The following is a 72,089-nucleotide window of genomic DNA, read 5'->3' as shown; positions in this document are numbered from 1 at the left end:
ATAACAATTGTAAAAGTTCAGAAACTTGCTTCAGGTGTGGTGAAGAGAGGCATGATGGCAAAACCTGTCAAAAAAAAATCCAGAATGTAGGAATTGTAAGGGTGAGCACATGGCTTCATCCAAACAACGTCCGAAATGGAAAAAAGAGGAGATACAAAAAGTAAAAGTAGAAAAAAGGTTACTTATGAAGAAGCAAAAAAAACTAGTATATTTATACAGTGTTCCTAAACCTAATTTGCCGTCTTATGTAACCGTTTTGAAAACATCCTCAATGAAGGATATGTCTACACAGGTCTGTGAGAAAGATATATCTCAACAGACCTGTACATTTGTAGATCCAGCGTTTAAGGACAAAGCTAAAACAGCATCAACACCTATATCTGCAGGCTCTGCGGCTATGGCTGCAGCAAAATCTGTACCAGCGGCTGTTTCAAAATCATCTGGGAGACAAAACCAATCTCCCTCATAAAACACTCAAAAGCAATGTAGTAATCGTTTGACGAAAGGAGAAAAAGACCCTGTTGCTCTTCATAATAAATTTCGGGGTCTTTAAGGAAATGGACTATACTCTATCCCAGTCTTCCTCAAGAGTCCGAGGTCTTTCGCCAGAAATGAATAAAGGGAGGATATCCCCAATAACATACAATAAATAAAAAAAATGAATCATCCTACAATCATTCATCTGAACTGTCGAGGTTTTAAAGTTAATTTTAATGATCTGACTTTACTAATTGAAGACCTTAGCCCGGTTGCCATTTGCGTACAAGAAACTCATTTAAAAGAAACAGATTGGATTAATCTAAAAAAAAAAAAAAAAAAACTATACTATGTGTAATTATTACGCTGCAACTGAGAGAGCTTCTGGTGCCTCTTCCATCGCAATCCATAAGTAATATAATAAGTAATATATAATAAGTAAAGCATGATAACTTTGAAAACAAATTTCCAAGCAGTAATTCGACTTTCTCTTGATAAAACAATAACAATTTGTTCTGTATATATTCCTCCAAATTATCCACTACAGTCCTACGAACTGACAGAATTGATTAACCAACTTCCTACTCCTTTTCTTCTCACGGGTGACTTTAATGCCCATAATCCGCCGTGGGGTAGTGATAAAATTACAGATAAAGGTAAAAACTTGAAGATGCAATATCTCATCATAATCTTTGCATTTTGAATGATGAATCGAATACCTACCTGCATCCGGGCAATGGTTCATATTCCTCAGTAGATATTAGTATAGCGGATCCTTCCCTACTTTTAGACCTTAATTGGTCTGTACATGACGATTTGTGCGGAAGCGATCATTTCCCTATCTTTATTAAAACAAATACACCTTCTGAATGTAATCACGTTCAAAACTGGAAATTAAATAAGGCTGATTGGACTAAATTTGAAAATTTAAGTTTAAAAACATTTTCGGCTGAGAAATTCGAAAATTGTCCTGATCCTATTCAGAAATTTACTGAAATTTTACCACATAGAGCAAATGAATGCATACCTAAAACATCGACAGATTCAACTAGATTTAAAAAACAACGGTTTACAAAAGAATGTAACGAAGCAATTAAAGCACGCCAAAAAAAGCAAAGCCATTTTAACAGATCTCAATCATCAATAAACTTAAATAATTTTCGTATTTTTCGAGCAAAAGCAAAAAGAACTATAAATTTCAGCAAAAGAAAATCTTGGAAAAATTTCATTTCAAATCTTAATTCACATACTCCTATTCAGAAGGTATGGAATGCCATAAGAAAAATAAAGGGCAAAGGTTCCAATGAAAAACACCAGCATCTTAATATTGGAAATGAAATTATCACGGATAAAAAAGAAATAACCAATAAAATAGCTGAAACAATTGCTAAAAATTCAACAACCAAAAACATGAGTTCTAATTTTATTACATACAAAAATTCACAAGAAAAACATACATTAGATTTCACGTCCGATCACAACAAATCTTATAATGAACCATTTACTTTTGAGGAATTGCAAAAGTCTCTTGATAAATCTCATGATACTGCTGTAGGACCAGACCAAATTCATTATCAAATAATTAAACATCTTCCAAAAAACGGCAAAGAATGTCTTCTGCAATTTTTTCATTCGATCTGGGAAAGAGGTGATTTTCCATCTTCCTGGACGCAGACATCAATTATTTCAAGGCCTGGAAAGGATCACACAGATCCTAATAATTACAGACCCAACTGCTTTAACAAGCTGCATATGCAAGACAAGGAACGGATTATCAACGAACGCCTTATATGGTTTTAAAACCAATAACATTCTTTCAAAATATACAATGTGGTTTTAGAAAAAAACGAAGCACAAATGACCATTTAGTAAGGCTGGAAACCTATAGCCGCGATGCCTTTGTTAAAAAAGAACATGCTGTATCTATATTTTTTGACTTGGAAGCTTATGATACTACCTGGAAATACGGTATTATGAAAGACCTTTTTAGTATTGGCCTCAAAGGAAATTTACCTATATTTATCAAGAATTTTTTAATTGACAGAAATTTTAAAGTACTACTAGGATCTACAGTTTCAAACAAATTTGACCAAGAAATGGGTGTACCACAAGAAGTATCATTTCGGTCACATTATTCAGTATCAAAATAGATAGGTTAGCTGAGGTACCTAAAAATTATATGCTTCGTACGAGGGGCATTTCAAAAGTTCTGGCAACTGGTATATAAAATGTTAACTACGTTACGGATTAAAATGACTCTGAAACCACTGTAAAGCTTAGGCAAATGTGCATTAGTAGTGACGTCATTTTACATTCAAAATGACGTATAGGTCTGCTAAAATGACGTCATAATTAAGTATACTCTGTATAACTGGGCGTAAAAATGACTGATAAGGAGAACAATTTTTGTTGAGCAAAGAGCGTATTGCAAAATTCGCTCATTGCTTGGCTTTACGGCAACAGAAATAAAAGCCGATTTAGATGTAGTATATAGAGAGCATGCTCTTTCATATCGAGCAATAGCAAGATGGGTAGTTCAATTTAAAGAGGGTAGAAAATCAATGGAAGATGACCCCCGTTCGGGGCGTCCAATTTGTGCAAATGGCGAAAAAGAAATCGTCGCTATTCAAAATACGATAGCTGATGATGCTAGATATACAGTTGAGGAAATACTAGTAGCAGACTTAACTAACATTAATTCGTCAGCAGTTTTTCGTATTTTAAAGGAAAACTTAAAGCTTAGGAAAGTCTGTGCTAGATGGGTGTCGCATCTTCTCTCGGAAGAGCAAAAGCGCATCCGGGAAGAAATGGCTTCACAGTTACTAACAATTTATGAAGATTCTGACCAAAGGCGAATGAATGAGATTGTAACTAGTGATGAAACATGGGTATATTTTTTTGAACTGGAAATTAAGCTCAATAATAAAGATTGGATCGGGAAAATGATACAAGGCCTCAAATTGCACGCAGAAACCGGTTTGTCCGGAGAGTAATATACGCCTTATTTTTTGATTCTAAAGGCCCTGTTGCTCAAGTTCCGGTTCCAGAACACAGCAGTGTTACTGGTCAATTTTATGCAGAGAATGTCTTGTCTCAGGTTGTAGAGCACTATAAAACGACCCGACCAACAACCAGTACTAGAGGAATTAAGCTCCTCCATGACAAAGCACCTGCCCATAGATCAGAGGTAGTAAATATATAAATATAAAAATATTTAAAGGAAAATGGTATTGCCGTTTTACCACATCCATCCTACAGTTCTGACCTAGCTCCATGCGATTTTTGGTTGAATGCCGTTATCAAAGAAGCCCTCCGAGGACGGCGATTTGAAAGTCGTCATGCAGTCGGAAGTGCCGTATTCCAGTATATGAAGCGTATATCGAAAGAGGGCAGCATTTTCCACGTGGATTTCAACACTGAAATAAGCAATTTTTCCTGCTCTGAAATTTACCTGCTTTCGGACATTTCGATCATCTGCTGATGATTCGATACACAAAAAAAATTCACCATCCGTATATACTTCCTTTTCATGTACTACAGTGTTGAAAAATTTGATGCTAATCAAATTAATTGTGGACATTGTAATAAGGCGTTGCAGAATAAAAAATATCCAGTGAGAGAATTTTGAGTTATTACTTGCTTTCCTTCCATACGAAATCCTCGTTTCAGATGAGAGAAAATATTTAGCTGTGTCAAGTAATACTTCTAGCAAATCTATGTCAGTATAATCACGAGGAGAGCTCATCAAAATTCAATACTTGTATATAAAGTGTACACATATTTGTTTACTGTTTAAATATGTACATAAGTACACAAAATTTCAATGATGTTTATCATATATAGAATTATCTATAAAATAAAAACACACTATAGCATGTTGCTTGGTTCCTCTGTGGATTGCATATACGAATATTGACGTTCGGACTTAATAATCTGTACATATGTTTGTATGCTTTAGTCTAGAATAAAATGCCAAGCTATAAAGATGCATTCTAGTACTCATTTCTTGTGTTAAATAAGAACAACACGAAATTGGCGACGAGAATATAAGGAAGAGATTGCAAGGGTCCGTGAAAAAAAATCCGCTCAATGAATTTTTCTCATTTCTACATGGAATTTGCCTTAGGTTAATGGTATCATAATATTAAAACTGTCATTCTTCCGTCCATAAATTTTCTGCTTTTTTTTCAATTAACTTTTTTTCTATGGTTGACCAATTAAGTTTAAACTTGGTATGCTGGTTGAATAGGTAGCATGACATATTTTGACGCTACGTTTAGTTCCCTATGTCGTCCGGTTTGGAACTGAGGTGACGGGGTAGATTCCTTAACTCTACATGAGAATGAATGCCGGGACAAAGAGAGATAACTGCTGAGAATGTTCAATATAAACTATGAAAGTTGCAATGAGTCCCTTGGGATGAATTAACTTTCCTCTTGAAGAAAAGTCAAATCATCATCTTTTTCTGTCATATTAAGATTAATTAAGGTAGGTCCCTACTCTGAGTTTTAATGGATAAAATGATATTTTTTCTCTTGAAATTATTAGAATAACACTTAATGTAAATAAAAAGCCTAAAAAAAAAAAGAAAACAATTTTTCATGCTACTTTTCATACTAGAGTGGCCCGATGACGTATACTCTCTTCTTTCATCATACCATTTCCACCAAATTCAATATATGGCTCATATCAAAAGCAATATCAAAGCAAGATTACTTTCAAATGTATTTATTTATTCATTGTTGTGTAGAAAGTCATAATCAGTGTCATATGTAAATATTTATTTCATAATACATTTTTTTTAATATGGTATCAATGTTTACGATTGATGAGCTGCAAAAATCTCTAGAAACGACTCATGATACAGCGGTAGGACCGGACCAAATCCATTATCAAATAATAAAACATCTTCCTAAAATCAGTAAAGAATGTCTTCTGAAAATATTTAATACGATCTGGGAACGTGGTCATTTTCCACCTTCCTGGACACAAGCAATAATTATTCCAGTACCAAAACCTGGAAAGGACCACACAGATCCTAATAATTACCGTCCAATTGCTTTAACAAGCTGTCTGTGTAAAACCATGGAACGGATGATTAATGAACGTTTAATATGGTTTCTTGAAAACAATAATATTCTTACAAATATACAATGCGGTTTTAGAAAAAACCGAAGTACTATTGACCAGCTGATAAGACTGGAAACTTATATTCGAAATGCCTTTATTAAAAAGGAGTATGCCGTATCTATATTTTTTGATTTTGGAAAGGCATACGATACAACATGGAGATACGGCATTTTGAAAGATCTTCATAATATAGGCCTAAAAGGGCTTTTACCGAATTTTATCAAGAATTTTCTGAATGAAAGGTATTTTAAAGTACGCATAGGATCTACTTTTTCGAACAATTTTGAACAGGAAATGGGAGTACCACAAGGGAGTATTCTATCGGTTACATTATTCAGTATTAAAATAAATAGTTTAGCGGAAATATTAGAAAATGATATGCATGGAAGTTTATATGTTGATGATTTTGTTCTTTGTTATAAATCCAAAAACATGAGTTCTATTGAGCAACAATTACAGAAAAGTCTAAACAAAATTCAAAATTGGGCTGATATGAATGGGTTTAAGTTCTCCAAAAGTAAAACCGCTTGCGTGCATTTTTGCACCAAACGGAAAACCCATGATGACCCGCATTTACAGCTTTATGGAAACCCCATTAAAGTTGTTAAAGAAATTAAATTTTTAGGTGTTATCTTTGATAGTAAACTCTCTTTTGTATCACATATTAAAATGCTAAAAGAAAAATGTACAAAAGCATTAGATGTAATTAAAGTTATTGCAAATTCAAAGTGGGGGGCAGACAGAAATACTCTTCTTAAACTCTATCGCTCTCTTGTAAGATCTAAATTAGACTATGGCTGTATTGTATTGGATCAGCAAGGACTTATTATATAAAAACACTCTATGCAATCCATCATCAAGGCCTTCGACTGTGTCTAGGAGCCTTCCGTACTTCTATAGACAGCTTACACGTCGAAGCAAATGAGCCACCTCTCGACTTGAGAAGGACTAAACTCACCTTACAATACATTCTGAAATTAAAAGCAAATACTGAAAATCCCGCTTATGATTGTGTTTTTCATCCGCAGTATGAAGATTTATATGAAAAAAGTAAATCATGTATCAAACCTTTAGGACTAAGATCTAAAAAACACGTAAGAGATTCTGAAATACCTATGGATATAATAAAACCCTCAAACTATTCTGAAATACCACCATGGAAATTAATAAAACCAACTGTAGATACATCTTTAACTGAATTTCAGAAATCAGAGACAAATCCTCTTGTTTTTAAACAGAAATTTACCGAAATAAAACATTCTAAGAATTCTTCAGTCGATATTTATACAGATGGTTGAAAAGATAAAAACAAAGTGGCAGCAGCTGCAGTGATTGACAAAAGTGTTTTTTCTACACGGCTTCCTAATGGAGCTACTATTTTTACAGCAGAAGCAAAAGCCATTCAACTTGCATTTGAATATATTAAATCTTCTACTGATAACAAATTTACAATATACTCGGACTCGCTCTCTTGCTTACAATGGATAAAAAATATAAACATCGAACAACCATACATTTTAGATATATATTAATTCAATATTATCATTTTACTCATCAAGGTAAAATAGTGGACTTTTGTTGGATTCCAAGTCACATTGGGATCCCTGGAAACAACAAAGCTGATGGTGCTGCAAAAACAGCACTTCAGTATGACGTTACTTTTTTCAAATTACCATACACTGATATGAAGTATTTTGTTAAACTTTATGTAAATTCACTCTGGCAAATTTATTGGGAATTTTGTGATACACGTAAGCTTTATGCTATAGAAAACAAAGTCAACAAATCATCTGATTTCGGCTTGAAACGTCAAGATGAAGTGATTATTTCCAGAATACGTATTGGTCATTCAAAAATAACACATGGATATTTACTTACTAGAGAATTGCAACCAGAATGTATATCATGCGAATGTCCTTTAACTATCAGTCATATTCTTTTAGAATGTACCGATTTTTCTCCTACTCGAAGTAGACTTTTTAAAAATGTGCAAACGATGCATGAACTTTTTGCAAATATAAATGTTTATACAATTTTAGAATTTGTACATGAAACTGATTTTTACTGCAAAATTTAAAATGATATTACTTAAGAATTTTGTATATATATTTTAACTGTTTACATATTTTTAATTTTTGAGTCCGTCGGATGGGACGTTAAATGGTGCCCCGTGTCAAGGACAACAACCCCCTTGGCACGAAAAAGATCGTTTCTCTGGTTTTCGAAAAAGAGTAGGCTCACTGGGGGCCGCCAGAGAAACCTAAAACTTCATAAATGGGCATATACACTTAATTTGATCCCCCAAATATGGCTGAAATATTACCAACTCGGCGTTAAACAATAATAATCAATCAATCATCTTCAGAAATACCAACACAAGACATAGACAAAGTTATATTATATTTATCAATAATCATTAAATGCCCAGTGTACTGTAATGAACAAAAAAAAAAATGAGAGCCAATGCTGACAAGTAATACCCATGCACACACAGATTGTATTTGTACAAAAATGAATACCACCATATAGAATGACAAAACAAATACTGCATTAAAATTTCAAACATCTGTGATAAGTTGAAAACAATGTCAAAGACAGATGCACAAGCAGAAACACACATGGGGGGGGGGGGGGGGGGAGTTGATCCCCTTTCCTTCATAAAAGGGGATATAATTACAAGTGGGAAATACATGTAAATATTCCTAAATTTAACAAGAAAGTAAAAAGTTTACAATTTTTGTTTATCACATTTGTTGATTTAGAAAAATACGTGCCTTCTTGGAGCCTGACACTGACTTGGTAAAACATTTTGAATACCATTGTGGGGGTCTCTTTTATGTATTAGCTTCAACTTATTCATACTGAGTGAACAGGAAACAAGTCTCTTACAAATGAGAAAGGAAATCACTTTCTTTCAAACTAGAGGTTCAAGTGATGATTTTACATCATAGTATGCCAAGCTAAAAACATCAGAAGAATTACACTCTATGGCCAACTTTTTCTCATAAAGCTGTTTCAAACTGGAAACATCAGACATAGCATTTTGTGCATCTTAATCTACTCCAAAAATACTTTTCACTAAACACTTTCTTTGATAATTAATAGGTGTCAATAAACCCTGAAACTTCATTCTTGAAGTTTTTCAACATATCATATCTTTGTAAATAATGCATCAAATCTGGTACATCAAAATTTTGAATGTTGTGTCCAATAAAAAATGGCTTAGCAGATGATGCAACAAATTGGGTAAATCACCTCAGACCCTCTTCAGCACTGACCGACTTGACAGGATGTCCATGACGCCATAATATAATTTATAACTTTGAGCAAAGCGGCAGGTTTGGTCCATTGCATAAGTAAAATTTGGTCTCTAATGATTGATAAGCAGTATTGGCCATCTGAAAGAATGACTGTAGTAGATGTTGCACCTGATTGGTCATTAGGAGAAAAGACATATTATGTATTTGACAAGTGAAATAAAAATCTCATATCAAGACTTAGGCTTCTTTGAGATATATAGGAGTTACAGGTGAAAAATTGAAGGGAGGGATGCACTTTGGTTAGGGATTTTCACTTGGTGCTGAACGCACCTAGTTGTAAACAAATGGAAATTGAAAGTAAAAGTGCCCTGGCATTGTATATTTTTCTGGCATGTTTTGATTTGCAATATCTAGAACTTTTATGGCAAGAAAGTCATTTGCCCAAAATTCAATATATGAATCAGTGACACGGACTCAACTTTGTATGGAAGTCTATGGGAAAACATATGGTGGTGTTTGTCCATGTAGCAGGGATCAGAGTGATGCATTTTTATTGCAAAAGAAGAGGAGAAAAGGTGTGCGTTTTACTTTGGTAAGGTGTATTTAGTTTTTTACCCATAAAAAAGAAAATCATATAGTGTAGAGCTGTGAAAGGGTGACGAAATGTTGTTATACAAGAGTTGAACAAAATGAAACTGTCAGCCATTTTGGGAACATGTCCAGAATCCTGGCACATTCGACCTTTTTAGATGTTACTTAATGGTTTTTACAATCTTATAAAAAAAATATTTTTAAAAAATAAGGACATTAAGCTGTCCCAAGACACAAAGTATTCTTGTATTCATTATTTGTTGTATTTCAATCCGAATTTTGTTTCGTTTACAAAATAATTAGGTGTCGATTCGTTTACAGATTGGAAATAGATTGACACTATATTTACTTAAAATAATCTTAAAATTATTCATGACTAGCTGCAAATGTAGCCCTCTTGGTTTTTTTATCTTGTGTCTTCATCAGATTACTTATGAAATATATATTTATCATGTTTATGTATTAAATAACACTGTATACATCTTTTAACAAAAAAATCCACCTGAGTGGTTTTGTTCTAAAATATGAAAATGAAATTTAAGCAATTGTAGTGAGATTCTCTCCCAAGACACATTTTTCTTACAATGCTGCATTATTATTTACTGTATTTTAAGAGTAAAATTTTCAGCAGAATTGAATATGTGTGGCAGATGTGGGAAGATCCATAAGTATTAAAGAGATAAATGCATTTGAAGAGTTGTAAACAGTATCACTTATAACTATGGTCTTTCGACCATTCATTATATGTACTTACAGTTTAATTAGGGCCCCGCAAGGATTTGCGAGTGCCCTATAGTAATCTGTCTGTCTGTCCGTCTTTCATTCTTTCGTCCACAAATTTTCTGTTTTTTTCTAATAACTTTTTTTGTAGTTGACCAATTAAGTTCAGATTTGGTATGTTGGTTGAAGAGGCAGTAAGACATATTTTGATGCTAAGTTTGGTTCTCTATGTCATCCAGTTTGGAGCTGGGGTGGTGGGGTAGATTCCTTAACTTTACATTAGAATGAATGCCAGAGCAAAGAGAGATAACTACTGAGAATGTTCCTATTGTAAACTATTAAAGCTGCAACTAGTCCCATGGGATTAATTGACTTTCCTCTTGAAGAAAATCCAAAGCATTATCTGTTTCTATCAAATTGAGATTAATTAACACCTCTGTCTGCAAATGAGATTGTTTTGAAGTTAAGGTCAATTCTGAATGATGTTTACATTCTCTGAAATATGGATTTAAATAATATTCATACTTTATTTTGGTAAAATACACAATGAGTTATGATTTTATTGAATTCTAAAAACAAGATATACATAAAGATATGGGTTTTTTTAAATAATTTTTTTTGTTTTTATTTATGTATTTTTTCGTTTTGTTTTGTTTTTTTGGGGCTGCTGTGTGTAAATTCAAGAATACAATTAATTTTATCACATAGTCTGATAATAAACTCATTCTATCATTACTGAAAAAGCTTTTATTGTAAACTTGGAAGAAAAGGTTGAGAGAGCAGTACAATTAATCCCCTGGGATTAATTATCTTGTCTGGGGCAGAAAATTTTCCAGGCTTATCTTTATTTGTCACTTTAAGATAAATTAACCTTTGTCTGATGTTTGTTTTGAAGTTGAGGTCAAGCCTTGGTGATATTTGCATTCACTGAAGGCTGGCATTTTAAAAAACACATGCTTTATTCTTGTTTAAATATACATTTAATTGAGTTATTATAGATATGATGTTTTTTACTGCCTTAATATGTAAATACAGGGATACTCTTTACAGGTTGTTGGATATTTATGAATTATCTTGAAATTTTATAAATACAGTTGTTATTGCATATTCTTCTTCATATATTTTTTAATTTTTGTAATCAAAATTCTCATTCTGTAAGCTGCACCCTTATATTTCTACCCCTCGGCGGGGCCCTTGCTGACTGGTCAGTTTTCTAGTTAATTTGGTCTCTTGTCTTGTCCCATTAATTTGGACGCGAGACATGAAGGGTTTAGTTAGTAAAATGTCATCATGAAGCTTTGATGGGATGTTTATTGTTACTTCTTGTCCGTTGACATCTACATCAGCTTGTCCACTACAGTAAAAAACAGACCTTATTAAGGTAAAATAAATTATCCAGTTCACCTTAGCTGAAAGCTTAACAACTAAAGTAAACTTTTCTGAGCAAAACTTCTCCATTGTCTGATGTCGGTAATGACTCAGGTATTGTTATAGAAAAAGCAGATTCCAGTTTGAATGACGTCCTACAAACAGTCATCAATAGAAGCAGTTACGGTTAAAGGTTTTATATATCATGTTTAAATAAAGGAGAAAAACCGTAACAAGTCTAATCATACTGATTTCATGTAACATTTGTGACCTGTTTGTTTCAATACTGTGTGCTCTGGAGTGTAACAGGCCTCAAAACCATTCATCTGTTTCATTATTGTCAGAGCCGCATGACGACTTAGCCAATGACTAAATCTGAAATAGAATTATCACTACTGTACCTACATTTATACTCTGTATGTTGTATAAATTTTAAATGGTTTGTATGCGAACCTTCATTCATTTGTTGAATGTTCGAATTAATGAGGCTCAACTGTATAATCAATTTTTGAGATTCAATGATGATAATACATCAAGTGACTAAACATAATGATTAGATAAAAATCTTACTTGGAAAAACCTGATCAATATTTTCGTGCGTATGACCGACCATCAGGAAAGAAATTCTGATTTTTCTAAACAGGCCAATCTCCACAAGATAACTCATAAATCCCTATAGATATTTGCAAATATAAGAAAAATTATTTGTATATTGGTTGAAGGTAAATACATGTAACTCAATGTTTCTTTATACTTTCTGATACACATGTATATATTTTTATCCACTTCTGATCTTCATGGATGATTTACCTGTTCTTATTTTCCCTGGCATAATTGTCCATTTGTGTGTAAAGGGCGTCAGGAAGAGAATCTTTCGTGGAGTAGAGCACACTCAGTAGGATAGAGATTGTAAGATTTGTAGAATAACTGCAAATGAATATATGGATAGAAAAATAATTCCATAAAGGACTTTTCTGAGAAACCGTAATGCAATAACTTCAGTGTTTATAGGATTGTTCTTTTTTTTAAATCAGAGAAGCTTGTTTGGAAATGTAACTTACCTGTATTGACTAGGTCGAAAAAAAAAACACATATCCCTATCCCCTGAACGATAACACCAATTAGATGTACTAACTTCCACATCGTAGATGTGAACTTGATGGAATGGACGAAATGGGGTGGGGAAAGTCTCGCTTTGATCCATTCCTTCGATTGATTGATTGATTGTATGTTGTTTTACGTCCCATTCGAGAATTTTTCACTCGCATAGATACGTCACCATATACCGGTGAAGAGGTTCAAATTTTGACCTTTACTCGGCGGGCCATTGAGCAGTGATGGATTTTTATCGTGCCAATGCCTGCCGTGATACGGGGCCTCGGTTTTTAAGGTCTCATCCAAAGGACCCGCAACTTTCACTTCAAAGTGCCAAGAGCATGGCGATGGAACAGTTGCTACCCATTTTTTATCGATTTAAGTCAATCGCGGCCGAGATTCGAACTCACGACCTCCCGATCACGGAGCGAGCGCTCTACCGACTGAGCTACCGTGAACGGTTATTCCTTCGATAATTAGCGATAAATTTTTGTTTGGAAACATTTTGGCTTTTGTCGGTGTTTATAATATTTCTGTCTCTCTATGCTCTAAATATACAAAAACATTTACTACGGAAAGATTTGTTTTAAAAAGAAATTTTGTGAAAGCTTTATTAATTCATACACCTCTTTCTTCTGGAGCATCATTCTTCCTCGTACAACTCTGGTTTCCCAAAGTTTAATTTTGATCTCTGTACACACATTGCACTTTGGAAATCGGTTGTGTAAAACAAAGCAAAAATTCAGTGGTTTATCAAAAACTACATCTTACATCTTTGTAACAGAATTCAAAGTCCTGAAGAAATAAATATCAAGACTTTGGTATGGCAATATATGAAGCTTCACTTCTCCACAAACTAAGGAAGTGGCTCAGTGACACTGGTGACATCTCCCTGTGATTCCTCAACCATCACATGACGTCACTATATATATATTTAGGACACAACGTTTATATGGAGTTTTCCGTACCAAGGGAGTAAATGAAAGTAATGGCTGTTTGGGAGCTTTTCTCCAGTCTTGAGCATACAGCTTCAGCTAAGCAATGGCCTTCAAAGATTTCGTCCAGCGCCCATTTCGTTTGTAATTTGTAACGCTTTTCTGATTTTCTGCAATACATAAATTTTAATTTATTTTGTCAAATTTCCACAAATACATATAACTACAAAGCGAATAAGAATACGAATACTACTCACTCAAAACCCCTCACTTCGTAAAAAGATGACTGAGGTATCCCCAACACAGCTCTAAATGCTGCACAGCACACGCTGGTTGTCCTCAGGATGAAGATAAACCCCAGGACTAAGATTGCTCATCAAATCTATTAAAGGAACAGGTGGAAAATGATTATTACATTTATTAACAAAAAAGAAATTAATAATAGATGTATTAATACTGTATTTAAAATGACATTTCACTCTTACTGAGAATGGTTCCATAAATAGTCAAGTGGCCACTGGCGTCTTTCCAGGCCGCTCATTGCCTGGGAATTTTCCCCGAATGAGATCAAAACTGGTTGAGCAGAGTACTGAGCAGCACGGTAAAATTTTGGATTTTCTTTTGCTTAAAATGAAAACACATATATAGAGGATATGCAGTGTTTTGTAGATGAATATGGAATTTATTTCACGAGTGGGATAAAAAAAAAATTACAGTCTATTTACCTGACATGTCACTACATTGATAACCGTTTTCGGTAGCTCAGTCGGTAAAGCGCTCGCTCCTTGATCGGGAGGTCGTGAGTTCGAATATCGGCCACGACTGACCTAAATAAATGGGTAGCAACTGTTTCTTCGAGATGCGCTCAGCACTTTGAAGTGAAAGTTGCGGGTCTTTTGGATGAGACCTTAAAAACCGAGGCCCTGTGTCACGGCAGGCGTTGGCACAATAAAGATCCATCACTGCTCAATGACCCTGAGTGCCGAGTAAAGGTCAAAATTTGAAGCCCTTCACCGGCATATGGTGACGTCTCTATATGAGTGAAAAATTCTCGAATTGGACGTAAAACAACATACAATCAATCAATCATTACATCGATCTGAATGGTCGTCTATGGGTTTCATTGAACTCCCTAGCAGTTCATATTAGAGTGGAGGACAACGAATCTCTGGAGATACTGAAACTTGATCAAATCGACAACCCCTCGAAGTCTATTGATGATGGCGATGGTTGTAGTGTGGTAGTTGCCCTCTTCAAACTTTTCAAAGTCCCAACACTGGACTGCCCCTGTATCTTACATTGGCGCGCAAAAGCAAAACAAGAATTACTAGTAGACTAATTGTTTCGCGAACAATTAGAGGTCTTTCCACCTTCTTTAAATTTCATGTATTCTTCATATTTAACTCTCTACTGTTTATTTTTATACAAAAAGAATCCATAAATGGCTTGAGAGATGGAAAAAATGAAAATTTTGAAATGACCTTGACCTTTGACCTTGAAAAAGTATTCAAGGTCAAAGATCAAGGGTCACATTGCACTTGACCCCATGCTTCTACGGCTTTTAGTTTTAAAGTCATAAGGTTTATTAATAAGCGCAAAGACGTTAAAGGGCGATAACTCATGTAATCCTATACTTTCGCACTGAATAGATTGAAGTTGTATCTAAAGACCCTTAATACATTCGTGAAAGTTTCGTGTCTCGGCGGCTTACGGTTTCGTCGGAGTAGCAATAACAAAGTTCTTTTGCACAAGGGGCAAAAACTTTTAAAAGGGTTAAGCTTAGGGGACAAAATTGAAATCTGAAATAGTTTTAAAAGTACATATTAAAGATGTACTGTATATGTTGAAAGACAAAAGAGATATAAAAAGAGCTTTATATCTCATATTTGGAATGACCTTGACATAAACTTCAAGGTCTAGGGTTAAAGAATCTAATGCAGTTGGTTTCATGTCTCTACGACTTATCGTTTTGAAAATTTTTCATTATTCGTAAACTTCAAAAACTTTCAGGGGCAATAACTCATAAAAGGGCTCAATGAATCCTTTCGTAATGATTAGATTGAAGAGTCTTCTCAATTAGTCGAAGACATTGGTAAAGGTTTCGTACCTCTATGGTTTACGGTTTCAGAGGAGTAGCGATAAAAGGTTTCTAGCGAAAGGGGCAATAACTGCGAAAGAGCTCATAGGTTATATGCGTTGGGTCAAATTTGTTCATAACTTTTCATGACCTTTACGATGAAGAAAAAGTCTTTTCGATAAATGTCGAAACAAAAAATCAGCGGAAGAAAAATGATAATAACTAGGAGACTTATTGTTCACAGAACAATAAGAGGTCTTTCCAGCTTCTTTGATTTTTATGTTCCCCAAACGGAGTTTGGGAACATATTGTTTTTACTCTGTTTCTTATTAAGGTCTTCCGTCTCCAACGGAAGACCTTATTGTTTTCGTTCGGTTTCTTTTTCCCTATTATTATTAGGGTCTTCCGAGCTTCCTTCGGAAGACCCTACTGTTATTCTACTGTTTCTTATTATTATTTTATTTTTTTTTTCCCGCCGATTTTCAGCAGGCGATTTCTCGGAGACCTTTTGTCCGATTGCTATGAAACTTTCAGGGTAGATACAATGTATTATTGCCTAAAAACGGTTTTTTCAAATTTTTGATATATACCCCCGTTCATGAGTTATTGCCCTTTAATCGATATTTGGAGGGTCTCTTGTCCAGTAGAATTCTCAATAACGACACATGATATTTGCATGAAAACTGGAGAACTTGTAACTAATACATTGCAGATGCGCAGAACATTAAAATTGTAGGCTATTTTTTTTAAGTTCGGAAGCTATGTGACGGCAAGTTTTAAGAATTATTTTTCCATGAAATTTTGCTGCTTTTTGTTTAATAACTTTTAAACTGATAAAAATTTGGTAAGACATATAGAATAAAAGTTGTGTGTAATTACGAGAGCTTTCAGACAACATCAAGAAAAAGGGGCTGGCCCCTATATTCAGGGGACAGCAGGTCATAAAAGTATTTTTTGGATAGCTAAAAATATTCAAATATTATGAAAAAGTTTGAATGACATAATTTCTAACATATTAAATCTTGTCATGTGGTATAAAGAGAAACAGGCTCCGTGCTATATTTTATTCTATTTTATATAATAATTATTCGAGAATCGTACAGGAACAAGTTGTCTACAAACCAGCCACGCCTTTTAGGGCATCGTAACACATGCTTGTACGGTTTTAGATAGTTGTTGTGTTTTAAATAAATTGTTTTGATTCGATTTCTCTGTTTTCTGTTATTTAAATCGTTTATAAATGCAAGTTATTTACACAAGTAAAGGTAAATCAACATTTACAAATGCATCCGTATAGAAAGAGTCTTAATCGGGGCCTCTTGTTTGTAACCTGGATGTAAACAATCACGAGCGGCATTGTGGGAAGACGACACTAAAGACCCGATATACGAAAAACGTGATTTGATCTGATGCTTTGTTGGCAAATATTTAAAAAAAAGTGTAGTTTAGTATAGCATAATGCTTCATAATCAATAATTTTTAAAAATAAATCATGTCTAACACTCAATCTGATTATTTTATTTTTTGAAAAATCATCAGGTCGAATATCAGGTCTGTAGGATATCAAGTCTTTAGTACGTCCCCGGAAGTAGCCATGCAAGTCGGAATTACAGACAGAAAATGAGAAGAAAATATGTGAAGTTGACAGTTTTACATTTTCTTAACGTACGAGCCGTATATAGACATGCAGGTTTAATCCACATCTTCGAAGCACATAAAATCCTTGGTTGCGTACAGGGAGCATTAGTTTTAAAGGGATATATATATTCTTGCGCAAATTGTTTACGAGGAAATTCTGACGATCACATTAACAGCGATGAACAATCTTGTGTCGGAGTTTTCTGTGATAAATGTAGCGAGTGATGAAAGAGTTCACGGTGACATTTTAATATATGATTGGCGTGCACCATGGAAATGAAGGTTAGAATTTTTCTTATCTAAAATTTAACAGCTGCTTACAGCACTGATGTTTACATGTATATGCCAGCAAATGTATAAATGTACGCACAAACACTGATGTATGTTATCTATTTTATGGTTCAGTCTCTGTCTGTTAGCCCTGACATGACATTGTCAAATCCCCATTGCTTTACCTTATATTTAAATGCACGAGAGCATGTAATTTCACCAAGACTTATTTTTTTTTATTGAAACAAAAAAATGCAAAAATTCAACAATACACTATCTAACATACTACATATATAAACATAATAATTATTGTTATATATTCTTCAACAAGTATGAATAGCTGTTATAACTAGGGCCTTAATTAATATTATAATTTGTTATACCTTTAAAAATTTGTTCTTATATAAATCTCGCTATACCAGTGTACACTCAAAATGTCTAACATTTCCAAGGTTTTATGAGCAATCATAAAAAATCTATGTTGAACCGCAAAGTGAGATATTGAACCTGTCGATGAGATCATTGGACTGCTTACATATTACAGTATGCGCGGGATTAGTTAAATCTCATTTGCATTCGTTGGTGTTCGAAAGTTATGGAGTTGACAGAGTTTTACCTCAGTGCTGGTAAAGGAAATTTACATCACGGAAGTCACTACAAAATACATGTATGTCAAACAAAAAAAAGAAGTAAAAGATATAACAAAACATTTATTGACCATGTTCTCGGGGTAAAATGCAATTTGCTGACCCCTTGAACCAAACTGTTTCCCTTCGGCCTAATGGCCTCAGGCAAACAGTTTGGTTCTTGGGTCCGACAAAACACATGTTGCGCTCGAACCCAGTTAGTAAATGTGTATTATTATTGGAAAATCTCAAAAATGTCACTCAATTAAATTGCAAAAGAAATTTGGAAATATATATATACATAAAAGTTTGAATTATTTCTGTGATAAGACTGCAGGATTGATTTGTGTTTTGTTTATTGCCCCTTCAAATTTTTTTTAGTCATATTATTATGCCACCACATGCTGGTGGAGGCCTGCAAATATAGACCTGTACTTGACACTTATGGCCTTTGGGAAGTGAGGGATCTTTTTCATGCCAGCACCTTCTGTGACACAGAACGTTGGTTCATACGGTTCCATCTGAGGAACCTATCTCCACATCCAGCTGTGGGATTTGAACCTGCGACGTAAGGATCAGCTTCTTACTGACACTTTGATTGATTGTATGTTGTTTTACATCTTACTTGAGAATTTTTCTCTCATATAGAGACATTACCACATACTGGTGAAGGGCTTCAAACATAGACCTTAATACTTGGCACTAAGGCCCATTGAGCAGTGAGGGTTCTTTATTGTCCCAACATCTACTGTGAGGTTTTTAAGGTCTCATCTGAAAAACCTTTGACTTTCATTCTAATGCTTGGCGCTTGGTGAAGGAACCTTCACTACCTATATGTTTATGTCTTAGGTTTGACACAGCAAATGTGAATCAAGCCCAGGCCTCCTGATTACAAAATGAATGCCCTACAACTAGGCTACCATTACAGATAATGAACTAGATTAATTACCATGTAAAACATATTTGGGTTATACAGTAAAACACGCTTACTGCGAACAGACTTAAATAAGGAATTGAAGCGTATAGTGAAGTGATTTTCATTCCCTGTGGTTTTAAAACATACTGAAAAATAAACTGAAAAATGAATACATTTATAATGAATCAAAATTATTTGTCCCTGGCACTTATAAGCATGTTTTACTGTAATGACAAAATAATGGGGATTTGTTTTCACAGTGGCTGTATATTGTGAATAATTTAATAAGCATGATAAGTCGATAGCAACTTTTCAGTTTTAAACTAATCTCGTTCAAGCAGATGCTTGTCTGTCTCCGTAAACTCCAATGAGCAGGAGTTTATGGAGACAGTCGAGCATCTGCTTGAATGAGACTAGTTTTACACATGCTATCTACATGATCTTAGTGGTAATTTTTAAAAAAAAAAATATGTATACTGGTATATTATTTAAAAAGTACATATTATACAAAAAATACCGACTAACTGGTTATGAAAATCATAACCCGTCATCCCATACTAAACCGGTTACTATATTTCTGACTGTTTAGATGGTTACCCAGTTGACCATTGCCATCCCTAATAAATTTTTTACATGTATAAGTTATGTGCATTTCCTTTGTTATATTTTGTAATTACATCCTCAAAATTGACTGCATGTAAACATCTATTTAATAGAGTACTTTTTACAAATAATACACGGAAAATGTGACAGTATCTTTGAACTCTGTTTGATGGTTTCATTAGGGGTGTCAATGAATATTCGAGTACTCGACTATCATTCAATCATATTGACTATCGACTAAAATTTGTTAAGTCGGTTGTTCGTTTAAAATTTGCTACTCTTAAATTCAATGTAAAACAAGAGGCCCATGGGCCACATCGCTCACCTGAGCACATTGGCTAGGGAAAAAAAAAGCAAAAATTAGTACAGTATTTAAAAGTTTACAAGGAAAGGGGTGTTGAATTTTAAACTACTTGATGATGCTTTCATATCAATATAACAAATGGCTTTGTTGTTCTTGAGCAGCAGATTTTTTTCCCATATATTCATTTGTAAAAATTTGATCCCCCATTGTGGCCCCACCCTACCCCTGGGGGCCCTCATTTGAACAAATTTCATTCTACACTACCCAAAGATGCCTCCATATCAATTTGACTAATCATGGCTTTTCTGTTCTTGAGAAAAAGACTTATATATTCCTCTGTAAACTTTGATCACCTATTGTGGACCCAACCTATCCCAGGGATTTTTTTACCCTTTGATTCCAGGGGCCGGGGCCCTCAAGATTGGGAAAAATAGCGATATTTGGTTGAAATTGGGAAAAATATCTTCATACAAATAAATAGGAAAAAAGAAGCAAAAGTCAAATATTTAATCATTTTTCTTATTTTTTATAGTATGAAGCTGGCTTAAACCAGCTTTTAATTAGTGATATGAAATAATACTAGCTGCTGTTGAAGTTCAGAAGCTTAAAAATGGCAAAGCCGCAGGGTATGATAACATTGTAAATGAACATATTTATACGTTGTCATCTTTTTTACCTTTCTGTAAGAAGTTCTTTAAGATAAAATCTGAGAGTGGGTTTGTTCCAGATGATGGGTTAATCGGTATTGTTTGACCAATTTATAAGAATAAGAGCGATTCAACCCAGCCTGCCTAAAAATTACCGTACTAGGCAAACTGGAGAGTGATCCACGATTATTTATTAAATAACGATCCCGACTTTAATTTTTAAACATCGATCCCGCTTTAAAAAGTACGCATACAAACATCCGTAGTACTCCGAATAACTTCTCAGAACTCCTCGGATGGCTCGTACATCGCACATAGAGAACATAAACACCTTTTTGTCATTATTTTATTTTAATAATTTACAACTTAATACTTCTTTTTCATATTGGGAATTTTTAGGTATAATTTTGGGAAAAACATACACTTTTCAGCATTGGGAATGGGGCCGAATTTCGGCCCCGGAGAGACCCTAAAAAAATCCCTGTATCCCCGGGATAATGATTTGAACAAACTTGAATCTTCACTATCTGAGGATGCTTCCATATAAATATGACCAATCATGGCTTTACTGTTCTTAAGAAGGAAATTTTTAAAGATATTTTCCTATATATTTCTATGTAAAACTTGGATCCCCCATTGTGGCCCCACCCTACCCCCGGGGGTCATGATTTGAACAAACTTGAATCTACACTACCTGAGGATGCTTCCATATAAATATGACCAATCTTGGCTTCACTGTTCTTAAGAAGAAGATTTTTAAAGATATTTTCCTATATATTTCTATGTAAAACTTGGATCCTCCATTGTGACCCCACCCTACCCCTGGGGGTCATGATTTGAACAAACTTGAATCTACACTACCTGAGGATGCTGCCATAAAAATATGAACAAACATGGCTTTGCTGTTCTTAAGAAGAAGATTTTTAAAGATATTTTCCTATATATTTCTATGTAAAACTTTGATCCCCCATTGTGGCCCCACCCTACCCCCGGGGGTCATGATTTGAACAAACTTGAATCTACACTACCTGAGGATGCTTCCATATAAATATGACCAATCTTGGCTTTACTGTTCTTAAGAAGAATTTTTTTTCAAGATATTTTCCTATATATATCTATGTAAAACTTGGATCCCACATTGTGGCCCCACCCTACCCCGGGGGTCATGATTTGAACAAACTTGAATCTACACTACCTGAGGATGTTTCCACATAAGTTTCATCTTTCCTGGCCCAGTGGTTCTTGAGAAGAAGATTTTTAAATGATGCCATTATTTTTTCACTAATTCCTAATTATCTCCCCTTGAAAGAGGGCGTGGCCCTTCATTTGAACAAACTTGAATCCCCTTTACCCAAGGATGCTTTGTGGCAAGTTTGGTTGAATTTGGCCCAGTGGTTCTTGAGAAGAAGATGAAAATGTGAAAAGTTTACAACAACAACAACAACGACAATGACAACAACGACGACAGACAACGGACAAATTTTGATCAGAAAAGCTCACTTGAGCCAATGGCTCATATGAGCTAAAAAAATTGGATCTGCTCAGTTCATTTATTAACGTATCAGTGTTCAAACTCAGGGAATTAAGGCTTAACCAGTCTTTGTTAATTGTTCAAAGGAATTTTGTTGTTCGACAAACATGCATTGGCATACTTTAAAATATGTCGGATCCAAATTGTAAAGTTTCAACCTGCAATTTCGTAAGATCTCAGATCTCATATAATGGAACTACCAATTAATGAAGAATAATAACACTTTATAAATACATGTAAACTGGGGAATGGTTATGAGCATAATTCAAAGGTGTTTCTTTCTGATATTAATATCAATCATTTTTAAATTGTATTGATTGAATGCAAAAAATCTCATAATTAAAATTTTGTTTTTATAAGAGTTACACTTTAATTGTTTAACAATCACGGGTCACTGACAAGACACATTCAAATGGCTTCAGGTAAGAAATCAATAACGGGTACATGTACTAGCAGCAGGAAAAGAAAGGATAAATACGAACATTTGATGTTCTGTATCTAGATAAAATGTGCAGTCAGTGATTTTTTTAGAACCGACTTGGGGCCGAAATTCGGCCCCAGTCCCAATTGAAAATATGCCTGTATTTTCCCAAAATGTAATGGAAGTTTTCCCAAAGAAAAACTTACAAAATATGTGATCAAATTTAGTTTGTTTATTGCATGTTTTTCAAGCAGGTTTTGTTGTTCAGGTGGCAGGGGATAGTTTCGTACTAAAGACCTGGTCAAATTTCTTAAAAAATTGAGATATCCCCTGTTTGATGTGATATTTTATGTAGAAAAATGATTAGAATAATTATGGGACACATTTGCAGTGTAGCAGAGTGCTTGCTGAAATAAATGATGTGCAACATGTAGGTGTCACTATGACGCTTATATACAGAGTTGTAAATGCGAACCTAAGACACGTGGTCAGTTGCAGAGAAAATTCACTGAAAAGCAGTAGGCCTTAGAAGAAGGTGTGTATCTCAGAGGGAAGATGAATGGCCCCATATCAATTCGTGAATTTTCATAAGGGCATGCATTGATTTACAGACTACTGGGTGTTTTATCCTGCTCGCTCGGGCCTGGGGGTGGGTTGTATGGGTACAACTGAGGCCCAAATCTTGGAAAAACAAGCCAAAATTTTGGGAGACCCCAGGTGTATTTTTGCTACATGTGCACTCTACTAGGCAAATTACATGTAATTTGTTGATATAATTTGTGAGCCATGGGCATATGAAGTGTAATTAATTAGCCCCTGGAAAACTGTCCCCATGTACATGTTTTTATGGATCACATGTATATGTGTACCCCCTCAGCACATGTTTGGCATTTAAAAAAACTATCTGAAAACACCAATTTTCAGAAATATGTAATTAAGTCTAATTCTTCTCTAAATAAGTTTATTAATGTATGCCATTTTCAATACTCACCATATTTCTTTTATTTGACTCTCATTCATTTAGGTAGAGAGACCTAAACACAAGGGGGGTAAACCTTTCCCAGTACACATTTTCAAAGAGTTTGAAGCATCAGCATAACAAATCTTAACAGAGTAAGGCAATTTTTGTCTGAGAAAAATTTATTTGTTTGAAAATAATAGTTTGGGCACTGTCACATATATTTTATCAAATTTTGATGCAATCACTTAGTATTAATTAAAATTAAAGGGGCTCAGTTATTGCGATATCACTGAAATTACAAATTATAAACTTACTCTTTTTTACATGTATTTTCACTAAATATCATTATTTTGAGAAAAGAATGATTCAGTATGCAAATATATCAGTTCACAGAACCACATTTTATCAAAGAATTGCTGTGCTTTAATTTTTTTTTCAAATTAGACCCATCTTACTATTGATAATTACATAAAAAAAAATACCCCCCTCCCCTTCATTTTCCCCCTCATTTGTCTTCTATAATGTGATAGAACTTAAACTTTTCATTATTTTCATATAGATTATATATTTTTCTTTAAATTATAACAAAACAGATGGTCTTTTTGCATATTTAATGAACAAAATATCAGAAATATGTACATTTTCATGTAATTATTGGATTCTACTAAACACCTGAAATTTACTCACAAATGCCAAGTAAGGACAGGATGATCACTTTAATTATTCAGGGGAATCAAATGCATGTATTTGATCACTCAGATACATTGAAATTGAATGGAAATATACTCAGAAAAAGGACAGTCAGTAAAATCAGATTTCCACAGTATATTTTCTATAGAATCAGGTAATGGTTGGAGGGGTAGGGTAGATAAATGCAATTTTCAGGACACTTCTTCTTGAACCTTTGATGCAAGAGGGGTTTTTGTATATTACAATAAATATCCTGAAAAATAGATTAGGTTTTCTTTTTGCAAACAAGCTATAGATGTATAAATTCAAGCAATTAAGAGGTAAAATGGGATTTCTCAAAACACCAAAAATAGGAGAGTATGTGTTTCATGTGAGTACATTTCATGAAGGCATGCAATTCTTATTGAATTTTTTATATGTAGCTGCATTTGAAATTGATCAAAGTTACCATTAAACATTGTTTTGATAAGAAATAGATTCTTTTGGATTGTAGGAGTTGGTCATTTTTGAAGTAACACAAAGAATATGGGGTTAGGATGGTTGACCGACAATTGGTGGGGTCACTTATTTGCCTCTAACTTTTTTATTTTTCATTGAAATAAGACATATTTAGTATATTTTTACTCAGAATTGATTGCACTTTCTAAATATGGAAAGTTATTTTAATTAAAAAGCAAACTTTGAAAGTTAAAGGTGGCAGGGGATAGTTTCGTACTAAAGACCCAGTCAAATTTCTTAAAAAATTGAGATATCCCCTGTTTGATGTGATATTATATGTAGAAAAATGATTAGAATAATTATGGGACACATTTGCAGTGTAGCAAAGTGCTTGCTGAAAAAAATGATGTGCAACTTGTAGGTGTCACTATGACGCTTATCATATACAGAGTTGTAAATGCGAACCTAAGACACATGGTCAGTTGCAGAGAAAATTCAGCGGAAAAGCAGTAGGCCTTAGAAGAAGGTGTGTATCTCAGAGGGAAGATGAATGGCCCCATATCAATTCGTGAATTTTCATTAGGGCATGCATTGATTTACAGACTACTGGGTGTTTTATCCTGCTCGCTCGGGCCTGGGGATGGGTTGTATGGGTGCGACTGAGGCCCAAATCTTGGAAAAACAAGCCAAAATTTTGGGAGACCCCAGGTGCATTTTTGGTACATGTGCACTCTACTAGGCAGATTACAGGTAATTTTTTGACATAATTTGTGAGCCATGGGCATATGAAGTGTAATTAATTAGCCCCTGGAAAACTGTCCCCATGTACATGTTTTTATGGATCACATGTATATGTGTACCCCCTCGGCACATGTTTGGCATTAAAAAAAACTATCCTCTGCCACCTCAGCCAAGTTGGATTTCTTCATTATTAGATAATTCATACCACTATTGTTCTTGATGCAAGTAATTAGATAATCCATACCAAGAATAGTCTTGATTAGTTATAACAATTGTTTGTTAAAGTAATACAAAGACAAAAACAAAGTTTTTTGACAATGCTTTTTAAGTGATTGGGCTTTCTGGGAGATTCCCAATTTAGCCTACTTGATGCTGAAATTCCCAATTCTGAGGGCCCCAGCCCCCAGTCCCAAAGTACTGAAAAAAAAACACTGGCAGTAAATATTATATTTGAAATCAAATACATTTGATACATATATTTATTACTACGAAAATGTTAATGATTCAATAATTTGTTGTATAATGGTTATAATGTAGTTTAAATATTGTACAGGCAAGCAGTCTCTTAAAGACAAAAAGGAAAATGACATGAAAAATTGATTTAAATTTCAACGAGTACTTGACTTTCATTTGACTAAAGCCTCTGACTGTGCGACTTAGCTGTCCGAGTAAAATTAACATCGCTATTTATCATTTATAAGTTGTACAGTTTTTTTTTTTTATTTTAAATGAGAAATTTCAATTTCTTTTGGATAGGTGTGACTGCCATCTGATAACTGAAATTTGATACCAAGCATGACCATATTTGCCAGAAGAGCATCTGTTTGGAGATGACGAAGAATAAGCAGCATAGTGAAATTTAAACAGTCACACAAGGATAAAAGTCCTTCCATCTAGGATTATGGACACATCAGGCCTTAATACATTAAGAACTTGTAATATATGTATTTTTACAAAAACATTTAGAGAGAACTGCTATTTTGGCATATACAGCAACAAATGTTAACATATGTGCATATTTCAAATGACTTCAGTGCTAAGGGCATGTACATGAACGAGGATTGTTAGAAAAGTTTGCGGACACATTGATTTAAGGAAAATTTACTGTGCACTTTGAAAAATGACCTGTCTGAAGAAATAATTTTTTAATAGCTCGGTGCTCTCCAAGACTTTCAATGACATTGCAATTCTCAACTTTGTGTTTTCACATTGATCATCTATAATTAGCGATGAAACAGTCATAACCCCTCTAATTTAATTCAAAATTTTGCAACACACCCTCTTTGAATATTGTAGCGACATGTAAAATATCATTAATTTTTTTTGCACTACAACAGTGCAATTTTTTATTTCAAGAAATTGGTCTGATTTCAATATAGCTTTGATTACAAATAGACAACTCTAAGATACATAATTCTTTTTATCTTTTTAGCTCTTGTGAGCCAAAGGCTCAAAGAGCTAATGCTATGGCCATTTGTGCGGTGTACATAAACTTTTTAGCTCATCTGAGCTGAAAGCTTAAGTGAGCTTTTCTGATCACCAGTTGTCCGTCGTCTGTCCGTCTGTCTGTCCGTCCATCTGTAAACTTTTCATATTTTTGTCTTCTTCTCAAGAACCACTGAGCCAAAGTTGGTACACAGCATCCTTGGGTGAAGGGGAGTTTGTTAAAATGAAGGACCAACCCCCTTTACAAGGGGAGATAATCAAGAGAAGACAAAAATAGGGTGGGGTCATTAAAAAATCTTCTCAAGAACCACAGGGCCAGAAAAGCTGAAAGTTATGTGGAAGCATCCAGGAAGCATCCTGGGGTAGTGTAGATTCTAAATTCTTCAAATCATGGCCCCCAGGAGTAGGGCGGGGCCACAATAGGGAATCAAAGTTTTACATTGAAATATATAGGCAAAATCTTTAAAAATCTTCTCAAGAACCACTGGGCCAGAAAAACTGAAACATATGTGGAATCATCCTGGGGTAGTGTAGATTCTAATTTTTCAAATCATGGCCCCCGGGGGTAGGGTGGGGCCGCAGTAAGTATTACAAGGGAGGGCCGGTCTGGTGAAGAACAGCAGGGCCAAAGTAACTCTGGTGAGCGTTGTGGCCCATGGGCCTCTTGTTAGAATATGGGCCATAACTCAAGAACCCCTTGGCCAATTATTGTCAAATTTGTCACAGTGTATCCATGGCCGAAGGGCTCCCGTTTATAGTAAACTTAGGGTTGTGACCCTTAAACAAGGGGAGATAATTAGGTAAATAAAACCAAAAGTACTGGTTGCTAAAAAATCGTCTTCTCAAGAACCACTGGGCAGATTATCACCAAACTTTCACAATAGGATGAAAATATATTGTTAGATTAAAATTTGCAAATTCACTCTGGGACAAAGGGCTTGGTCTCAAGGTCACTTCAAAGTTGACCAAAAATTACATTTATTAAAATGTTGATATTTTGCTTACTATAAGGACTAGGATCATCAAATCTTGTCAATTGATGCATCTAAGGACCTCGTATCATGTTGACTCAAAAGTAGTTCATGGTTACCTACTTTTTAAATTTTGCAGCCATTCTTTTTCAAAATGATTCAGAGGCATATTTTGAACAGTTTCAGGCCTATTATCATCAAACTTTTTCAGTTGACAAATGACAGAATGAGACCACTATTCTTTAAATTTGCTTGTTGTGTATTAGGCTCATAATTCACATTATATCTACTGCAATCAACTTCAATGGATTCAAATATTTTTAATGAATTCTTATTAAAAAAAAATTACTTGAATATATGTGTAATATACATGTACATGTAAAAGATTATTTTAACATGTTACGAAAATTTAAATATATGTGTCTTTTTTCCCCCCTTGTAAAACATTTGAATAAATGAACCCAATAAGTACAGTAAAACCATTTTTTTCTCAATTTCAACTGGACCAAGGTCATCAAGATATCCAATTACTCCAGATAACCATGCAGGGTAAAAAACTTAAAGAATAAGGGGTTGGGAGCACCAACTCACTTCACCATATAAATGGTACATGTATTTAGATATCGGTTTTTGAGATAATGAAGTTTAACTTTTAAGTTAAAGGCTAAAAAAGATGTTATGTTAAAATTTTCCACAAGTGACACCGTGTCTTACTGAAATCATCCCTGTGCATTTCTTGTAAGAGTATTTTTCTACTTACTGATTGTCAAAGAATGGATATCCTCAGTCAGTAACACATTTGGATTACTTACTATGTAGTTATGCTGTGTAAATGTTTTGTCAAGCAATTATTATGACAGTGATGTAGCAAAACACTGATGATTCTGTAGTATGACATGTGTTACTAACATGATTGCATCAAAGATGTTAGATGAGTAGAAAAGTCTAGAAATTAAAAATCAAAAGTCAAAGTTCAAGAAATGAGGGTCTGGGAGTATTAGTGTTTTGGATACAATTTCAGGAGTACTGTTGGAGAGAATACAGTTGAATTATATATCCTCATGCTCACTCCAGATTCAGAGTTCCGGAGATGAGGTCTCTTGATATTTGGGTCAAAGAAGAAAGAGAATGTTAGCAATGTTGACAATCTAAACAGAAACATGTAACCTTTAGGTGGAAATTAAACAAATATTTATCCTTTTATTACGACGTCAACTTACAAGCTAAGAAGGAAGACCCACTCGTTGCTTTGCAACGAGCTTTGCTCTAGTTATTATTATTATTCTTACCGATTTTGTGCACGCAAGTTCTCGGTAACGTCTTGGCCGATTTTCATGAAACTTTCAGATCTGATAGGTATTGATCTGAACCTTATTGGAAATTTTTTTCGTTGATGACGTCACTTTCTATCTCGAGATATTTAGGATTTTCTGATTTTCAGAGGGTCGGCTTGTCCTGGAAACTCCTCCGAAACGACTTAAGATATTGAGTCAAGATTTTCAGTGAAGGTAGGGGAAGGTTTGTAGATTTGCAGGCAGGTGTCCAAATCTCTCTAGCGCAAAAGGCGCCGAAGCTCGGTAGGGCTCAAAAATTGTCTCAGAAACATCTCACAAAATTTTACACCTTTTCTTCCATATCTTCATGCATGTTAATAATTTGTTAAAACATATAGAAGGGAAGTTGTGCAAAATGATACGAACTTTCATTTGATATCAAGAAAAAGGGGCTGACCCTTCAAATTAGGGGCTGAGAGGGACCAAAAGTCTTTCATCTATAACTCTTTAACGTTCAATAATTTGTAATACATTACTGAAGCAAATATGTTTATCTTAACGATTTACAACAATATATGATAAGATTTTAATCATATGTTACGTAATAAGGGGTCACAAGGGGCCAGAATGCTAAATCTTTGACGCTTTATATCTCGAAAAGGGAGAACATTTTGATAAGCAATAATGAACAATATATGGTCAGAATAATGTTCTAAACAATATGCACCCTTTCAATTTTTGTCAAACGGCCCCATTAAGGACTTGGAGAGGTGGTCCCTAAATATTTCCATTCAGCATATCTCCAAAACGAAAAGAAATGTCTGAATAGTTGTTGAACAAAAAGTCTTCAAAATCACAAGACCTTTCATTTGATTTCAAAAAAAAGGGGCTGACCCTTCAAATTAGGGGCTGAGAAGGGCCAAAAGTCTTTTATCTATAACTCTTTAACGATCAATATTTTGTTATACATTACTGAAGCAAAAATGTTTATCTGAACAATCTACAACTATATATTATAATAAAAATCTCATATGTTACATAATTAGGGGCCATAAGGGGCCAGAATGCTAAATCTTTGACGCTCTATATCTCGAAAGTGGGAAATATTTTGATAAGTAATATTGGACAAAAGATGTTCAAAATAATGCTCTAAACAATATGCAACCTTTCAATATTTGCTAAACGTCCCCATTAAGGAGTTGAAGGGCCGGCCCCTAAATATTTCTTTTGCATATATCTCGGAAACGAAAAAGAATTTTTGAGTAGTTGTTGAACAAAATGTGTTCAAAATCATAAGAGCTTTAAGGTGATATCAAGAAAAAGTTGCTGGCCCCTCAAAAATCGGGGCCAATAGGGGCCGAAAGTCTTTCATCAATAACTCTTTAACGATCAATATTTTGTAAAATATTACTGAAGCAAAATTGTTTATCTGAGCAAACTACAACTATATATTATGTAATTCACATCACATGTTACATAATTAGGGGTCATGAGGGGCCGAAATACTAAATCTTTGACGCTTTATATCTCGAAAGTGGGAAATGTTTTGATAAGCAATATTGAATAAAATATGTTCACAATAATGTTCTGAACAATATGTAACCTTTCAATTTTTGCTAAACGGTTCCATTAAGGAGTTGAAGGGCCGGCCCCTAAATATTTCTTTTGCATATATCTCGGAAACGAAAAAGAATTTCTGAGTAGTTGTTGAACAAAAAGTGTTCAAAATCATAAGAGCTTTAATGTGATATCAAGAAAAAGGGACTTGCCCCTCAAAATAAGGGCCGATAGGGGCCGAAAGTCTTTCATCAATAACTCTTAAATGATCAATATTTTGTAATACATTGTTAAGGCAGAATAGATCATCATCACACTCCTTAACTATATAACATGTTGTTGGCATCATACGTTACGTTATAAGGGGAGAATAAGGGCCAGAATGCTAAATATTTGACGTTATAAGGAGACATTGGTGGCCAGAATGCTAAATCTTTGACGCTTTATATCTCGAAAGTGGGAAATGTTTTGATAAGCAATATTGAATAAAAGATGTTCACAATAATGTTCTGAACAATATGTTAACTTCAAATTTTTGCTAAACGTTCCCATTAAGGAGTTGAAGGGCCGGCCCCTATTATTTCTTTTGCGTATATCTCGGAAACGAAAAAGAATTTTAGAATAGTTGTTGAACAAAAAGTGTTCAAAATCATAAGAGCTGTAAGAAGATATCAAGAAAATAGGGCTGGCCCCTCAAAATAGGGGCCAAGACGGGCCGAAAGTCTTTAATCTATAATCTTTAATGATCAACATTTTGTTATAGATTACTCAAGCAAAATTGGTTGTCTTAACAATTTATTTATATCATTATATTTGAACGAAATTCTCAGTCAAATTCTTATCTCATCTTATCAAAAATCGGACGGAAGACCCACTCGTTGCTCGCAACGAGATCGCATCTAGTTATTATTATTAAGGTCTTCCGTCTCCAACGGAAGACCTTATTGTTTTCGTTCGGTTTCTTTTTCCCTATTCTTATTATTATTATTATTATTAAGTCTTCCGTTCACAACGGAAGACTTATAGTGATTGTATTGTTTCTTTTTATTATTATTATTATTATTATTATTATTCCTCCCAAATTTTGTGAGCGTGATTACTCAGAGATGGTTGGATAGATTTTCACAATTTTTCACATGATAGTAGGCTGATATATGAAGTTTATATAAAATTCCGTTTTTTGAAAAATTCACTTCCGGTCCGAAGTTACGGCCGAATTTCCAATTTTTAAATGGACTTTTGTCCGGAATTTTTCTCGGAAACGGTTTGAGGTAAAGATGTGAAATTTACAGGAGTATTAGATCATGACATTCTCTTTGTTTCGAAGTTGTTTTCGCGTGTTTCCGGTACTTCCTGTCCGAACCGGAAGTGAACTTGTGTTTGGTCAATTTTCAACTTTTTTGTTTTTTAATATTTTTTCAAGATATTATTATATATAACAGAGCTTATTCTACAAATACTAAATATATAATTTGTTTTGAAATCAGATTCCACATTTTGTAGATTTTCGGTACCGTCATTTTCCCCATTTACCTAGTGTGTATACAATGGGCAAAGAAAGATAACTCTGACTTGTAAGTGAGAATGGAACTTTCGAGATAAAGGCGGAAATAGTATCGATGACGTCAGAGACATATACACTCTCCATATCAAAAATATTTAGACGTTCCATATGCACTCTTCTAAATGTAAGAGTACGTTGGTTACCGCTTCCAGTGCATGTATAGTTTAAAGTTGCCAGTGTATAAGTCTGTATTGACAGTTAATTGATTTACACATGAATATATCTAAAAAAAAAATTAATATATATGCTAGGTACCTAATTCAAGTAAATATATTATAAGCACTGAATATACATTTATAGTGATGGACAGGCATGCAATTTTATCTATCTCGTATAGTAAGTTCAGAATACGATAGTTATAAGCCTTCTATAATGTAGACGATTTATTATTCTCTATGATTTGAATGCGAAATTATCCCGATTTCCGAGTTTTATTTTCAATATTAAAAAATATTACATACACTCAAAAAGGAATTGAGCGATAGAAAATTGTAATACAGTACTGTTTTAAAGCCTTTATAAATAAATTGATATCTGCCACTTAAAAGAAAGAAAATCAATCTATAGATTAGATTTGGTTATTACATGTATATTTGATAAAAAGGTTAAATTATTTATGACACATGATTTATACTCTATATATACCCAAGGAATTATAAAAGATGTGAAAAGACGATTCTTGGATTCTTGTGAAATACTCAAAGAGTTAAAAAAAAAAAAAATATGTGAAAACGCGATTCTGTGTGAAATAATAGTACGGTATATGTTTCTTTTGAAAAAAAAAAACCATGATAAAAAAAATTGCACAGGTCTCTTGATATGTGGGATAAGTATACCTGAATGAACACAGTATATAATTATGTACATGCAACTGACGTCCGTACTTTTCCTTATAATTCATAAAACATAAAACTATCTAATTCCTTTGAAGCCCCCCCCCCCGTCTTGATTAATATTTGGAGACGTTCGTGCAGCTAGGCATTTGAATTATATATTCGTTTTAGATTTAAATCTGGAACATGTGAATATAATTACCATTTACATGTATACAGAATTTCATATTCTATAATGGTAGATTTGTCATTATGAAATGTTCAATTTTCGTCTGAGAGAGAGAAAGAGAAGAGAGAGAGAGAGGGAGAGAGAGATTCCCTTTTAATCCCGATCCTCCTATCCATTTACATAGACCAAAAATTAGTTCTATATCGGTCACACCCATTCTCTATTAAATGTTTTCTGATTTCATAGTCAGTCATGGTCACATCCTGTATATTTTTCAGCTTAAAAAGTATCACACGAAGTGCAGGTGTGTTGACCTGTCAATCAAAATCCCTTGACGCTGTATGCACTGCAATTAAGTAGCCTGAGTTCGAAATGATCTTGAAGTATGATCTTTAAGTGAATCTGATGCAACAAACTTGTGAAAAAATAGAATAAAATAAAAAATAAAATATCTCGGTATTATGAACTTCGATTGTGGGACGTGGAGACCGGTCCTTTGGATGAGATCGTATAAATCGAGGTCCCTTTTCGCAGAAGGTGCTGGCATAAAAAAGATTCCCCACTGCTCAATTGCGATAAGTATAGGACAAAAATTTGCAGTCTCCACCGGCGAGTGGTGGCATCTCCATGTGAGTGAAAAATTCTGGAGAGGGACGTTAAACAACATACGTATAATCAATCAATCAATCAATCGATTGCTGAAGAATTACTGTAATTGAATAATCTGTCTTATAGGTATGCTGTCAAATCTTGATATTATAACTTTACAAAACTCAGTGACTTTACGTTTAGTGTGATACTAACTTTTTTATAACACCATCACAATTATGCCAAAATATACACACAATGAAGTTTATGATAGTACGGTGTTCGTTCGTCTGTTTGTTTGTCTTAGAAATGATTGCAAACAATTTTTTTTTTAAATTGCTAATGATATACGTTTATCTCTTATAGGTGCCAAATGTATTATAAAAGATTGATAATGAAAATCAAAGTACCTTAAGTACTGAAAGGACTTTTTTCCAGTTATTTTTTTCTTTCACAGTAAATATGATATGTATGTTTTTTACACAGAAAAAAAGCAAATTCTTACAGATTTAGAAGAACGGAAGACTTTTTTGTTGCCATGGCAACAAGAGTCTAGTTATTATTATTTTTCTTCCAACCGATTTTGTGCACGCGATTTCTCAGAAACGGCTTGGCCGATTTACATCAAACTTTCAGATGTGAAAGATAATCAACTGATCTTGATAGGTTTTTTTGTTTTTTGATGACGTCACTTCCGGTCGTGAGATATGGACGATTTTCTGATTTTCAGAGGGTCGGCTTGTCCTGGGGTGTTCTCCTAAACGAATAGAGATAAAGGGATAAGATTTTCAGTGAAGATAGAGGAAAGATTGTAGATGTGCCATTTCGCATCTATATGTTTCCAGCTCAAAAGGCGCTGAAGCTCGCCTGGGCTCGAAAAATAGGCTCACAAGCATCTCGCAAAATTTGACACGTTTTCTTTTGTATCTTTTTACCTGTAAATATTTTGTTAAAACATATATTACAAAAGATGCACAAAATGACAAGACGTTTCATTTGATATCAAGAAATAGGGGCTGATCCCTCAAATTAGGGGCTCAGAGGGGCCAAAAGTCTTTCATATATAACTTTTCAACGATCAAAATTTTGTTATAAATTACTGAAGCAAAAATGTTCATCTTAACGATTTGCAACTATATGTTTTAAAATTTTTATCATATATTACGTAATAAGGGGCCAGAAGGGGCCAGAATGCTAAATCTTTGACACTTTCTATCTCAAAAAGAGAGAATATTTTGATAAGCAATACTGAACAAAAGATGGTCAGATTATTAACTTAAACTATATGCAACCTTTCAATTTTTGCAAAACTGCCCCATTAAGGACTTGAGGGGCTGGCCCCTAAATATTTCAATTCAGCAAATCTCGAAAACGAAAAGAAATTTCTGAATAGTTGTTGAACAAAAAATCTTCAAAATGACAAGACCTTTCATTTGATATCAAGAAAAAAGGGCTGGTCCCTCAAATTAGGGGCTCAGAGGGGCCAAAACTCTTTCAAGTATAACTCTTGAACGATCAATATTTTGTTATTAATTACTGAAGTAAAAATGTTTATCTTAACGATTTGCAACTATATGTTTTAAAATTTTGATCATATATTACGTAATAAGGGGCCAAAAGGGGCCAGAATGCTAAATCTTCGATGCCTTATATCTCATAAAGGAGGAATAATTTGATAAGCAATAGTGAACAAAAAATGTTCAGAATAATGTTCTAAACAATATGCAACCTTTCAATTTTTGCAGAACAGCCCCATTAAGGACTTGAAGGGCTGGCCCCTAAATATTTCAATTCAGCATATCTCGAAAACGAAAATAAATTTCTAAATAAATGTTGAACAAAAAGTCTTCAAAATCACAAAACCTTTCATTTTACATCAAGAAAAAGGGCCTGGTACCTCAAATTAGGGGCTGAGAGGGGCCAAAACTCTTTCAAGTATAACTCTTGAACGATCAATATTTTGTAATACATTACTAAAGCAAAGATGCTTATCTTAACGATTTGCAACTATATGTTTTAAAATTTTGATAATATGTTACGTAATAAGGGGCCAAGAGGGGCCAGAATGCTAAATCTTTGATTCTTTATATCTCATAAAGGGGGAATATTTTGATAAGCAATAGTGAACAAAAGATGTTAAGAATAATGTTTTAAACAATATGCAACCTTTCAAATTTTGCAAAAGAGCCTCATTAAGGACTTGGGGAGCTGGCCCCTAAATATTTCAATTCAGCATATCTCGAAAACGAAAATAAATTTCTGAATAATTGTTGAACAAAAAGTCTTCAAAATCATAAGACTTTCATTTGATATCAAGAAAAAAGGACTGATCCCTCAAATTAGGGGCTCAGAGGGGCCCAAAGTTTTTTATGTATAACTCTTGATCGATCAATATTTTGTTATCAAGTACTGAAGCAAAAATGCTCATCTTAACGATTCGCAGCTATATATTATAAAATTAAGATCATATGTTGCGTAATAAGGGGCCAAAAGGGGCAAGAATGCTATACATTGTACATTTGACTCTTTACATCTAAACAAGGGGAGATATTTTTATAAGCAATTTTGAACAAAAGATGTTCAGAATAATGTTCTGAACAATATTCATACTTTCAATTTTTGCAAAACGGACGCATTAAGGGCTTGAAGGGCTGGCCCCTAAGTTTTTCTATTCGACATATCTCGAAAACGAGAAGAAACTTTTGAATAGTTGTTGAACAAAAAATGTTAAAAATCACAAGTCTTTTCATTTGATATCAAGAAAAAGGGGCTGACCCTTCAAATTAGGGGCTTAGATGGGCCAAACGACAAAATGTAATTCTTCAATGATCAAGAATTTGTTATAAATTACTGAAGCTAAAATGCTTAACGTAACAATATGCAACAATATGTTGTAAAATTTTGATTCTCTATTGCGTAATTAGGGGCCAAAAGTGGCCAGAATGTCAAATCTCTTACGCTTCATATCTCGAAATAGGGAAACAATTTGAAAAGCAATATTGATGGAAAGATGTTCAAGTTTATGTTATATAAATAAAAAGAATGAAATCTAAGGAGGGAAATCTTTATATCATTATCTTTTAACAAAAACTTAATCAAAATCACATCTCATCGAAAAATCGGACGGAAGACCTACTCGTTGCTCGCAACGAGATCTCATCTAGTTAAGTCTTCCGTTCACAACGGAAGACTTATAGTGATTGTATTGTTTCTTTTTATTATTAAGGTCTTCCGTTTCAGACGGAAGACCTTATAGTGATTCTACTGTTTCTTTTTATTATTATTTTTTTTTTCCCCTTTTCTTGTAAATCGGATTTCTCAGAGATGGCTGGACGGATTTTCCTGAAATTTTCAGGGATGATAGAGAATGAAAATACGCTCAGGCGTTTTTTTCATTTTTTCAAAATTCACTTCCGGTCGTCAGTTATGTCCGATTTCCGCTTTTTTCAAAAAAGTTTTGTCCGAGTCATATCTCATAAACGGTAAAAGATGAAGACACCAAACTTATATGAGTAATAGATCTTGATAATTAGGCAAAACCAATCGGGTTAACATCGTGCGCCGTCACTTCCGGTCGTCACAGGAAGTGATCAAAGAAATCGAAAATTTCAACTTTTTATTTTTTGAAACTTTTTTGCATCACATTATAGCATCTTGTTTGTAGTTTCGAAATATATCAGTCTCACTGGAAACAAAAACGACAACTTCCGGTTATAAGAGAAGAACTGCATATTTTCAGTATTTTTCTCTCCCATAAATATTTTTTATGCGTAATGTGTTTGAAATGGTTTCTAGATATGTTATTCAGACTGCAAATGTCTACAGTAACGTCAAATATCCTTGTAAAATTTACTTCCGGTCGCCTGGTTTCCTGTCCTCAAAATGAGAAGTTATTATAGCTAGATCTCGTAAACGGTAAGAGATAAAGACACCAAACTTAAAGGAGAGATAGATCTTGATGAGTATGCAAAAACAATTTGGATAAGATTGTTCGCCGTCACTTCCGGTCGTCACAGGAAGTGATCAAAGAAATTAAAAAAATCAATTTTTCTTTTATGAAACTTATTTTGCATCAAATTAAAGCATCTTCTTTGTAGTTTTGAAATGTAGCAGTCTCACCGGAAACAAAAACGACAACTTCCGGTTATAAGAGAAAAACTGCATAGTTTGAGCATTTTTCTTTCCTATAAATATCTTTTATACAAAAACCATTTGTAATGATTTTTGGATATGTTATATAAACTGCTAATGTCTACAGTAACTTCCAATATCTTTATGAAATTCACTTCCGGTCGCGTGATTTCCTGTCCTCAAAATGAGAAGTTATCACAGCTAGATCTCAAAAACGGTAAGAGATTAAGACACCAAACTTATGAAATAATAGATCTTGATAAGTTGGGGAATTCCTTGTTATAAGATTGTTATAAGATTGTCCACCGTCACTTCCGGTCGCCACAGGAAATGATAAAAGAAATCGAAAATTTCAACTTTCCTTTTATGCAACTTTTTTTGCATTACTTTTTAGCATCATATTTGTAGTTTTGAACCATATGAGTCCTACCGGAAACAAAAACGACAACTTACAGTTATAAGAGAAAACCTATATGATTTGAGTATTTTTCTTTCCCATAAATACTTTTTATAGATAAAGTATTTGAAATGATTTTTGAAGAAGTTAATCAGACTGCTTATGTCTACAGTATCATCCAATATCTTTGCAAAACTCACTTCCGGTCGCGTGATTTTTTGTCCTCAAAATGAGAAGTTATCATATCGAGATCTCGAAAACGGAAAGAGAAGAAGACACCAAACTTAAAGGAATACTAGATATTGATGAGTGGGCAAATCCAATTGGATTACAGCTGTCACTTCCGGTCGTCATAGGAAGTGATCAAATAAATCGAAAATTTCAACTTTTCTTTTTTGAATCCCTTATGGCATAACAGTTTTGCATCTTATTTGCTGTTTCGAAATATGTCGATCACTCCCACCGGAAACAAAAACGGCAACTTCCGCTAATATGAGAAAAACAACGTAAATTTGAGTATTTTAATCTCCAATAAATATCTGTTATAGAAAGAGAATTTGAAATATTTTTAGATATATTATTCAGACTGCTACTGTCTATAGTAAGGTCAAATATCCTTGTAAAATTTACTTCCGGTCGAAAGATTTCCAGTCCTTAAAATAAGAAGTTATCATAGCTTGATCTCGAAACAGTAATAGTTCAAAAAACCTAACTGATATTATTAATAAACCTAGAGGAGTAGGAAAAAGATATAAGATTAAATGCATCAGCATTCTGGTTTAAAGAGATAACAACTTTATTTCGATGTTTAACTTTCCCATAAATATCACTTATAGCCGAAGTATTTAATATATATATATATATATATATATATATATATATATATATATATATATATATATATATATATATATATATATATATATGAATAGCTGCAGAACTGTAGCTCTCTGCTTGAGAAAATTCGGACAGATAGAGCAGAGAGCTACAGATCCAAGCGTTGTAAAAACCTTCGATTTACGCCGACCTTTTTTCGTCGCTCATTATGGGTATTTTTTTGTGTATTTTATACTTCCCCAAGCTTTGGATATAATTTTAAATGGTATTTAATAATTATTCATACATTCAACTTCAATTCCTGATCATTTAATTACTTACCTCTCAACGCTAACAAATGGCTGTTTGTGGTTACGGACGTCTAAATGGAACTCTTTAACCGACATTACAAAACTATATACAGGACTGTTTCGGACCGTTAAAAGGTAAACAAAGGTCAAATATAAGAGTTAAAATACGTGGACTGTTATAGGATACCATTCTAGAAGCATGAGAAAGATTAATCTACACGAAATAAATACCTAAAGTAGCGACAAAAAATCGTCGGCGTAAATCGAAGGTTTTTACAACGCTTGGATCTGTAGCTCTCTGCTTTATCTATCCGAATTTTCTCAAGCAGAGAGCTACAGTTCTGTAGCTAATATATGAAAGGTACTCATAATCAAAATTCGATTATCGTGTAGACTTGAAAATTGAAGAGTTGTGAATTACCTGCGTTTTCATCACAGCGCGAAAATATATATTCCGTAAAACAAGTTTACAACATGAAAGATATACACATTCGTTATAATTATATACTTAATGTCAACAGTTTTATATTCGGAACTACACATTTGGATGTTTGACATATCTATATGAAGAAAATGAAACTGATATCACTACAAATTTCAATTATTTGGATCTACAATTCAAAAAATCATGTTTACAAACATACAATTTGTACAAGCCTGGATTTATGAAGACGATTACCCTCATTACGAAAATTATTATTCTTGTCATTATGGGTATTTCCTGTGTGGACAGAGTGGTGGATCTGTGTGGTTTTTATGTCACGTCATATTAAAATAGCAGGTGCGTGCTTAAAAAGATAACAAGGAATAGATATGTAAAGTATGAAAGCTTAACCCTTCATATTAAAAGTTAAGGTCAAGTTTTTTTTTTTAAGTAGGTCAAATACAGAAGGTCAAAAATCTTGTTATCCAATGAAATGTGTTGTCACAAGGAATAAATGTGTGACGTATGAAAGCCCTGGCTCTTACCATTCAAGTGTTTTTTTAAAGTGGGTCAAACTCCAAGGTCAAAGGGTTTAAGTGCTTGCTATCTAATGAAAGGTCTTGTAACATTACATATGTGAAGTATGAAATCCCAAGCCATAACTCTTCAAAAGTTATAGCCAAGGTTAATTTTTATAAAAAGTGGGCCAAACTCCAAGGTCAAGATCAGAAGTCAGAGTTCTCCAATGAAAGGACTTTTCACAAGGATTACATATGTGAAGTATGAAAGCTCTAATTCTTTCCGTTTTAAAGTTATGGCCAAAGTTTTTTTCCATGAGATGGAAATCTCCCAAGTCATTGTCAAAGTTGTTGCTATCAAATGAAAGGTATTGCCACAAAAAAAAACCTAGGTGAAATATTAAAAAGATAGTATTTACCACTCAAAAGTTATGGCCAAAGTGAAAATTAAAGATGTATGCGTAAAAAGTGGGTCAAACTCTATGGTCAAGTTCAAAATTGGTGGTACCTAAAGAAATGTCTTGTCACGAGGAACAAACCTGTGAAATATGAAACTCATAATTCCAGTAATTCAGAAGTTATGGGCAAGGTTTAAATTTTTGTGATGGACTGACAAACTGACGACTGAGATTTAATGTCACCACGCTTTTGGTTACGATGTTCCCTGCGCTAACAAATTTCGAGAAAACTCGCATATAGATCACAGTCAAGGTCACAAGGTCATTGACCTTGGTGTCTATTTAAAGAACTTAAGGAGGAATGCAACACCAAATTTTAATTTTATAGATCTATTAGTCAACCTTTTTAAACAAAGGTTTCAGCATTGAAAGGCCGATTTTAGCTCTTAATTTTTTATATGATTTTTTTGATATTTTTCCAAAGAAAATGGAAAAAATATGTATGAAAATAAAACATGTTATTTGTGAATATTTTTTAAACTTGTGGATAAAAATCTTTTGAAAACCAGTCATACATGTAACTGGGGAAAACATGTCTGTTAATCATATTTATAAAAGAAATTGAAACGAAATAGCCAAATTTTAAATAAATTAATCATTTAAACTTTGACCAAACTCGATCAAAATTTAACCGACTCCAACCATGAAAGTACAATTAATGGAAATAAATAACATTTCCCCAGCAACACTAATCTTATTAGGTGTAAAAAGGGTCAAAGATTATTGAGCTTGACAATCAAGTAGATTTCTTCATTGTAGCTACATGAAAGAGGCAATAAATTAGTATTTTATTCATTCTGTGTTAATTTTGATCGGGATCAGTTTTATTTTGATTGGGTTAGTCCAAATATTAAAAAAAAAATGATTCTCTAGAATTTCTCAATTTCTTTTCAATTTCATTTTAAAATATGATTAACAAACATGTTCTCCCTCGGTGCTTAAAAATATATCTAAATCCAGGAATCCATTTTTTGTTTGCGTCATCTCATTTTTCATCTGCCCTTAAGCCTTTGGTGCAGGTGACAAAGCTAAGTTTAATAGAAGTACAAGAGAAAAGAATGTCGTGTCTGTAATCCCAATATACATCCCAATTTGGCTTTGTTGTTCTTGAGAAGATTTTTTCATGTATATTCCTTTGTAAAATATTGTTAACTCATATATATTCACTACCTGTGGATGCTTTCATATCAAATGGGTCAAACATCAAGAAACTCGATTTTCACCAATATCTTAAAACATTCCAGAATATAAGGACCATAACTTTCATAAAAAATACAAACTTGAAATTGATGTGCAAGTCATCTTTATTAAATTAGCATATTATCTATATACATGTATAAAATCCAGAAAACTAATTACATATAATAGTATGTTGGAAAAATAGAATGACTAACAAAAATGGTTATCATTATAAGCCTATTCCTTTTTACGACAGGGTCATTTCTATGTTTAATTAGCACCATAAAATATGGCAAAAGTGAATGGTGAACTTAAAACATCTGCCATTTAATTAAAATCAGAAATCTTTTCAAAAGTTTAACTCTTTCACTCAATGATATTCATTCATTTCACTTTGAAGAAAACTGGGAAAGATAAAGTTGGTTCAAGGGAGTTGTTCAACATCAACAGCCGTTTCCTTTTTTACTTTTCTTGAAAAACAGTTCTGAAAATAAATTGGACAGATTATTCACAAATAAAGCCGACATTTATTTGTTCGTTTTTTTTTTTTGTTTTGTTTTTGTCTGATTTCAAGTATTGTATTTGTTATATTATGTTTTTTTTTTAACTTATAACATTGGTGAATATTGGCATAAATTAGCAATACAAATGCATGAGCTTGCAATTGGTCAATACCAGGGATGGCATGGGAATTACAATGCATTTTTTATTGACAGGTAACAATTTACATTCAATATAGAACAAACTGAAAAACAATATAAAATTCATTATGTACGTTATAAAAAGTTTTCATTTGCAATAACGAAGGTTCACTTTTGCCTTTTCTGGCCCTGTGAATATCTGACCCCCCCTTTCTAGATCCGCCAATGAGAATCACTTATAATGTAGATGTCTTATATGCAAATAGAGGTTACAGTATCATAAATATTTTTTGCGATTTTTAAAACTTTTTTCTCGTATCCAGGTAAAACATTTTATTTCGAGTATATTAATAAAAGAACTATTTATTATATAAATAAAAAAAACATGCCAAAGTTCAAAAAGGGTCATAACTATGGTTTCAAACCTCAAAATGTGCCCCATAATAAGGGAGTGAAAATTTTACCTGCACGGTACAACAGACTGTCCCAGCAGATGCATCAGATGGTTTCAGAAACTCCTATAGCTGCGGAAGGGCAGGAAATGCTCGTGCGGCGCATGTGCCACTATCTCCTTAGGCCGAAGGGACCGAAAGTTGAAAGCCCTCCAAAGTGCCTAAATACAAATGAATCAGAACAGTAAGTCAAATTTTGTATAAAACATTTATAATTGAGCAATAGTTCATAAAAATTCTAACAAATCAAGTCTTACTTACCTTTCATATAACTAAATATGGGAAAAAATGGACAATACTAGGGTAGGATACATATTACATACTATTACAAGTAAATAAATGTAAATTAATACATGCAAAGTAAAATGTAATACATGCAGTTGAAAGTCATATAGGTACATAAGAAAAGAAATCAGAAGCATTCATTTCAAAGAATTAAATTTATATGATGTTAAAATTTCTTATGTCTTGTCAGACAGTCTAAGGGAAGTAACTCTAATATGTGCTCTCATGTACTGAAAACTTCCATCTGTCTCAAGCAAATGAAAAATGGTATATTTAGGCTATGTAAATTTAATTCCTTGGTTCTCAGGCCAACTTTCTCCAAAACAGATGCGGGAGGGCGGCATTTTATTTTTCATTTAAATGGCAAAAAATTAGATGAGGGAGGTATTTTTTTAATTTTTAATTTCCGAATTTTCTTAAACATAAAGATAATTTTTTAAATTACAGATATACTTTCCATTTCTGGTCAAAATTACTGCTTTATCCATTGCTTAACAACGTAAATATCGTAGGTAATGTCCTTGAATGTATTTTCAAGCGAAGGAGCCAAAATCTCATTGTAAATTGCTACCGGAAGTGATATTTGAATACTAAACTACAAAACAAATGAGGTCGGAAATTATTTTCCCGGATTGGTCTCCGCAATATCAACTTTTTATTTTATCAAAAAAACAATAAAATCAGCAATGCGGTTACCTCAAAACAGATGCGGGCGGGCCTGAGAACCAAGATTTCAATTTTATTTGGCCTTACTAAGATTGGCTAATCAAAATTCCTATTTACTGCTACACCTTGAGAAAACAGCCGAGATCTGGAATGAGGTGATCTCTCTCCACCTGCAAGGGAATACGGGGTGCGATGGAACGCTTGAGTGAGATCTGGCATTTGATGAGAGGCGTGGTCTGGGAAGCCGGATGGGCCTTCAATGTACCAAGTGTCTATATGTATCAAGGCGGTACAATCTGTATGAGGAGGTAGAGACCAAATCCCCAGGTAGGAAAGCTGCCACTGTTAACTATGTGCTTCAAGTTGGCCTTAGTCAAACCCCTATAGGCAATGATGGAATGAGGAAAATCTTTCCTTCTACCAACACTCCCCCTCCTACGAGAAAGTCTCTACAAAAGACATCAAACAAAATTATGCCAATTATTGGAAACCTTAACGAGGCTGACATGAGTAACCGGCTGGTGGATGTCAACACTCTAAGGGGAAGTGGCTCCCCACATGCCATCCCTGTACAGTGCGATGGCATGTACAATAACCCCTTGTACTCGGGGGTGGGTGAGACACCCTTCCAGTCAGCGACACAGACTGTATACTCATTTGCCGAGAATGTCACAACAAGACATCAGATGATAAAAAAAAAATTTGTTCAAAGCATGGACACTTACTTGATGAGGGCACTTCAAACCATCAGTGTAGTCCTGGGGGGTGTGTGGGGCAAATCTACCCATGCACCATACCATTCAGGATGACTTCACTTGGACTCGGGAGGGGATGGCGGAACTCCTCTGCAAAGATGGACTCAAGGTAATCATTGACATGGACAGCTCTGTTGGTTGAGCTGCAGATTCCCTCTATAAGGACAATCTGCTGCAAAATATCCCAGTTCACTATATTGACACTCGACACTTGTCCAAGTCAATCAGAAAGTCAATTAAAAGAGATCAGAAACTTTCAGAGGTTATGCCAAAGAGAACCAATTAAAGCAGAAAAACACCAAACTTTTGCATAATTTTGCCCTAGATGCTGTTGACAGATGTACAGCTGAGATTAATCAAGCTCATGCAGTACATATGCTGGAGATGCAGATAAATTAAAAAACAAGCTCTCATATGCCAAACTTGCAATTGTGAAATGTTACATGGGAGACCATGCATCATGCAGAAAACATTCTCTGGTGTGCAAAGGGAAAGTAATAAATAACTGGGTTAGCAAGATTTCTTATTTAGGTCAAGGTTTTACAATACCGTCTTCCACGGAAAATGAGGCAAGGCTCCATGCCTGCATCTCTAAGAGGTTGTCTCCAGCTGTACTGGACAGGACGATCAAAAACACCAACTCGCAAAAGGTTGAAAGCTTCAACAGAACTCTGCGACGATCCCTGCCTTGAAATGTTACTTTCACAAGAAACTTTGCTGGTCGGACCCACAGTGCAGCTCACTCATCAAATCATGGTCTGGGCAGCCCACTCCAAAGTCTCTGTGCAGGGGTTGGTGTCCCCATCCCCACTGGTGGCCAAGTGGACCAGACCCTGAATAAAATAAAAAAATGAGCATGAATAAAATAAATCGTATCAGAAAACTCAATCGTATAAAACAAAAAGGGTAATTAAACGTAAGATATTATATAAACTTTAAGAAGAACATCAGGAAGAAGTAAAATACAAGAAAAACATGATGTTAGCTGAATGCCCGAGGCAATAAGAGAAATCCCCCTGAACACAATTATTCGAAAACAGGAAATAAACAAGTTGATATTCAAAAAATATATTTTAAATTACTATAAAAAATGCATTTAAGGTGGTGAGCCCCACAACAAAACCCCTGGTCCTTGCAGTGGATCCTCTCCTGGTTAGTTGCATGCGGCTCCAGAGTAAGGTGCATCGGGTCGATGCATAACTTCTCATGGCAGAGATAACTGACCTCCAGGCCTGCAAGTGCAAACTGCGACCTAGTCTGTCTCTTCTCTTCCATAAGAGCTACCTGATGCATCCTCTCGACTGTACTGCCCTCCTCCGGCCAATTTACCCTCATCTTCCAATACCCATTTCTAGCCCTCCCCCTTGTCCAAAGCCAGCAACCCCCAACCTTTTCACTTAATGAGGCTAATTTCTCCTTCAGGGTCTCAAATATATCTGGCATTATTCTTAGCTTACTCGATAGGGAAAAGAGTACCAATTAATTTCCTACAGAACTCAATACAAATCTTAGGCCCTCTGAGTACTTACCTATTGTAATTTCAGACATATCCTTGGTATCATTGGAAAAATTTTTCTTTGCACTTACAAAATATACTGAAAACAAGAGGCCCAGGGGCCACAGCGCTCACCTGAGCACATCAGCTAGGAAAAAACACATATCAGATCAGAACTGAAAGTTAATTTAAATTGGGGGGGGGGTGAATTTTAACCCCCAAGGGGATCATAATTTGAACGAACTAGAATCTACATTACCCGAGGATGATTCCATACAAATATTACTAATCCTGGCTTTGAAGTACTTGAAAAGAAGATTTAAAAGGGTTTCCCTATATATTTCTATGTAAAACTTTCGTCAGCAATTTTTGCCACACCCTTACCCCGGGGTCATGACTTGAACAAACTTGAATCTACACTACCTGAGGATAATTTCACATGAGTTTCATCTTTCCTGTTTTAATGGTTCTTGAAAAGATTTTTCCTATATATTCCTATGTAAAACTTTGATCGGCCATTTTGGCTCCGCCCTACCCCCGCGGGTCATGACTTGAACAAACTTGAATCTACACTACCTGAGGATGATTCAACATGAGTTTCATCTTTCCTGGCCCAGTGCTTCTTGAGAAGAAGATTTCTAAAGATTTTTCCTATATATTCCTATGTAAAACTTTGAACAGCCATTTTGGCCCCGCCCTACCCCCGGGGGCCATGACTTGAACAAACTTGAATCTACACTACCTGAGGATGATTCCACATGAGTTTCATTTTTCCTGGCCCAGTGGTTCTTGAGAAGAAGATTTTTAAAAGATTTTTCCTATATATTCCTATGTAAAACTTTGATCGGCCATTTTAGCCCCGCCCCACCCCCGGGGGTCATGACTTGAACAAACTTGAATCTACTCTACCTGAGGATGATTCCACACGAGTTTCATCTTTCCTGTTTCAATGGTTCTTGAGAAGATTTTTAAAAGATTTTTCCTATATATTCCTATGTAAAACTTTGATCGTCCATTTTGGCTCCACCCTACCCCCGGGGGTCATGACTTGAACAAACTTGAATCTACTCTACTGAGGATGATTCCACATGAGTTTCATCTTTCCTGTTTCAATGGTTCTTGAGAAGATTTGTAAAAGATTTTTCCTATATATTCCTATACAAACTTTGAACGGCCATTTTGGCCCCGCCCTACCCCCCGGGGCCATGACTTGAACAAACTTGAATCTACTCTACCTGAGGATGATTCCACATGAGTTTCATTCTTCCTGGCCCAGTGGTTCTTGAGAAGAAGATTTTTAAAAGATTTTTCCTATATATTCCTATGTAAAACTTTGATCGGCCATTTTAGCCCCGCCCTACCCCCGGGGGTCATGACTTGAACAAACTTGAATCTACTCTACCCGAGGATGATTCCACACGAGTTTCATCTTTCCTGGCCCAGTGGTTCTTGAAAAGAAGATTTTGTTAAAATGCCATTAATTTTTTTAAAAATCATGATTATCTCCCCTTAGAAAAGGGCGTGGCCCTTCATTTGAACAAACTTGAATCCCCTTCACCCAAAAATACTTTGTGCCAAGTTTGGTTGAAATCGGCCCAGTGGTTCTTGAGAAGAAGATGAAAATGTGAAAAGTTTACGACAACGACAACGACGACGACAAAGACAACAACAGACGACGGACAAATTTTGATCAGAAAAGCTCACTTGAGCCTTCGGCTCAGGTGAGCTAAAAATATAGGGTCCCATGGCGTTTATAGGTCAAAATGGCCCTTTTCTGCAACTTTGAGAGATCGGCAGTAAATAACATGTTATGTCAAAAATCAATCCCCACTCCTAAAACTTCCCCTGGCTTTTCTATACTTTCTATAATATTTCCCCATTCCATCATTCATTTCAAACATTAATATTTTTACTTTAAAATTAAGATAATTACTTACCTGAATTTAGCCAATCAGATAATGCCTACCCATTCAGTACTCGACTCTACATGCGCCACAAATAAAGCCATGTGCACATCCAAGGTTTGGTACTCTCACTCCTATACTCACATTGTTACCTACCTTGGAATTAGTCAATTTAGTAATTTTTAAAGACTTTAAGCTTACCCGAGTACATGTATGAAATTTGAGTCCTGCAACCTCAGCGTCTTGGGTACTGTGACCTTCTGAACTGATGACACCCTACTGCGGCCAACTGTGTTAGACTAAGATAATTACTTACCTGAATTCAGCCAATCAGATGATGCCTACCCATTCAGTACTCAACTCTACATGTGCACATCAGAGGATTTGGTACTCTTATTGAAAGAAAGCAAAGAACCAAAGATCCATAGCTACCTTACAGACGATTCGGCCTACTCAAGTATTAAAAGAAAATCACTTGTTTCTACTTATAGATTATACACAAAGCTTTTCAATTCAAAATCAAACTCCATGTATGTAATCATTTGTGAACCAGTGTTATATTTTCAAAGTTGCAAGTTTGTTGCATGACAGTAATTTTACTTGCTCTAAACAAGATTGTTTGAAATTTTAAAAATAATACAGGCTAACAGCTATGACTTTGGGTTATTAAAATAGTTTAAGACTGTTTTCCCCAAGATACTTTCAATATGCAATGTTGTATTATATATCTCTTTTAAAAATTATTTATACATGTATTTATAAAATGAAAGAAAACATAGGAAAATGCACACAGAGAAAAAAAAATCATAATTAAGTAACACGCACTGTGAGACTCGAACTCAAGATTGTTATGTCATCAATCCAGCATTTTTTTTTTTTATCTTTTATGCAATGTTGTATTATACATATCTTAAAAATTATTTAAACATGTATTTATTAAATAAAAGAAAACAAAGGAAAATGAACACAGAGAAAAAAAAATGAAATCGTAATTAAGTAACGTGCACTGTGAGACTCGAACTCACGATCGTTATGTCTTCAGTCCAGCAATCATACCACCACGCCAGGAAGTCTTGATAACCAAATGGATAAAATTGAGACAGATGTGTTTTTCTGGTTAAGGGTGGTCTTTTCCTACAGTTTGTCATTGTTTAGGGGGGTACCTCAGTATTTACTACATTCTCCATATAAACTGAACAATTTTTATAACTATTATATTAGGGAACTATTAATAATTGAGTATTATTTTTGTGTGAGTTGCTTTAAAGCATGTATAAACTAACATTGTATGACAAAATTTTGGTTAAGGAAAGTATTTAAAAAATCACTACTAGAGTAGGCGAAAGTGACTATCAAATGAGCTATGGCTCTTTGATCTTAAATGGGCGACCAAAAAAAAAGTTATTGGGAAAAGCCAGAAAATTTGTGGAAGGAAGAATGACAGACAGACAGACAGAGTGATTACTATAGGGCACCCACAAATCCTTGCGGTGTCTTAATTAAAATTGAAAATTCTGTAAATTTTATTAAAAACTACTCCTTTAGTTGCAATCTTATTGCAATATGTATATTGCCAGAAAAAAGTGACTTAATCAAGGATTATTATTCTAATTGCTGTTTTAATGTTTGAAGAACAAACTGCTACTTTTCTCTTAGTTTGTTATAAGTATAAACCAGTAAAGCTACAGTCTCAACAGACACTTATGTCTCAACAGACACTTTGTAAGTAGGGCAACCTGTTCAATTTTTTGTGTAGTAAATCATCAAAAAGTGGTGTAATGAGCCTCCTTTCACATGTATGTTTGATGAAATATTTAATAAAATTTTCCTTTTCAGTTAAATATCTTTATCATGTTTATATCTTGCAAATAAACCCTCTCGAAATACTACACTGTACTACATGTTAGACATTCATCAAAACTTTATGTTGATATATTACCTTCAATTTGTAGATGTTTTCTATCTTCAAAACATGTAGACTTTACTGCATGGAAGTCTGATCATTGAAAATGGATGTGGAATCTAATCTTGATCTCAACGAAGATTTCTAAACACAAAAAAAAAACACAATCATTACCAACATATGATACATGTTATCACATAATTTCAACACTATACTCTTCTTTAACAAAAAATTTGCTTTGTATTTATTACTGATAAATTATTTATACTAATTTATATTACCGGTAATTAAATCATTCCAATAATGTCACGTTCTTTCAACCAATGAAAAGGTACCAAATAATTTTTTCATTGATTATAAAAAAGAGCTTAACTTATTATGAGGACCAGTGACTTTGAAATTAAGATTACTAGTATATGTGATAATAAACTAAATCCATTTTTCATCCAGGAAGATGACAGATAATTCCCGTTCAAAATAATGTCAACTCAAAATTAGTCTGAATCTTTATTTTTTTGAGTTCTCACATGAATTTCTATAGCTTCATGATAACTGAAAAACAACGATTTTTTGTGCACACAGGCTTCCAGAGAACCAGTAACATATACATGATCTAAAGTTGTTCCACCCTCTGTTGTGTAAAACTGCACCAACTGCATAAATCCCATAGATTCTAAGAATGTTTGTATGGGTCCTTGGGCTTTGGCATCTTCATTCATGTCACCAATAATGAACAAGTTGCTAAAACGCTTCTTGTAAAAATCCACCACTTTTTGCAATGTGTCAAGAAAATTGTTTACAGGTAGTACACTCGGTCGGTAGAGTACAATGATTGCAATATCCTCCTCATGGATTTCTACAGTTAATCCCTCTATATTCTTGTATTCCAAAGCATTGATCAAGATTGTCTCATTGGTTTTCTTCTTGTACACTCCAACCCCACCACCTTTAGCTGTTTTTAGTCTTGTCATCACATCTTCACTATCATCGTAACACTGGCTACGTGGAATATGGTGAAAGTCAAACCCTGAAATTTCAATATCTCGGATGTTCTCATTTTCTCTCAGCCATGTTTCTGTTAAACATACAAAATCAGCTTTCATCAACCTGCTGTCACAATTCATCTCCTGAAAGTGTCCTCTCAAACTCTGCACATTAAACAATAGAATTGTTTTGTAATTTTCAAACTTTGCTACATTGCATGTCAATTCTTCATCTAAATTGTATCTTACCATTCTATTAAGTGCTAACTTCACATCTAAATCAGCATAAATTTTTTTCTGCAGGACACTTTCATCATTCATCTCAATGAACAGACCATCTTTTGAAGTAACACGGCTGACTGCTACATATGCTTGACCAGGAGAGAAAGTCCGATCTAAGTTCACAACAACACTCTTGGCGGTCATGCCTTGAACTTTATGTGCTGTGCATGCCCATGACAGTTTCAGTGGAAATTGATGTCTGACAATACTCTTTATATTTTTCTCATTCATCTCTTCCTCCACTCTTTTAATTGGGACAATATTCCCTTTGGGTGTTTTCTTCCCTTGTATTTTACCAATACTTGAACTATCAAAAATGACTTCAACTACTTCTACTGCTGGTGCAGGCTGTTTTCTTTTAAACACAAAATTTGAAATATATCCCATTGCACCATTCACTAGTCCATCTTCAACACATACATTTCGTGTCAGCATTACTCTTGCATTCACAGCCAAAAGTAAGGTAGCAGAGAGGCCATCAACTCGGGTACTAACCAAAGGTTTGTCACGTAAAGTTAATTTCCCCGTTGTCTTATCTTTCTGATAATCATCTGCATGCACTTCAATTAATTCCTCACAATTCCCATGCAGCATTTTAAGATTGAATTCATTGGCCTCTTGGTTAGTAGAATAAACATGAAGAACATCATCTGGTCCTTCTCTGATGCATTCCCGCAGTGTTTCCAATGCTTCATCTGATAAAGGTTCTTCACATGTTCGAACACGCAATGAATTCAGAACAGTTGCAAATGCTTTATCTTCACGTTGTCGCATAATTTCATCTAATTCTACAATTTTAAAAAAATCTAGCCAGAAGTCAACTGGATATGAACCATTTTCTTTGTACAATCTTTCATCTTTTCGTTGTTTAACAGGTGGAAGTTGATAAAAATCTCCAACTGCTATCACAGATACACCACCAAATGGATCTTTACATTTTTTGATTTGGACAAGTCGTTCATGAATGTAATACAACAATCTTTTGTACACCATGGAAACCTCATCAATGACCAAAATCTGCAAATGTTCTAATCTCGTTCTTATCCCACTCAAACTTTGTTCCTTCAAGGGTTGATATGGAATTGGTAAAGCTTTTGTTAAAGAAAACACATGATGAATGGTATTTCCTCCAATATTGAATGCTGCTGTTCCTGTAAAAGCTGTGAGAATCACCGATACTGCATTTGGAGAAGGCAATGATTTTTCAAAGAGACGAGAAGCTTCATAGTGTATTGTCTTAATCAGATGGCTTTTCCCTGTCCCTGCTCCTCCAGTTATAAAAATGTGCATAGGTTTTACATTCTCTCCAGTCATTTTCTTGACACACCATTCATGAACAGCATAAAAGATGAGCTTCTGTTTGTCATTCAAACTGCACAGTAAAGGAAGCATCTCTTTTCTGGTGCTTTGAGTCTCTCTTAAATGATATATAGCATCATCAGAGCCACTACACTCAATTTCATTTGTGACCTCTGATTCTGTATTCTCCTGATCATTTCTTAATTTTTCATTCAAACATTCTCTTCGATTTAATTCTGTTTCTGGACATAAACTTGCCCATGCGTCCTCTGGTTCACCAAGCATTTCTAATGCATCCTGGGCATTTTCAATATCATCCTCACTTTTTGAGAAGTAAACATGATTACTGTCCACTATGCTTTTAACTTTTTCCAAGTTTGTGTTTGGTTTCACCCTCACATGTCCACTCTCATAAAATGTCTGGTACAAATCAAATCCAGCTGGTCTCAACTGATTCAGATTCCAGTATGGAAGGAAAAGTTGTAGCAGACACTGATAATATTTCTCAGGTGCGTTATCTTGATGGAATCTTGGATATCGTATTACAGCAGGTTTGCCTCTACTTCTCTTTTGAATGTAACCCTTTCCATTTCTCAATTCATACACACCATCTTTTTTGCCCGTAGGGATCTGAGATTTACTAAGCACTCTGTACTCTGAGCAAAATTCAGCAAGACACATTTTATGGAAAATATTTAACTCTGGGCGGTTTTCATACCTTTCCACAATATTTGTCATCCACATACTATCTTCTTCCTCATCATTGTCATCTGCATTTAAATCATTTTCATCAACCTCAATTTCCCGATTTTTTTTTATTTGTGCAAGAGGCTTACTCAGACGAGTTGGATTTTCCCCCACAGGAATGAAAATGACTTTTCTTGAACTTTCTTTCATCTTCAGATTGCACACCCTGTATACTGCTTCCTGTGCACTGACCTCTCTGTGATTGAGATAAGCTGATCCTACTCTCTTGATGGTATCATGTGCACTCAAATTTCCCTCTGCTGCTTCAAGTTGAGTTTGTTTTAATAGCATTCCCATCTCCCTTTCAGACTTTGAAATGTATGATATAATGTAGACAATGCAGCTGAAAGGGTCTAATACATACTGTATATCCATATTTGCATCCCAGCTTTTGAGCAGGCATGGGTTGTACTGATTTGTCCACATTTCTGTTGGATTTCGTTTCAAAACAGTCAATGTTTTAGAGGCCAATACTCTGTGTGCTTTTTCATACAAATCCTGTGATAAGTTTATATTGCTGAATATTTCCTCTGTTGTTTTAAATGCCTTTGCATCATCCATTACTTCATTCCACACCTTCAACAAAATCTCCTTTGCCTGCACACTACCTAACTCACTACTTGACTCATCCACATTTTGTTCTAATTGTCTTGAAATGAATGTGCACTCTGAAGGCGGTCTTGGAAAGTTGAATCTACATTCTGTTCCTTTCTTCCTGCATGATTTTGAGTGTCCTTTGCTGTGTTGTTGTACATCCAATACAATTTGTCTAAGTTCTTGGTCAGTGTCATTTGATGGCAGAGCACATGTGATATGCCTATCAATGAAGTGACAAATAGTCTCCTCACTGTCCTCATCTAATTTTGGAGCATTCTCAACCCAGTACAAGCAGTGCATATGAGGAGAACCCCTTTGCTGAAACTCAACTCTTACAAAGTAATCTACAATGGTTCCTATTGGTTTTGCTGGTGACATTATTACATTTTTCTGGAATATATGGAACCTGTGTTCAAACATTCTAGCAACAGTTACAGGATTGCTTCTTAGAATTTCACTTTTCTCAGACCAATCTAGATCAGAAGGATTTCTGCTGTCATTCATATGTAGCATAATTGAACCCAGTATTTCATTCCACCTATATTCTGCTGCAGAAAAAGAACAAAACCATGTGGAGATTCCAAGTTGTCGAAGCATAGCAAAAAGATCTTTTTGTGTACTTGACCAATATGCAGGTGTTCCTCTAATTGGTTGCATAAATCGCATAGCCTCATCACTCCTAAGCAGCTTGGCAAGTACAACAGGATTCTGTAACATTTCTGTTGTGACTTGTATCCCTCCATCAAGTTTCGATACAGATTTGCGAATTGAAATTTGTGTTTTCTCAATAACCTGGTTCAATTCAGATAGGTACTGACAAAAGAAAATGTAATTGGTATCCTTTGCAAATCTGTTATCTGCATTCATCAGCCTGTTGTTAAAATATCGAGAAAGAGTAATCCTTACATCTCGACTTTCATTCCATGAATATTTTCCAGTTGGAAATAAATGAGGAAAAGTTTTTGCTTCATTGCCCTCCTCTTGCAACATTCTTACAGGATTCTGTCCTTCACCCGGAGCAAGATTATAAACATCATCAAAGTAGTGATCAAGAACTTCCTGCGCAATATCTACAGGTTGTAAACACGTATCTGTAGCAACTTCTTGCATGGCACTGTTCTGTTCTTCACTTATTTCTTCACTGTCAAATGCTTCTGGCTGACTGAATAAGGTACTTTGGTCATTATCATTTTCCCATGTTGAGTTGATTTCGACATCATGATACCACTGATTGTTTTCTTTCAGGTAGTTAAGGGCTATCTTAATGTGATTTGGGTTCACAAACTGATATTCATAATATCCCTTGTATGACAACTTTCGTTTGAGTTTCACTCGTAACAAGAGATTTTCATTTTCATTCAGAGGTAAACTGCTTGTTTTCTTTACATTTGATGGCACACATACAACAGGCCCATGTACATTTTGTTGACCGCCTTTTGGAAGCATGGTTACTTTCATGAAAGGTATATGCAGAGCAATTAGATGCTGCTCTAAAGTATTCAGGTCATTGAGCTCTGGTGGAATATCTTCTAAACACATGTTGTTAAATGCTGCTTCAGCTGGAACATTTCCACTCAGAATTTTTCTATGGCATGTAAAACAAATCCATGTTCTTGATTTGGGACAATTAGGAGAACATCCAGATGCACAAGTATGAACAAACTTCTTATCAATGCATAAATTTGCAACATGAACTGCCTTCATACTTTTCTCATACATTTTAAGTGTACATCCTTGCACCTGGTTTTCAAACAAAAGGCGATGGCAGCAGCAACATACATATTCTGGTCCATGTATCACACATGCTTTAAATGATTTCACTACTTCATCAATATTTTCAAGCATTTCATGCAGTGCTTGTCTTTGTTTTTGTACCAATTCCTTTTTCTGTTCCTTTATTTCTGCACTGGAATGATATCTAACTTTACTGGCTGTTTTAACCTTCTCTTGATGCTGTTTGTTTGTTTTATACTTTTGTCTGCCTCTTTTTTTGACATCCTCTTTGTGTGTCTGGTTTGTTTTATATTTCTGTCTACTTCTTTGTTTGACTTCTTCTTTGTGGGCCTGGTTTGTTTTATACTTCTGTCTACTTCTTTGTTTCACATCCTCTTTGTGAAGCATGTTTGTTTCATACTTTTGTTTACTTCTCTCTTTGACTTTTTCTTTGTGTAGCTTGTTTGTTTTGTACCTATTAACACCAAGCTGTTTTAAATTTTCACGATACTCTTGATCATTTCTGTATCTGTTCCTAGCATCTGCAATGCATTTTATTTTGAATTTTGGTTCAGTTCTGTACTTTGCATTTTTCTTACTCAATTTCTTCTCTTTAGCACTTAAACCTGATTTTTGAAGTTTGCCTCTTTCACTTTGTTGTTGTCGTTTCTGTTTTCTCTCTGCACCAATTTTCCTTCCTTTTTCTTTCAAACATAACAGATTTTGTAATGAAGTCAGTGTACTATTTTCTCCACATGTAATAGATGTAACAACATTATAATGATTCTGATTTATATGATCTAGATAAATGCCACCAAATGAAGTCACATTTTCTTCTGAATTTACCATTTGTCCGGAATAAGTAACCCATCTGTTCTGTGAGTATGTATGAATTTCACTTTTCAGTAAATGGGATAGTGCTAGAATCTCTACTTCAGTTGCCCATTTTCCGTCCCTAAGCATGCCTGACAAGGAAATGTGGTTTTCTACAGATTTTTCACCTGGCCTTAAGAACGGTGAGAAAAGTAAACCATTTTCCAAGAGGTGATTGCATATTGCTAAACGTATTGTCTGATGGTAGTCTTGTATTCCCGTCAAACAGAATGAGATTGCTCGAAAGAAACAATTTCCATCTGGCTCAACTGGTACACTGTTCATTGGTACTGTAATTTCCTGTCCATACTGATGTTGATTTTCACACTGATTCACAGAAAATGGTATTCCTAAGATTTCACAGTGTGTTTTCTTTTGATCACTTGAAAGTGGTAAAAATCTTATCTGATGGTTCTCACTCCCAACAAATTCTATCTCATTATCATTTTGTAATCTTGAACTACTACATTGAAAGTCGGCAAAATCATTTAATTCTTTTTCTACATCACTGAACTGTGATTCTTTATCAGTGCCTTCTTCATTTCCAAATGAAAGCTGTCTAGCAGAGCATTGCACTCCAGTTATTTCACACTCAATTGCTTCAGTATAACCCATTGACCTAGCTAAAGACACAATATGATTGCATAAATCTTGAACAGTTTTGTACAAAACTCGTGTACTTCTACCGTTTACACTCTGAAATCCTGCAGAAGACCTGGAGTGGGAATCAAATGTGAAAAAATTATGGTGAGATTTCCCAATCAAAAATGTATTTCCACCAAAACATACAAAACACCCGTCACTGTCATCAAGGGCTATTTGAAGTGCCTCTAACAATTCATGAGCATTGAATACAGCATAATCCATTACAACATTTGCTAAGTTTATCAAACTTGGTAAAGACTCGTTTGCTTTAAACTCATACAGCCTACCAAAGCATTCGAAAAACTGAGGTAACTCACTTACTAAAAGGTATCTGCTTGCAATTGTAGAACTACACTGTAGATATGAATACAACTCATCTCCTGTTGCCAATATTTTGTTCATATCTGCTGATTGCCATTGTTCACAATTCTTCAGTTGATGATATGCCAGTGCTGTTAAAGAGTTAGCTACACACTGAGTTCCTGCATTTTCACCAAACATTGGATCTCCCTGATGAAATGAACCTTGAACAGACAAATTCTGATTTCTTGAACATTTACCTTCACTTGCTCTAACATCTTTTCTATATTCCTGGACAGATTTTTTAGATTCTCCGTCACATATTTCTGATTTCTTTTCAAATTTCTCTGATATCTTTTCAAATTTCTCTGATTCCTCTATTATTTTCTTAGTTTCCTCTATATTTCTTTTGTTTTCCTCTATATTTCCTTTGTTTTCCTCTACATTTCCTTTATTTTCCTCTATATTTCCTTTGTTTTCCTCTATATTTCCTTTGTTTTCCTCTCTGTGCCTTACATCTTTTTTTAAAGCCCTGCTGACCTCTTCCCCCTTGGGAGGTATCAGCTGCGCCTGACCTGCTGAACCAGACATCATCCAAATGTCCGATTCAGGTACTCTCGGTGGAGTACAAACCCACGCTGGGGAGTCAGGGGATGCTACCTTGTCCTTTGGGACAATCAGACGACTTCCCCGAGGAGGTGACAACCTCGGGGCTGAGTGCATTTTCTCACTAGGAGAGGCCTGCACCCTGGCCAAGGGTTTTAGCGAAGTAGGTGGCAACCCTATAGAGCCACATTCTGACCTAGGAGCAGCTGCATCCACTGTCAGTGTTTCTTCTAATGGAGGATCAGGGCAGGACTGAAGTCTCTTTTGCCTCTTCCTCATAGCATCCCTCTTGCGCTCTTTATTGCCAGTGAGTGACTTTCTCTTAGGCATCTATCAAAAAATTAACTCATTAACTAACAAGAGATGTTTGTAAAACATTTATGCCCCGTCCCCCCAAATTGGAATTCTTCCAAGTCCAAGGGGCATAAATCTGTCAACAAGAGGCCCACGGGCCTTATAGGTCACCTGAGTATTGTTTTCTATATAAAATTTTGATTGCCAATTTTCACCGCGCCCTACTCTCGGAGGTCAAAATTTTAACAAATTTGAATCTACACAACCTGAGAATGATTCCATATAAATACTAGATGTTGTCATGAGACAGTAATACTGAGACAGTAATACCCGCACTAAAGTGTTTGCCTCTAAATACACACTCGTACATATTGGGCGGCTTTCCAAGGAAAAGTCAAAATAATTCTAAAATTTACACAAACATATATATATTCGTTAAATTGACTATGAAAATTCTCAGACCCTGTGACATATGACTCAGAACCTCTTATAATATGTATTTTACATGCTTAATTCATTACCACTTTGAATTTAATTAATGACATAAATTAGATTTTGATAAATGTTTTGCTCATAATAGGACCTTTTAAAATTTACAAATCCCCCCCCCCCCTCAACACCACAAACACACAGCACATACCTTTTTTAGAATAGGCTTAGATATGAAAAAGTTTTGTTAAAACATCATTTGTTATGAATTAATTTAAAATTTGTTCTTGTACTTTACATGTTCACATGGTTAACATGTGAACTCCTTTTGGAAAAATTCTACATTACATTGGGTTGCATCATCCATTATCATATTTTTAGATTAAACACCATTCGGCCTACCTCTGTCGATTCCCACTTCATCTAATAAGGTGACTGAATGGATGAAGGTTTGCCGAATGGGATAGCATAAGCACATGCTGCAGTCTGGTGTGTATTGGATTAATTCATTTTGTGTTATAATTGGATTATATTTCATGGAGTTGACGAGACCAGTATGACAGTCAGTAAGTACAAGTTTAAGTATAGTGGGGGTAAAATAAATTCAAATGATTATAGGTTAAAGTTCAAAAAGGGTCAAAGATCATCGCTGCTACACTAGACAAATTTCATATAGTGAAGTTATCTGCCGTTGTCGATGTGACATTCAGTTACTGCCAATACTGATGCAGATCCAGAATTTTTTTTCAGTACTGGGGAGGGGGGTTCACATCTCAGTAAAAAAAATCCAGCCCACAATTTCCTGACAAACAGGAGAAAAAAAATGAAAACAAATGAAACTAGGGCTTTACAGATGTTCCCCAAACGCTCCCCAACTCCCTTTTGGTGCTATATTCCCTTTAAGCTCTATTAAATATGACATTATGTCTATCTTTATTTTAAATCCCATCCTATTTGGTTGGAAAATAAGGGCATATAACCATTCAAAGTTTAAGCCAATCAGATTTCAGCGAACATGCATGCACGTGATTTCATGAAAATATTATATATCATATTGTAGGATATCTTAATGCATGACTATGTTTAAATTTTAAAACATTTCGTCAAAAAACAAAAAAGATATTGAGATTTTTGTTTCAGCCAATCAGAGCAAACTGCACGTGCACGCACGTGCATAATGACTATATCTTCTTGTAGGAGCTTCTTATATCTATCTATGTTCTAAATCCCATCCTGTTATGTTGAAATGTAAGGGAGTTATAGCCATTTTAAATTTCAGCCAATCAGATTTCAGCGCACGTGCATGCACGTGATTTCATGAAAATATTATATATCATATTGAAGGATATCTTAATGCATGACTATGTTTTAAATTTCAAAACATTTCGTCAAAAAACAAAAAAGATATAGAGATTATTCTTTCAGCCAATCAGAGCAAAGCACACGTCCACGCAGGTGCATGATGACCAAACCTTCTTGTAGGAGTCAACTATGTCTCTCTATGTTCTAAATTCTATCATGTTTGGTTAAAAAACAAGGGAGTTATAGCCCTTTAAAGTTTAAGCCAATCAGATTGCAGCGCATATGCACGTGCATGTTTTCATGACAATTGTTATATATCATATTGTAGGAGATTCTAAAGTATGCCTATATTTCAAATTTCATAGCATTTCTTAAAAAAAAAACAGAAAAGATATTGAGTTTTTTGTATCAGCCAATCAGAGCGAAGCGCACATGCAAGTTCGTGCTTATTTGAGTGTGTCATTTTATCTACGCTATTCATATATCCTTATATAATGAGTTTCACATTATTTCATCAAAAAATATAAAAGTTATAGCTATTTTAAGGATATAAGAAATTTTGCGTGTTGCACGCGCCTGCACGTGCATGCGTATGCGCGCAAAAATGACCTTCCCTGCGACCACCTACACTACACACCTATTAACCCTAAAAAGGTTTTCGCTTTTCGCTCAGTTGGATGAACAGTTTCTGAGAACATTTGCGGACAAAAAAGTCCGGAGAAGAAATAAGAAAAAAAAAATAAGAAGAAACACAGTAAAAACAATATGTTCCCAAACTCTGTTTCGGGAACATAATAAAAACAATGATAGTGGGGTCAAATCCGTCAATGTTTTTTAAGTTTTAGGGAGGAGGTCCAAATTTTATACTTTATTTGCTTCAGTAAAGTTTATTGTTTATTTTCTTCCAGTGACCTTCAATTTCCCAAAATGACCTTGGGTCAAGGTCATGACACACCCTTGGGTCATGGGCAATCTTTGTTTGAAATGAGAACCTACCAAGTTTATCCATAAGAAAGATATGGACCGGACACAAATTATGAAAATTTTCTTCCAGTGACCTTGAACTTTCCCAAATGACCTTGGGTCAAGGTCATGACACATCCTTGGGTCATGGACAATCTTTGTGTGAAATGAGAACATACCAAGTTTATCCATAAGAAAGATATGGACCGGACACGAATTATGATATTTTTCTTCCATTGACCTTGAAATTTCCCAAAATGACCTTGGGTCAAGGTCATGACATACCCTTGGGTCATGGGCAATCTTTGTGTGAAATAGAAACCATACCAAGTTTATCCATAAAAAAGATATTGACCAGACAGGAATTATGAAAATTTTCTTCCAGTGACCTTGAACTTTCCCAAATGACCTTGGTTCAAGGTCATGACACATCCTTGGGTCATGGACAATGTTTGTGTGAATTGAGAACCTACCAAGTAAGGGCAAAACGATTACACGTGTAAACGGAGACGTTTCGATTATATGCTCTAAACGTTTACAGTTTCAGTAAACGTTTACACGAAGGTCATTATCAATGTCTTCAGAAAAAATGTTGACCACAAACAAATTGTTTTATTTCAAAATTTACAAAAGAAACACTGACTTTGACAATTTGATAAGCAACAATCTAAACTGGAAACATATAGAATGAGAATATCTAAAACCCGATATGGGCTAACATAATTCATATTTCCGAGTTGCTAATAGGAGCGATGTTTTACGACACTTAAAATATAAAACTTGATAATTATATTTTGAATATATTTTTTGAAAGTCTTTGAAAAGTTTAAATATAGTCAGCAGGTCTTGTTTTACTTCTTTCATGATTAAAAGATCCATCTTTACTACGTCCGGTAGCCAAACAAACCAAGCAAATGGGTGACGAGGTCGTAAGTGAATGAATTTAATGCGCCTCAAATTCTTACGGTTAAATCACAATAACAAACAATAAATTTGTAAAAATAACTCAAACTTATATTAAAGTGAAAGAATTGATTATCAAATTCGACTTTCATGAGTAAGTAGCCATTAAAATCCAACATAGAATATCTCTCGTTTAAACGGAATCGTTTCAATTACTGCTATCCGTTTAAACGTTTACAAAATTTAGTAAACGTTTCACCCTTACTACCAAGTTTATCCATAAAAGATATGTATCAAATTGATTTATGAAAATTTTCTTCCAGTGACCTTGAACTTTCTCAAATGACATTGGGTCTAGGTCATGACACACCCTTGGGTCATGGGCAATCTTTGTGTAAAATGAGAACCTACCAAGTTTATCCATAAGAAAGATATGGACCCGACATGAATTATGAAATTTTTCTTCCAGTGTCCTTGAACTTTCCCAAATGACCTTGGGTCAAGGTCATGACAAACTCTTAGGTCATGAGCAATCTTACTGTGTAGTAGTACATTCTAATGTCCCTCTGTAAGAAAGATATGGACCGGACATGATTGCACAGACAGACGGACGGACGGACAGACGGACAAGGTGATTCGTATTTACCCCCCCCCCAAACTTCGTTTGCGGGGGGTATAATTAAAATGATAAACATTTTTAGACTGAATTTAACAATTAATGGAGATTTATGAACAGTGTGCATGAAATTATATGTATAATACAAAAAAAAATACTTTATTATGATATATTAAATCACCATCAGGCGACCATAATTTGATTTTTAGTTTTACGGATTTTTTTTTCAAGAAAGGTCAAGTCGGAGGACGAAAAAAAAAAAAAAAGACAAAAATCATTCTAGCAACGACCTTTTTCACATATAAAAAGTCATGTCCCATTTCACTGTAATATAAAACAAAACAAAAAACAACTTACAAGATATTTTTTTTTTAAATATTAATATACATTGCATGTATAAATGTTGTTATTTATAAAAACTACAACTTTTAATTCAAACATTGTTTAATATGAGTACCATGTAATATTTGAAATTATAAAAATTTAATTATGTTCTTCACTGTATAGTTTGCACTTTCATTTGAGCGTCATTTGAATAATATTCAGGGTAAATATCGAAGTTTAACTTGGCAATTAAACGAATTAATAAAATTCTGCAGATGCTCTGAGTTTCCAGCTTTCAACTGATGGATGAATGGATTTTTCTCATTATAAGAAACAAGAGATCTGTTTCCTGGATTTAATAAAGATCTGAAATTGAAGGAACTGGATGTACCTGTTAGCCAAACTTAAAACTTAAAACATTTTTAAAAATTACATCTGTAATCTATTGAGAATGAATTAGATAGATTCTTAGATCCTGCATTCTTTTTTTTTTTTACTCTAAGTACATATGATATCAAAGCATTATTGTAGTCCTGTTCCAATCTGCTAAAATTATATTTTGAAATTCAGAAACTTTATTACCCTGTTTAGCTACCTAAATTCAAAGAAGTCTTCTAGAGGTACTGTCAAGTTGCTCTGCAGTTTCAAGGGTTTTTATATACTGGTCTTGATGTAGGATTTGCTAAGTCACTGAATCTCGTAATCCGCGGTGTTCCCTCTGCAGACTGTCACTCTTTATTAGTTACCATGTACTTGCTTTCATTTCCTCTTTAAATTAATAATAAAGTAATCCTACTGTATAGCTGGGTCAGCTTGGGTAGAGTTCATGTCTTTCCTGATCACTGTATTATTTATGGAGGAATTATTGTGTTTTAGGCGCATATAAACTTGTTTGCAGCAAAGTATCAAGTAAATTCATATCGTTATTTACCATCCTTTTTGTGAAATTTCCACATCTAGTATCTCTGTCTTTGAAAAACAACACTTTTTATGAGGATAATGAGCAATTAGAACTGCAATTACATCTGGTAGCACAGTTAACATCTTGATTATTACCTGTTATCAGTGGCAATAAGCAGATTAGCTACCAGTAAACACTGCATGACAGCCATTTTTGTTTTGACTTGTCAGTATTTTACAAATCGAAGAAGGTAAAAAATCCGGATTTTTTCGAAATTGGTAGAAACAGCAATTAAAAAAATAGAGAGAGACATGCAATGGGGAGGGTTCAGAATTTGTAGACTCTCGATAAAATCATAGTTGACAGCTCACCTTCTTCTACCATTCGGCACATGTGTTTTTTTCTAAGTTTCTGTGATTTGCTTTTATAAACACAGGTTTGACAAAAGCGGATTGAAAATTTCCGATTTTATTTTTTTTTTGAAATGCAAATTTTTAGAGTCGGCGGATCCGTAAAATTAAAAATCAAATTATGGTCGCCTCACCTTCATTCACTTGAGAGCTTACTAAGGCGAAATGGGAATACTTAATTTTACAGTTTAGGCAAGATGGGAACAAACCCTTTAACCTTGCTGATACGTTTTAAGTGGAATGGGCTATACACACGGCTTCCACATTTCATAGGTTTATTTCTTGTGACAAGACCTTTTATTTGGGTACCATTAATTTTGACCTCTTGATTGCTTGACCTAGGATTTACACATTTTTACAAGAAAAATACCAAACTTTAAACTTGGCCTTAATTTTGATCAGTAGGTGCTTTCATGTTTAACATGTGTATTCAATGTGGATTGTCAACAGGTATAAATATGTTTGATCTTGACCCTAGAGTTTTAACCACTTTAAAGAAAAATTTAACCTCGTCAATTTACTTTGGAACAGGAAGTATTAGGGATTACTTATTTTACATGTGTATTCCTTGTGACAGAACTTTCTTCTCATACCTACAATTTGAACCCTTTGACCTTGACCTTCGAGTATGACATATATTTGAGAAACTTCAACTTTGCCTTAGGCTTCTATACAGGGGCATCAGTGTTTCACAAACACATCTTGCATTATTATTTGGTGGTGTCTCGATCCATATGAGGGCAAAATTCCCGAGAGAGATGTTTTCACAACAAACAAACAAATTACTTAAGAAAATATAAAACATGAATATCTTGGTCATGCACATCTCTGCATGAAAAAAAACAGCTTTTCAAATACTGTAACCATATTTTAACCCTTTCAAAACACTCAGCTTTTCTGGTTTCCTTATCATATAACATCTGTCGTGACGTGTTGTCCACCTGTTTGTCTGAAAACTTTTTACATTTTTAACTCCTCTAGAACCACTGGGCCAATTTTACCCAATTCATATAGAAATATGTACTTTTGTAATTCAGACTGTCCATCGGTCTCAATATAAATATTAATCTTGGTCATCACGATCATATCTACTGAATGAGAAGAGACAAGGTATTCATATCAAACATGTATTTCTATTTACCTGTGAGAATGGCATTGTTTTTTTTTTTTTTTTTTTTTTACACATGACCTAAAAGTTTGACGTACTTGTACAAAAATTAAATTGGTATAAATTCATCATTCTGAAAGATAAAAGTTACGGTATTCATATTATAATGCATGTATATTATTACCTGTCATAAGACCTTTCAAATAAATCATGACTTTTGACTCTGTGACCTTTGACCTTGAAGCTTAACCTACTTTTCAAAAATGTTGCATTTGCTTATAATTTTTGATTGAGAAGAGATATATGACTCTCATATTTGACATGCACATCAATTACTCATAAGAATTGAGATGTTTCCCAGCATGCGATGCTTTTTTTTTTACCCTTTGACATTGATGTTTTACATAATTTTAAAGGACTTCAGGGCTTTTTGCATAAAGAAAGTTCCACGCCACAGCAAGATACGCCCGCAGAAAATTACAATTACAACATATCCTAAGTGCAGGAAATCATTTCAATCTTGATTTTAAGATTTCAATGATTTTTACACATCTTAAAAAATTTGTTTATCCATCTCCTGTGGTGTATGCATTAATTATAACAAATATTGCATCATTCATAGATTTCTATACTGGTTGTGCAGGGTTTAAACTTAACTGAAATTTCCACGAGCCATGTGGGCTCCTGACATTTCAAATTTAGGAGCCCACTGCTAAATTTGTTAGCCCACAGTCTCTGTGATTTTTTTTTTAAAAGCATAGATACTGGGACAAAAAGTAGATACAAATGAAATACATATATAAAGTCATCTGTTTAAAATTGGAGTTCTTACTTTATAAAAATCAGATGTCATATAAATATTGAATCAAAAGAAATGAATTTGTATTCAATAAACATTTTTACTATCTTTTTTTTTTTACTTGGTAATACATGTATATAAATACGTAGCTGTGGTACATGTCTTCAACTGATAAACTGACAATGACACAATAAGATTTTATAGGTTAAATATTTTAAATACAACATATCTAAATAGGTGAAAACACTTACTATTCATATGACTGAGTAGTTGGGAGTTAGTAAAATTGTATATCTCTCACGTATCAACCATTTACAGAGGGTTGGAGGAAATTCGGATTAGGAAAAAAGACGATCGTTTTAGGGAATTTCACAAATCCTGTAGTACTTTAAATGGAAAAGATGAAGGATATTTACGAACAATAGGACCATACTGCTGTGATTTATTTCATTTTTCTGTAGTTTTAAATCAAAAACCTGCATGAAATATCTGTTTTTCAGCAGATTTTCAGTAAGGTGACTGGGAATGAATTCGGCCCCCTGCAGAATTTTTATTCGCCACGTGGGCGAGCAACTTACAAATTTTATGAGCCCACACCAATTTTTACTCGCAATTTGCGAGTGGGCGAGCGTTAAGTTTAAACCCTGTTGTGTTAGACCTTGCCAAATGCCTATCATATCAAACACTATCAAATTAGTCTTCACAACTTAATTTATACCTAATTAATTTTGAAAATAAAAGACTGGTTATCAAATATAAACTGACCAACAGTTCTTCTGCCTAACTCCCAAAGGATACAGATAAGACCATTCTATGAAGAAATGAAAGAGCCATGCAGCTAGCCTTCCTACATTGAACACATTAATTAATCTTTAACTGGATGCTTTTCTACTCATTACTCCCAAAAGATTGTTGGATCTCCACTATCTACCATAAAACATTTTCAAAACTTATAAAACATCAATGATTTTTTTTTAGATATAATGTCACACAGTTTTCAATATGAAATTCATATGGACATGCTGATTTCACCCCCACCCCCATAAAATTAGTTTTTAAGTTCATAATACTGGTAATATCAAAATAGTTTAATAGGCAATATCAAATTAGTTTTCATTACTTGTCATAAAATTCATTTTAAAACTTGGGCTAGCCAACAAGTTATTTTTAATCCAACAGGCTTACCCATTTGGCCCAATACTCAAGGAATATAGATAGCACCGATGCTGTTACAGGCAGCTACTCCTCACACTAAACTCATTAATTTCTCTCTCTAATTTGACGATGCTTTTACAGCTACTCCTCACTAAAAAAAACTCATTAATTTCTCTCTCTAATTTGACATGCAATTTTCTGTTATCGAAATTCTTCTTCACCAGTGCTTGAAAATTACGTACACTCATGCGAGTGGTGGAATTTCTCTTAACATACATAATATTTGTTATAGATTGCTGTCAAGTATATGCTAAAAAAAAAAGTATTTTCTTGATTTAACATTTTTCTAATAAGGATAGTGCAAAAGTTTTAGATTTTTTGAATGTGTAAATGAATAGAAAAAGACATTTTAAAAAAAAAAAAATTTCACTTAAATTAAAGGTCACAGTGAAAATGAAATAGGTCACGACACACCTTCTACCTTGAAATGACCAAGTTTAATGATTCTAAGTCTACTAGTTTTCTAGTTATGGACCAGACAGGGTTTTTCCATATTTGGCTATAATTTTTTAATTATAGGTCAGAGCGACCTACTTCTTGTGCGCAACACACCTTCTACCCAATATGTATAAGCTGACAAAGTTTGATAACTCTAGACCTTATAGTATTAAAGTTATGAGCCGATATGAGAAAAGCTAACAGACAGACACAAACCCTATAACATATTATTATATAGTCTATCTATAGTCCCTATATAATCTATACAAACGCAAACAGTTCATAACACTACATATTCACTGGATTTTAGGCCGTATTCACCGGAGGGTCAATTCGCATGCAACAGCATTGTGACGTCACAATCAAAATATCAAACAACGTTGTAAACAATGGATGCAACGGCCGCAGCGAGCTACGTATCTGTGCAGGAAAACGATTATTCAAACCTTTTTCAGGATTATTTTTTAACATCTGAACGTCTTACACATAGCCAAAGTCAGAAAGGAAAACACAGAGGTTACAAACAGTAATCTGGAGATTTTTTTTATTTTCAACAATGGAAGATCGCAAATGAAAATGGTGTCGTCATACAGCCTTGAATGTCTTATCTATACAAATCCCGACTATATAATAAAACAATTATGGACTCTTTTAGTGTTGAATATGGTTTGTTATTCACCAGAAAAATATTCATATTGACCGAGGCGAATTTCTACGTCCAAGGGGCATAACTCTAACAAAAAGGATGCGATCATATTCAAAACAGAACTTGGCCTAGATATTTATCTAATATACCTGTATGCTAAATTTCATTTCAATATGTGCAACCTCTGCAAAGAAAATGAACGGAAACTGCAAATAAGTGGAAATTTTCTAAGTCCAAGGGGCATCACTCTTATAAAAATGGTGCGATCGTACCCAAAAGAGAACTTTACCTACATATTCAGCTCATAAATCTGTATACTAAATTTCATTTTAATATGTGCCACCTCTGCAAAGAAAATGAACGGAAACTGCAAATAAGTGGAATTTTTCTAAGTCCAAGGGGCATAACTCTTACAAAAATGGTGCGATCATACCCAAAACAAAACTTGACCTGTATATTTACTTGATAAACCTGTATAACAAATTTCATTTCAGTATGTGCAACGGTTGTGAAGAAAATGAACGGAAACTAAATGGACCAACAGACCGACCGACGAACAACAGCAAAGCAATATGCCCTCCCTTCTTTGAAGGGGGGCATAAAAAGTTTTACCCCAATTTTCAAGCTTAGCCCTCTAGCCCTTCTGGTTCCAACACCTAAGGCATAAGCAGTTGAGAATGCCAACTATTAATGCAATGATTTATAGCACTAAGCATTACAATGCAATGCTTCAAGATTTATTTGTCTACTCTCTTATTAAGCAGGTCTTATCATTAGTTGCTTCAATTTAAGCATGTAAGTCTTAAGGCCAACTTTTTATCTATGTTAAGCATCCACAAACAAATTGTTTTAGTTAAATATTTGTGAAATTAAAGAAAAACACACATTAATGTTGAAATGTCACAAATGTAAAACTTTAAAACAGGTTGTTCTCTTTTCGGATCAGCATCTCTCTTTTCTAGAATGGTGGAGTGCAGTTATACCATTTTTTTTTCAACATGTCCATTAACTAAATAATAGTTTAAGTTAATCAGTTAATAACAATGACAGAAAATTTCTCAAATGACTGAGAAATTTTACAACTGGACATAAAATGTGCCTTTTCCCTGTGGGTTTGTGTGTCTATTCAGCTTAGAAAGATAGCTTTTCAAATTTGGGGTGGATGCTACACAAATACAAAATATTGGAATGGCCTAAATAAAACAAAATAATGATATTTTAATTCAATTATTTGACGAGTCGACAACATCAATTTCCATGCGTTTGTGGCAATAGTTCTTAAATCAAGAAGACAAGAACTAATCCATCAGTAATTCCCTTGGTCGCCATATTTGACGAACGAAAATTTTCAATATATGCCTACACCAAGTACTTACTTTAAATCTCTTTGATCAGGCTCGAGCAGCAAGTTGGAATTAATAACAATCTTATCTCTAAGGATCTTTGAAGACTTTCTTGAAATCTTTCCAAAAACGATGTCAGATTGCTGTCTATAAAGTGTAACCTGCAAGTCTCTGTCTACTGCAGCTGCAAACACTGGAAATGACAATGACGTCACATTCGGGCAAGGGTAAAAGTAGACTTCCCGACGCCCGACTATCTACAGCCCCGGAACGATATGCACATAGCGCGAGACGAACGTGAGATTACATAAATGTTAAATATGATAAAAAAAATTGATCAATATAAATTGGAAAGATATTTTTTTCTCAAAAAAAGGGATTTAATATAAATATATATAATGCCCAAATGATTTTAAAGCCATTTTATCTGTCATTTGTATGTGTATATATGTACATGTGTTTTTGCATGTTAATTTATGCTGTAAATGTTTTCTTGTGATATTTTAACTGTGATAGTCGGTCTAAGAGCTCTACAGAGCTCATGTTTCTTGTTATGTATTGTATACAATGCCGACTTTAAATAAAATTTACTTACTTACTTACTTACTTAGGGGTTTGTAATCATATATATAGCATGTTAATGAAGACAATAGTCAATTGTCACATTTGTTACTTCAGTATATAAACAGTGTCACCCCTTGGGTAAAATATTTTTTTTTGATATGGTCAAAAACAGTAAAGGGAAAGACACCTCCCGTCGTTTTTGTGTTAATCCTGTTATTTTAAAATCACACTTTAAATTGTATTTTATAAAATTACTTTGGTATAAATAATTTATTTCTTTCACATATTTTTATAACGTATTTCATTTAAAAAGTATATATATCTTTCCCAATTTATCTTTTTAAGTTATTGTTAACAGTACCGTCATTTAAACGCATTCACTAAAATTCACAATGTTTAATGGAAAAGATTGTTTTAATAAAAAAAAACTCTCCACTAGGCCCTAAATATCCAATTGTCAAAGGTTATCAGAGAAAAACTGCATATTATGACCATTTAATTTATGAAATTCACATTCATATCGCTTACAGATAATTATATATAAGGTATTTAAAATTATTTTTACATAATTATTATGTTATAAAGCTTGACACTAAAATGTATCATTTCTTCATCTTTTTTTATTATTTTTTTTTTTATTATTATTTGTCCGTAATCTTTTCATCTCCAAACATTCGGATGGCCTCAGCTGACTACATCTTATAAAATTCACAATTTTTCGGTACTTTCCGACAAGCGGATAAACCACGAGGTTGTTTAGCCTGGTTCCCTGTCCCTATTTTGCTTCGTACACTCCGCGTCACTGTAAGGATGAGCCAGTGGACCAGGTTAGAGGTTGTTTCACCGACCTCCGACGGAAGGACCCGAATGGTTTTCCCGCCGCACGTGCAGCGTCAGATTAATTCCCGCGCTCAGATCAGTGAAACGAATGATGGCCAGAAATATGCTAAGAACAAAAGTCTACATTTTGACAGAAAAGATTAGGCGGAAAAACGACCGGGGCTCTTTCCTAATCACCATGGCCTATGTAGACCTTGAGAAATCCGTCAAACAAATTACATTACCACAGCTGAAGCACTTTGAAAACAGCCTTCAAAAAGGAAAATACTATTTGTGCTCTAATGTAGCAGCCATCGGCGACACTGTCCGCCTTACAGAATCCTCAAAGGTAAGAACATTCTACACTTTATTCCAAGATAGAAATGCCTATAATTTTACTTATCATTTATGCTACCAACAGTTCAGGGCCCCAATATCTTGGTCTTTTATTTCTTGTGAAAGACAGAAAGAGGGATGAGAAGGGAAGAGGTATTTATTACTCTTACAGTTTACAGTTGACATACACTAAAGTCGCCAATATTACAGGTCACGTCTAGATGTTTCATTGCAAAGTTCTTCAATCCTGCTTTTATCACAAGGGGATACAGTTTAAGCTTTATTGTCCCCTAAAAATTTTGTTTTTAAAAAGTTATGAAATTAACATTAACAATAGTTGAGAAGATGAATATGATAAATCGTTAAAGAATATGAAATAAAGGAGAGGCTTTCTGGAAATATGACGTCATTTGGTACGTTTCTAAGTTTAATGCAGAAAAGCACGTTTCTTTCCTAAT

The 72,089-nt window shown here is 34.4% G+C and overlaps 2 long non-coding RNA genes across 8 annotated transcripts; both read right to left on the bottom strand.

The window, feature by feature from the left end:
- Positions 1-42,193: 42,193 nt before the first annotated feature.
- On the bottom strand, positions 42,194-70,132 carry LOC133179802 (uncharacterized). 7 transcript variants are annotated; one of them, XR_009720180.1, is made up of 5 exons: positions 69,946-70,132; positions 50,213-50,320; positions 44,845-45,707; positions 43,181-44,568; positions 42,194-42,559 (listed from the first exon to the last, which is right to left on the bottom strand). It is a non-coding gene; the product is annotated as an uncharacterized LOC133179802 (long non-coding RNA). The 7 variants fall into 7 exon arrangements; XR_009720181.1 differs by lacking the exons at positions 50,213-50,320; positions 69,946-70,132 and adding an exon at positions 48,475-49,093; XR_009720183.1 differs by lacking the exons at positions 50,213-50,320; positions 69,946-70,132 and adding an exon at positions 48,590-49,093.
- On the bottom strand, positions 62,920-64,853 carry LOC133179809 (uncharacterized). Its single transcript, XR_009720190.1, has 3 exons — positions 64,109-64,853; positions 63,635-63,820; positions 62,920-63,418 (listed from the first exon to the last, which is right to left on the bottom strand). It is a non-coding gene; the product is annotated as an uncharacterized LOC133179809 (long non-coding RNA).
- Positions 70,133-72,089: the final 1,957 nt, after the last annotated feature.

Source organism: Saccostrea echinata, unplaced genomic scaffold (genome assembly GCF_033153115.1).
Source record: "Saccostrea echinata isolate AGI-Se365-2 ecotype Australia unplaced genomic scaffold, CSIRO_AGI_Sech_v1 ptg000005l, whole genome shotgun sequence".
In the NCBI taxonomy this organism is placed as follows: domain Eukaryota; kingdom Metazoa; phylum Mollusca; class Bivalvia; order Ostreida; family Ostreidae; genus Saccostrea; species Saccostrea echinata.
This window is presented reverse-complemented; position numbering and strand designations above follow the sequence as displayed.